We start from the raw sequence: 72,089 nt of genomic DNA, 5'->3' as shown, positions 1-72,089 counted from the left end.
TTCAGTTACTCCCAGATAAGTGTGTATAGAATTGCAGCCTTACACACTTTTATTTTAAATCAAGGGGCTGCAACCTTTTAAAGCCATGGGCTGGTCCACCGTCCCTCAGACCATGTGGTGGGCCTGAGGGATGGTGGACGGAACTAAATTTTTTTGGGGGGGGCGAAATGAACGAATTCTTATGCCCCGCAAATAACCCAGAGAAGCATTTTAAATAAAAGCACACATTCTACTCATGTAAAAACACGCTGATTCCTGGACCGTCCAGGGGCTAGATTGAGAAGGTGATTTGGCCGCATCCGGCTCCCTTAGGTTGCCTACCCCATTTTAAATCATAGAATTGTAGAGTTGGAAGGAACACTGAGGATCATCTAGTCCAACCAATGCAGGAATATGCAGCTGTCCTATACAGGGATCGAACCTGCAACCTTGGCGTTATCAACACCACGTTCTAACCAACTTTGATGCTTATTTGCGTCCACCTAAGTGGGTTAGGACTGAAGCCTTTCACATGACTGGGTTTGGGGTGCATATAGTAGAAAAGAAGTGGGGGGGGGAAAGAGTTTTTAATTAGCTACATATAGAATATGAAATAAATGACTGTAATTCCCAGAGCTTCTAGGTTATGTGAGCACGGCTGCAAATTTAATTTTGAAAATTCACTTTTGTTTTTACTGCACTCCCTTTATTGTATCAGCGAGCAAGCTGCAAATCCTGGTATAGACTTGATTTACAGCCAATATTGCTATCGAGAGAGAAATAACTAAGAAGGTGTTAGTGAGATCGCCGTCTTTATAAGGCCACGAGCTGCTGGTGGTTTAAGGCCGTGCATTCCAAAAGCCTGCTTTCATTTCAGGCCTCCTTTGCCCACGGAAAAAATAAATTGCAGAATCCTAGACATCCTTATCTTGACAAGGAGACTGACAAGGAGGAAGAAGCAACTGTGTTACATCCTTCCTGTTTCTTGCTAGTGCTTACCTGCAGCTGGCAGTCAGGTGTGCTAGGAGACAGCTGACAAATAGTTTTCTTTTTTAACAACCTTATAAGTGGTGCCTCTTTTTAAGGTACAGTCATGCTCACACAGCATAAAAGATGTCCAAAAAGGTCGGAAACATCAAAGGTAATGAGTATGCAGTGAAAAAGGGATTTTTCTTTCAATAGAATGCTTGAACTGAACAGGACTACATAGACAGATGGGGAATTCATATCAGGTGTGTTAGCAATTCCTCCCTCTAACTGGCCCATATTTCATGCACCCTTTGGGAGTGCCATTTCAGATTCAACGCCCACCTCTCTGGCATTGGAACAACTGGGATATTTGCCTTCCTCCCCCATCTGCTTTAATATTAGGATTTGCTCTGGCTGCAAACACAAAACCGAAACTTGCAAATGCAAGTGGCCCATACCCAGTGCCAGACTTACATATAAGCTAAACAAGCTATAGCTTAGGGCCCCACTCTTTTGGGGGCCCCAAAAAAATTAAAGGGAAAAAAACTGGATGGATACTTCCAAAATATAAGATAAAAAACAAAGAAAATAAAACCTACATACTACTACTACTATTACTAATAATAATTTATTATTTATACCCCACCCATCTGGCCGGGCTTCCCCAGCCACTCTGGGTAGCTTCCCAAAAAATATTAAAATACCGTAATACATCAAACATTCAAAGCTTCCCTAAACAGGGCTGCCTTCAGATGTCTTCTAAAAGTCTGGTAGTTGTTGTTCTCTTTGACATCTGGTGGGAGGGCGTTCCACAGGGAGGGTGCCACTACCGAGAAGGCCCTCTGCCTGGTTCCCTGTAACTTGGCTTCTCTCAGTGCTGGAACTGCCAGAAGGCCCTCGGTGCTGGACCTCAGTGTCCAGGTAGAACGATGGGGGTGGAGACGCTCCTTCAGATATAAACACCAACCGTGTTTTGTGTTGTGTAGGCTCCTATGATGTAAGTAATGGGCCCCGCCTGCTCGCCTGCTCCCTTAAATATCACTGGTTTGCTCGTTTCTATATATCGGGTGCTTACATTCTGCATGGACTAGTTGCAAGGCAACATGTAGCAGGCAGCTGCAGACTGCAGTGCAGCACAGTTGAATGTAGGCCAAGCTGTTGTACCTGTTATCTAATATTAAAGAGTGCTTGTAGACTGATGATCAGGCAGCATGGACTAAGGATATGAGTCTTATGCCTACTGATTGATTTTATGTAATACATAAGTTATTTATTTTGATCCCATTATGGCGTTAGATACCTATTAGGTCCATAAATTACCATATAGCAAATACTCAACACAAAAAACAGCGACAATTTTTTGTTGACAAAGGACAGCTGGACATATAAAGGGCCCCATTACCTTCAGTAGCTTAGGGCCTCATCAAACCTAAATCCGGCCCTGCCCATACCCTTCCCAGTTTGGTGGCTTCAAGTTTTTTTGGACCAGGTAATGGGAGTAGGAAGAGACCAAGGCATCTGGAGGGCATCAGGTTAGAGAGGGCTGGTTCCCAAGCAAAGAATCTTGCCAGTCTGATGCTGTTGGAAGCAAGGACAGGCAAGACTTTCCCCATAAATGCTGTATGCCGGAGTAGTCACATGAAGCAACCCTTGGCCTTAATTGAGGAGGACAATACAAAACGGAGAACCCCACCTTTTGGGGGAGGTGGTATTGAGCAATTGCAGGCCAAATGGGAGCAGATTCATCAACATCTGATCAGCCATCAATGAGGTGGTTAAGGTAAAGGGACCCCTGACCATTAGGCCCAGTCGTGACCAACTCTGGGGTTGCGGCGCTCATCTCGCTTTATTGGCCGTACAGCTTCTGGCTCATGTGGCCAGTATGACTAAGCCACTTCTGGCGAACCAGAGCAGCGCACGGAAACACTGTATACCTTCCTGCCGGAGCGGTACCTATTTATCTACTTGCACTTTGACATGCTTTCAAACTGCTAGGTTGGCAGGAGCAGGGACCGAGCAATGGGAGCTCACCCCGTTGCGGGGATTCAAACCGCCGACCTTCTGATGGGCAAGTCTTGGCTCTGTGGTTTAACCCACAGTGCCACTTGCGTCCCAGTAATGAGGTGGTTACTTGGGAATATACTACAAACCCTCACAAACAGATTCATGGCATGGGCTTCAAGAAGTGGGCTCTTTGTGCTCTCAAGGAGATCTGTAAATTTGTAGTGAAGGAGATGGGGGACTCCTGATGTCTGCATTGACACCAGCTTGAACAAGGCTGTCTGGGCAAAAGGAATAAGAAATGTTCCCCACCATATCCATGTGTGTTTATGCAGAAAACACAACGAAGATGAGGATTCGCCTAATAAACTGTGTATACACTGGTCCCATATGTGCCAGTTACCACTTTCAAAACCCTACAGACTGTTAATGTGAATGAAAACTAATCTCTCATTACAATAAAAATGTTATGACATTTAAAAAAAAAATCAATCTGGAGAACACCACCAGAGCCGTAGCTAGGTGATCTTGCGCTCTTGGTAGAAGTGTCCAGATTGCGCCCCCTAGCCATGGACAAATTAGCTCTTCTTTCTGCCTCTCCTCCAACGCCCCCCCCTTCAGTTCACCCTCTATTAAAAACCACTTCTTATGAGGCAACAATCAACATTTATATTTATGGACATATTTTGTAACCGATTTTGCGCCCCCCCAAAAAAAAACCACTTGCGCCCATGGCGGGGGCCCACCTCACCCCCCCCAGCTATGGCCCTGAACACCACATTAGCTACCCCAATAGAGAGTCTTGCTTGCTTATGCAATGACCAAGAATAGTTTGTGTCTCCAAGTTTCCCCGAAGTGATGGCAACAAGTCAATTGTTTCATCCTTGTTGTCCAATGACCCCGGGGCTCTCCCACTTCCCAAACCGTGGAAGAGAGGGCTTTGAAAGGAAATTAAGCATCCACTTGGAGTAAACATGGACCGCTTTCGGCTATCATGTGCAACTGATCAACAACTGAGGCACATCTCCTCTTCGTTGCAACAGAAGCATATGACTGCCATAATAGGACCAACACAAAGTTTGTTTGCCTTCTATTTTTGTGGGTGAGTTTAATCACAACAAGGATTTCATATGGTGAGTTTGCCAAAGAACACGCAAACCTGTTTTAATGAAAGAAAGCACTTAAGCATACTGTTCGGAGTTTGGGGTGGGGTAGGCTGTATGTCCGAACCCCTTTCTAATTCCTGGATTCTAATTCCATGGATTCAGTTCCTAGAATAGCCAGGCTAGCTTCCTGGTGAAGTAATGGCCCTCTAAGTATTGGCAGTTAAGGTAGGAAAGGAAGTGGCTCTGTGACAGACGAGAAATGGATGGGCTTCCCTCCTTCAACTTGCTAGTAAAGGGACCCCTGACCAATCAATAGGTCCAGTCGTGGCCGACTCTGGGGTTGTGGCACTCATCTCGCTTTATTGGCCGAGGGAGCCGGCGTACAGCTTCCGGGTCATGTGGCCAGCATGACTAAGCCGCTTCTGGTGAACCAGAGCAGCGCACGGAAATGCCGTTTACCTTCCTGCCGGAGCGGTACCTATTTATCTACTTGCACTTTGACGTGCTTTAGAACTGCTAGGTTGGCAGGAGCAGGGACCGAGCAACGGGAGCTCGCCCCGTCACAGGGATTCGAACCGCTGACCTTCTGATCGGCAAGTCCTAGGCTCTGTGGTTTAACCCACAGCGCCACCTGCATCCCTCGTTGAAAGCTGAGGTGTGTATAAATTAGAAGTTGGAAGCAAGGTTGCAGGCTGAAGCCTGTGAGACAGGGCCCTGCCTGATTTCTGCTGGAATCCAAGGCTGTGGTTATGGGAGAAGCAAGACCCTCTTGGGGTGTTAATGCTGTGAGCCTCTCTGTTGTAAACTCAGGCCGTATATGTGTACAGTGGTACCTCAGGTTAAGTACTTAATTTGTTCCGGAGGTCCGTTCTTAACCTGAAACTGTTCTTAACCTGAAGCACCACTTTAGCTAAAGGGGCGTCCTGCTGCCGTTGCGCTGCCAGAGCACAATTTCTGTTCTTATCCTGAAGCAAAGTTCTTAACCTGAAGCACTGTTTCTGGGTTAGCGGAGTCTGTAACCTGAAGCGTATGTAACCTGAAGCGTATGTAACCCGAAGCGTATGTAACCCGAGGTGCCACTGTAAATAGACCATATACCATAAAGATACCAGTGTCTCCACTGTCCTTCATTCCAAGGAAACCGAACCCTGGGTAAGCACTTGGAACCCTGAGAATTTTGCACCGCTTGGGGTGGTGTGTAGCAATTTTTTATTTGCATATACTTGAACATACATGACAGCAACCTGTATATCTCCTTCCAAGGGAGAAAGAGCAACTTGAGGGTAAGGGGAGTGATTCAAACCTGAAAAATGGTTAAGTCTCCCTGCCACCAATAAACAAAATCCTAACCTACTTCAGGTCTATTTGTAACTAAGGCTGGGTGAGATCTGGTTTTCAGCATCACAATATATCACCAGCTAAACATCACGATATACCAATAAATCACAATGTCTGAAATAATGATGGAGCTATGTGGAGGTATTGGCCAGCTTCACGGTTTTCCCCACATTGTGATTTTTGCATAGCACGCACACATATCATAACTCACAATATATTTCCAGGTCCAAATTTGGAAACCGATATCACGTAAAGTTTTGGATGATATATTGATATATCACCCAGCCCTATTTGGAAATTTTGATCATGGGTCTTGCAGGTCCCATCTAGTTGCGTCCAGCCATTTTGTCTCTCGTTGTTCCAGTAGTAAGCGTCTTGTGTTTCCTATTAAAAAATGCTTCCTTTATTGAGAATGGAATTTATGCAATTACAGATGTGTCCCAACAAACGATATTTAATATGCCAACAACAAAAAGTGTCTCCCAAATGGGGTGGGGCCGAAATGGGTCTGTGAAGTAGATAGTTCGCAGGATGGTGATGTAGCCTAGTTTGGCTTCTGCTTAAAGCATGAATGGAGACTGTGACCCTCCAAATATGGCTGGAGCATGAATGGAGACTATGACTGCCATTATCTCCAACCATTGACCATGCTCACTGGGCCTGATAGAAGTCTGCATCTGGACAACCACAAGTTCCCCACTCCTGGCTTGAAAAAAGGAACAAAAATTAGCTGAAGAAACTAACGGGTGTCTTGGTGAATGGGCCACTTTTGCAATACAGCTCAAGAAATAAATTAAAAAGCAGCAAAGGAGGGAGGGCTAGGATAATGGATGAAAGTGCAGGACTTTGGCCCAGAACAATCACAGGAAATTATGCTGTACTTTAAGGAGTTAAGGACTCAGAGCACTAAATAGGAACAATAGGTGACATTATGTCATGGGATGGATGTGGATTGCACCTCCTGTTCAATGCAGTTTTTAGCAGGAGATTGTGAAGAAAATTGCCAAGGCTATTATTATTATTTCAAAACATATATTTATACTGGGTGGACACAGCTAGTAAGAAAGACTATTCCTTCTACTATCAACCTTACACCAGCTTACACATTTCCATTCAGCAGGTGTGGGGAACCTTAGGCCCTTCAAGGGCTGCCGTACTACAACTCCCATCAACCCCAGCAAACAGGGCCAATGGCCAGGGATGATGGGAGCTGTAGTTCAGCAATATATGGAGGGCCAAAGGTTTCATATGCCTGGTGGACCACAAATCTAACGTCAAACCTATTTTTCTCACTTTTGATTTCGTCACACTTCTGAAAGGAAAAACACATGTGACATCATGTGCACACAACAAGCCCCCTGCCCAATGTTGCGTGGCTCTTGGTGCCTCTGCCCATAAACAACAATATTGCTATTGCTGTAGAACTGTGAAATATAGATGATGATAGATAGATAGATAGATAGATAGATAGATAGATAGATAGAGACAGTCAGACAGACAGACAGAGACAGAGAAGTACAGTGGTACCTCTGGTTACGAACTTAATTTGTTCCGAAGGTCCGTTCTTAACCTGAAACTGTTCTTAACCTGAGGTACCACTTTAGCTAATGGGGCCTCCCACTGCTGCCGCACCACCAGAGCACAATTTCTGTTCTCATCCTGATGCAAAGTTCTTAACCCAAGGTACTATTTCTGGGTTAGCAGAGTCTGTAACCCGAAGTGTTTGTAACCTGAGGTGTTTGTAACTCGAGGTACCACTGTAGTCTGACCCTGAAGGAGGCCACTACAGTGGTACCTCGGATTAAGAACTTTCTGTTCTCATCCTGAAGCAAAGTTCTTAAACCAAGGTACTATTTCTAGGTTAGCGGAGTCTGTAACATGAAGTGTCTGTAACCTGAAGCATCTGTAACCTGAAGCGTCTGTAACCCAAGGTACCACTGTACTTGGATGTTAACATGACAAATGTAGCCTTAAGACAACATTTGCTGAGATAATAGGGAATGCAGGTGAAGGAGGCAGCAGCTTACAAATAGGGGTGTAAGGCAGCACTGATTTCTGTTCTGACCTATATTCGTCACAACCAGCCCTGTTTCCATTCTGCTGCAGTTTGGTTTCCCCTGAGTACTATATTATTCGTTTCACTGTCTGCTCTTCAACATAGGTTTTGCAACTCACTCAACTTACGTAACTATTTACATAACTCACTTTCATTTCAATGGAAAGGAAATGTCAAACGATGAGGAGAAGGTTTATATACTCTATCCCACTGATTCTCCCCTACAGATGCCACCCAACCCTGTGCGAGAGGGAAATAGCAGTGGCATGTTCCCCATATAATGTCTAAGTCTAGGACTGATACTTCCTGAGGAAGAAAGTAAGAAGCAAATAAATAAATCCATGTCACAGCCTCTGTGGAGCAAGTCAGACGAGAGTCAAAAGAATAAGCTATGCTTCACATCTCGCCATTTGCCAGAAACGTTTATTATGTAAAAATACCTTCTCCACCACATATAATCTGAAATAGTTAAATAAAAAGCTAACAAAGCAAATTTTAATGTTACAGTCGTAAGGTTTGATCATATGAATGCATTCAGGGCCGCCTTAGGGGAAATAAACCCATATCCAGAAACACGGTGGCTAATCATTTGTGCCAGTTGCTGACTGAGCAAACTTGGCTTGGAGGAGTCGGAGCTAATCAGCTAATCACATGCATGCCTAAAGCTTTCCAACATTTGTATCATAGGACTAAAGCATATTCACTATTCTATATCATTACACTGAAGAGTGAATATTAATTGTGGCATTCCTCTGGGGAAATCTTTTGTTGCCGTAACATGAAAATCCATTCTTAATGTTGGGTCTTGGCATAAACTCTTGGCATGAGCCAGTGTGGTGTAGTGGTTAAGAGTCTCATAATCTGGTGAACCGGGTTTGATTCCCCGCTCCTCCACATGCAGCTGCTGGGTGACCTTGGGCCAGTCACCCTTCTCTGAAGTCTCTCAGCCCCACTCACCTCACAGAGTGTTTGTTGTGGGGGAGGAAGGGAAAGGAGAATGTTAGCTGCTTTGAGACTCCTTAGGGTAGTGATAAAAAAAGGGATGCGGGTGGCACTGTGGGTTAAACCACAGAGCCTAGGACTTGCCGATCAGAAGGTCAGTGGTTTGATTCCCCATGACGGGGTGAGCTCCCGTTGCTTGGTCCCTGCTCCTGCCATCCTAGCAGTTTGAAAGCATGTCAAAGTGCAAGTAGATAAATAGGTACCACTGCGGCGGGAAGGTAAACGGCGTTTCCGTGGGCTGCTCTGGTTCGCCAGAAGCGGCTTAGTCATGCTGGCCACATGACCCAGAAGCTGTACACCGACTCCCTCAGCCAATAAAGTGAGATGAGCGCTGCAACCCCAGAGTTGGTCACGACTGCACCTAATGGTCAGGGGTCCCTTTACCTTTACCTTTAGGGTAGTGATAAAGCGGGATATCAAATCCAAACTCTTCTTCTCCTCCTTTTCCTTCTTGTGAGTTACTGTTCAATCCTTTGGACAAGCTATACAATTCTTATTATTTATTAAATTTCACCCAAGGATCACAGGGAGGGCGATTTACAACTACTTCCTGTTTTGTTATCCCATTGATCAAATAACTCCGGTGAGAGCGTAAACCTTTCTTTCCAGCATCAGATGTTGGTTGTAGCCTGCAGCTTTAAAAGACTGAGCTCCTGTCTCCCACTGTGAAGCCACAGGGAGGGTTTGTTGCTTACAAACCAAGGGCAGCTGATAGGAACAGAGGAAGCTGCCTTGTATGGAGTCAGAACATTGGTCCATCTCCATATTCCATCTCCATATCTGGGGATACATCCATAAATGGATATGGATATAAAATTTACAGCATATTATGGTTTAGGACTTGCCGATCAGAAGGTCGGTGGTTCGAATCCCCGCGAGGGGGTGAGCTCCCACTGCTCGGTCCCTGCTCCTGCCAACTTAGCAGTTCGAAAGCACGTCAAAGTGCAAGTAGATAAATAGGTACTGCTCCAGCGGGAAGGTAAATGGTGTTTCTGTGCACTGCTCTGGTTTGCCAGAAGCAGCTTAGTCATGCTGGCCACATGACCCGGAAGCTGTACGTCAGCTCCCTTGGCCAATAAAGCGAGATGAGCGTGGTCCAGAGTTGGTCACGACTGGACCTAATGGTCAGGAGTCCCTTTACCTTATGGTTTAAGAGGAAATTATATGAAAATGATATATCGTTGGTATCTAATAGTGAGTAAACTGGCAAAAATGTATACATCTAACAAGTATTGGAAATGTAAAGAGAAAGAAGGTTCTTTTTATCGTACGTGGTGGTCTTGTAGTAAGGTTAAAGCTTACTGGGAAATGATATACAATGAATTGAAATGGATGTTCAAAATAACTTGGAAAAGGAGATTGGAAAAGGAGTCTAAATAGGACCAAACTTTTAAGAAATTCCTCTTATCACCTGATTTTCATAAGATAACATTCTCAAAGAGACATGTCCCAGATTTTGTTCATAGGCTTGCATTGCATTTCCATTTAAACTATTGTTATTTGCAGATATTCACCAGAATAAGCAAATCTGATCATAAGCTGCAACTTCTTCTTCTCTTTTTTTGGAGCAATCTGTTTGGTAGCCTTGAATAGCTACGCCCCTGCTGACACAGGGGCAAAGACCTGTGGATCCTGCACTACCAAGCCTGCCTGGTACTACCCCCAACTGCCTTTGTCTTCGTAGCATCCTACAGGAATCAGCCTGCCGACTCTGCCTACATCAGCGGCTGTACTGTAACAAAGCCCTCAATCTCTTAATAACAAAGTCTGTGAAAACACACACTTAAAAAATTACAACTTTACATGAAATACTCACCCACACACCCGACGAGGAGCCTTTCATGGGTACATGAAAGCTGTATTCAGAGCTGTCATCTTTGCAAAAATGAGTCATAATCAATACTGCAAAGAAAAATCCCTCGATGCAAGTAGAATGTGTGGGTGCAACTTTAATGAGCATGTTAAAAAAATGAGGCAATGATGTCCACATAGAGGTGCTACCAAGCAATATTTTTTCATGATGCCAATAGACATGCTTTGGCATGGCCACTTAGATATTTTTATTTACTGCTGTGAACTGAGAGCAGAGGTAGGGGACTTGCATCTCTCCAGATGTTGTTGGACTTCAGCTTCCATCTTCCTCAGTCAGGGATGATGGGAGATGGTCTGGAGGATCTCAGAAAAACCCATCTTAGAGGTAAGGAAGGAAAACAAATCAAGAACGATGGTTTCAGATCTCTAGGTGACTTTGCTGGGGAAATGAGGAAGTATGGACCACAGAAGCAAACAGAGTTATCTGAGGAATTTTGCAGGGTGCTGCTAGAAGGGATAACCAACATGGTTTCTTCCAGGTGTTTTTGGATTTCGACTTCCATCAGCCTCAACCAGCTACAGATGCAGCACGTTGGCTAGATATGTTGTACACAAAGATGTATGAGATGTGATGTTTGCCTGGTGAGATTGGGGTTTGGGGACAGAGTCTGGATGCCTTGCTGATTCTCACAGTCACAGTTAGCCTGAGATGGTTGCTCACATTGAGGAAGCCATGAGGAGATCAGCAGCACACACAGAGCTTGGCTCATTTTAATTTCTGACATGCCACACTGAGCAAGGGATCTGAATGCCAATGTGAGAAACAGGACCAAGCCAAGGCTTTTCTTGTTGTCATCCATCAGTGGATTAAAACTGACCTCCTCCAGAATCTGTTAATGTATGCTGAGCAAGGTAGCAATAGCACAGCAAATGAGAGAGAGCCAATGGCAATACTATTTTATCTTTGTTTTTAACTTGATTATTGTACCACTGTGCTCTACATTAATCAATCCGGGGTCAAAACCATCTGTGCATACCTTGGAACTACCCTTAAAAATATACCTGATGCACTATTCTTCCCAAGATTATTGACTTATTTTATTATGTATTTTCTGGGTTTTTTATATTGTGATTTTAGGTTGTGAACTCCCCAGAGCTCTATGGATATAGGGCGGTATGCAAATTTAATAAATAATAACAATGGACCACATTCTCTTAGAGTGCCCTTTACACAGCATTTCTCGCCAACTGATGCTGAGCAAAATGTTGGATCTCTGGCTCATAACTCCGAGAAGAAGTCAAATAAGGTTTCTCCTGGCAGATTGGGAAAGAGATATTTCTTCTTTAGTAGCTTCCTTTTTAGCTACAATTTTACCTGAAAGGGTTCCCAATGAACTATCCTTTCGGGAAACAGATAGGGCGTAGCAGAACATCCAAATGCACATGACCTTATAACCCTTGATAGCTTCACCCTTGTCTTTTTAATTATTCCACTTACTTGAAACGTTTTATACTGTGATGCCAGTAAAGATATTTGACTGAATAATAATAATAATAATAATAATAATAGAGCACACACACTGGAAAAAGATACAGTTTATCATAAATTAAAATAAATGTATACTCCAAGATTAATTCCTAACACAAGACTGATAGCATCTCTAGGCAATTCACTCTCTCTCTCTCTCTCTCTGTTTATGAATGCTTTTGCTGTGCATCTGATTGCCGCAGCTTTTAGCAAGCAATTTATAGATCTGAAGTTCCTGCTGTGGACCGCAAAGAGATTAGAGCAGTGTGCTGTCCCCATGGGCAAATTCCTCCCCAGCAATATATCTAAGCATTAAACATGCTGCTGCGTGTCTACGGACGGCTTTGTCAAATGACCGTGGCAGCTCTTGTTAAAGTGTGACAAGATGAGGCACCCCCACAAAGCATCTATTTCTAAATGTTTCTGTCCAGCAGTCAGGCCTTTTTGTGAAAGAGTGGTGTTGACACAGGAAGGAGCAACAACAAAAATGAGGGAAATAACAGCCACTTGATGCACATAAAACTAAATAAGGGATTGAGTCCCCTCCCCCCCCATGCTATTATTAAGCAATTTTTGTGAGATAGCAATGGGTGGGATTTTTACCTCAAGATGAACTGAGTTCATTCAACGCTTCCCTCCCTCAGCCGTCTGTGAGAACAAAGACTTGCCATTAATAGTGAAGACAAAGGAGTGTTTTATAGCCAAATAAATTGTATCAGGGGAAATTTGAATTTATCCACCCTCCTTCCCAAGGATCAAATAGATTTTAAGAAATGCAATGTAAAATATTGCTAAGATTTAACAGGGCAACAATAGCAATCTCCTTCGCTTTTGCAAGGCTCAGATACACAGAGGAACAGTACTTCCAATCTGTGGGCAAGGTCTTACAAATTGGTATTAATCAATGAGTTCTCTTGCCTTTTTTGTTTTGGCTTCAGTGGTCATAGATGGATTTGATTTTGCAGTAAATTGTTTGCTGCCCTTGAAGCTGTTTGCAAAAAGGTCTGGCAACAATCTCTTGCTGCCACATAAAATACAGACACCTTTAAATTTGTTCATATAAGTTAAACAGAGCATGGAAAACACCTTTTGAAATTCAGAACATTAAGCAGCAGAAGAGAAGCGCCAGCCTGAATGTTTATTCTGAAGACACATTACTTTCCCTCTTGGACATTGGTGGCGCTGTGGTATAAACTACTGAGCCCCTTGGGCCTGCCGATTGGAAGGTTGGCGGTTTGAATCCCCATGACGGAGTGAGCTCCCGTTGCTGTCCCAGCTCCTGCCAACCTAGCAGTTTGAAAGCACGCCAGTGCAAGTAGATAAAGAGGTACCGCTGCGGCAGGAGGGTAAACGGCATTTCTGTGCTCTCTGGCTTCTGTCATGGTGTCCCGTTGCACCAGAAGTGGCTTAGTCATGCTGGCCATATGACACAGAAAGCTGTCTGTGGACAAACGCTGGCTCCCTCAGCCTGAAAGCAAGATGAGCACCACACCCCCATGGTCACCTTTGACTGGACTTAATCATCTCGTGGTCCTTTACCTTTTTATCTTTTTTTACTTTCCCTCTTGCTCAACTCCGACAAAATCTCTCTCTTAACTTGAGCAATGTAGATTTCTCCATTTCTGAGGACAGAACTATTTATGACAGTTAAGGGCTGCAACTTCAAATGTAGCTTGCCAATGAACAGCTAAGAACCAGAGCAGCACACGGAAATGCTGTTTACCTACCGCGGGAGCGGTACCTATTTATCTACTTGCACTGGCATGCTTTCAAACTGCTAGGTTGGCAGGAGCTAGGACAGAGCAACGGGAGTTCACCCCATCGCGGGGATTCAAACCGCTGACCTTCCGATTGGCAAGCCCAAGAGGCTCAGTGGTTTAGACCACAGCGCCACCCACATCCCAAATAAACAACCACACAACCACTGATAGGTCCACCCGCCATTGTGAGGCTCAAAGCAATGAAGATGATGCCTTCTCAGCTGTTGCCATTGGCTGTGGGTTTCTTGTGATGTCACAAAAGCACCTCTTTATCTACTTGCTCTGGTGTGCTTTTGAACTGCTAGGTTGGCAGGAGCTGGGACAGAGCAACGGGAGCTCACCCCATTGTGGGGATATGAACCCCCAACCTTCTGACCGGAAAGCCCAAGAGACTCAGTGGTTCAGACCACAGCGCCACCCGCATCCCTACCAGATGTATACATTGGTTTTGAGGAGATATGGGACAGGAAGAGTTTAAGTGTGCACACTAAGGAACTGGATTTGGGGGGCTGCTGCTTTTAGACACTATTATTCTTTCCCAGGACACTTGTTGTAGGGAATGTAGCTTCGCCAGTTTTAGTTTATTGTTGAAAAAAAGCCAAAAACACCAAGCTAAATATTCAGCAAAGCTGATTCACTGAGAAACAAAAGGTGGGTGCATTCTCTTGGTCCAGGAAGCAATTATAACCTCCTCCATTTCCTCTAGTTGTTTTTCTCTCTCAGCTGATCTTGCGTCAGTCTTATCCAGGCGAAGCAGCAGCCAAATAGGCTGGAAACCAACTTTACCTCAGACAGACCCTGGGAAAAGTATGGAAAAGGAAATTGCTGAGGGGGAGCAGGACAGACAAGGAAAGGGACTGCATGTGCACTGAGTGCATATAGAAAACTTAGTCACACTCGCAAAAAGGAATATATATGTGAGGTTGTACCTTTAGAAAACACGGAGCAGAGTTCACTCTTAAACCTCTTAGTGAGGTGACCCCTGGTGTGTCTCCTCTAGAGGTGCAGGGAGCACCAGAAAGTAAATATGTAAGGATGTTTTCCTGAAGTGGGAGCTCCTGGGATTATGGCACATCAGGCAGTCTCCTAGGCCTATAGGGTAATAGTGAACTAGTTCTGTCAGTGCGGATCCTTACATACCCAACAGCATAGTCGGCAACTCAAGAGGGAAACAGAAGCAGCCTTGGAGGCTTGCAGAGGTACATTTAATAAAAGTAAGTTTGTAGAAGTACAATTTTTAAAAAGACTCCCCCCTCTGAAATGGAGGGGCATTAAATATTGACTGTTAGAAAAATGGGCAAAGAACTCTGATGGATTATGCTGGATGAGGGTGGGCTTAACTGGCGCGCTAACCAAGGAGAGCTTATTTTTCCAACATTTTGTTGCAGGTCTCACTTGTGTGGCTAGGAACTGCTCTGCTGTTGCTCTTCAGAATATTGAAAGAAATCATTCCCACCTCTCTCACTTCTACTTATTAAAGAGGTCAAGTACAAAAAACTTGCAGGATAAATATGGGGAGTGTTGGAATATTTCCTGCCGTTCTGCCCGGACACTGAGGTCCAGCGCCGAGGGCCTTCTGGTGGTTCCCTCACTGAGAGAAGCATAGCTGCAGGGAACCAGGCAGAGGGCCTTCTCGGTAGTGGCACCTACCCTGTGGAATGCCCTCCCATCAGATGTCGAAGAGAAGAACAACTGCCAGACTTTTAGAAGACATCTGAAGGCAGCCCTGTTTAGGGAAGCTTTTAATGTTTAATAGACTATTGTATTTTAATATTCTGTTGGAAGCTGCCCAGAGTGGCTGGGGAAACCCAGCCAGATGGGTGGGGTATAAATAAATTATTATTATTATTATTATTATTATTATTATTATTATTATTATTTCTAGCAGATAGGAAAGGTTCAAATGACATGGTGGCTTGTTCCTAGATCAGTCTCTGAAGTGTGGTTTATGTGGCCTTTGGCAAGCCTGTCACATTTTAAGAATGTGCAGTGCAAATTTGCTGATGGTTTTCGAATACCACAGTAATATCTGGAGGCATGTGCTACATAATTGTGAATCCCTTACTCTGGTGCTTCCAAAGTTACATATTGTGCACCTATTTTGAGAGCTTAGTCTAGGGCAAAGATTATTTGGGGGTAGTTTAAATAATAATACTTTATATTTGAATTGTTTTGTGCAGCTAAAAAAAAAAATCACGATTAAAAAATATGTCACGCACCCTTTGAAACCCAGTGGAATGTGTAATACTTTGGGGAAAACTACTTTACCCTATTACTACTTGGTGGTGCTATCGCTGCCTGACCATCCATGAAAGGGAGTGTTTGTGTGGCAAAACACACTTGCAACCCTTAGATCATTATCTGAAAAAACGGAGTAGTCCCTGGAAACACATGCTGATTTAGGCTGCAAACTGGAGAACCATTTTCGCTGCAATCCGGTTTGTAAAATGCTTCTTGCTGCCTAAAATGCTACCAATAAACTGAAATTACTTTATTGCGGCATCCTGCTCCCCCAGATGCATGAAGTTGCCTAAGAATGTAAGATGATGATGATGATGATGATTAATTTAATTATTTATACCCCACCCATCTGGCTGGGCTTCCCCAGCCACTATGGGCATCTCCCAACAGAATATTAATAATAAATTTTTAAAAAGCGACAAATCATCAAACACTAAAAACTTCCCTAAACAGGGCTGCCTTCAGATGTCTTCTAAAAGTCAGATAGTGTTTATTTCCTTGACATCTGGTGGGAGGGCATTCCACAGGGCGGGTGCCACTACCGAGAAGGCCCTCTGCCTGGTTCCTTGTAACCTCACTTCTCGCCGTGAGGGAAATGCCAGAAGGCCCTTGGAGCTGGACCTCAGTGTCTGTGCTGAACGATGGGGGTGGAGACGCTTCTTCAGGTATACTGGGCCGAGGCCATTTAGGGTTTTAAAGGTCAGCATGAACACTTTGAATTGTGCTCGGAAATGTACTGGGAGCCAATGTAGGTCTTACAGCACCGCTGTTGTTGTTGGGATACTGCCAGGGAGACAAAGGCCATCATGCCCCCACGCCGTCTCCGGACGATCCATCGATCTCCCGTAGAAATGCAGTATCAGTCAATTAGCGACACGAACCTCAGAAACAGCTCCCACATTCCAAGGACTGGTGCACGCTCTTTCAGCAGAGTTCGTACAATGAAAGATGCACTCAGGAGAGCATTATTTACAATTTATTCAGCGTTGGTCAGAACAAAGGAAAAACATGACTGCCTGTCTGCGTGTCCAGGCACAGAGAGAAAACAAAAGCTATATACAAAAGAGAAACTTCCTGTGAGCCGGAAGTACGCAGACTGTGACTCAAACAACAGCCTGCTTCCTTTTTAAGGTGGAGCGGAAATATCCTAACAGTTATATGGTCTCGGTGGCCACTCCCAGTCACCAGTCTAGCTGCCGCATTCTGGATTAGTTGTAAGATACATGTATACACACCTAAGTGTGCATATTTTATACATATTGGAGTATATGCCCTGTTAACTGGGTGTGAAGTAGAGATAACTGGAATACAGAATACTCCCAGACTGAATTTATCATGAGTACAGTCTGTAAGCAAATGGGAAACCGTTAATGTTTTGTAACGAGACCCACCCATACTCACTGTCTAGTACTTGATAAATATAATCACATTTGCTTATCAACTCCGAATTCTGTAAGTCCTTACTTACCAATAGTGTTTGATATTTATCTGCTTCTTTTATAAAGGTAAAGGGAAAACCTGACCATTAGGTCTAGTTGTGACCTACTCTGGGGTTGCGATGCTCATCTCACTTTATTGGCCGAGGGAGCCGGCGTACAGCTTCCGGGTCATGTGGCCAGCAGGACTAAGCCGCTTCTGGCAAACCAGAGCAGCGCATGGAAACGCCGTTTACCTTCCCGCCGGAGTGGTACCTATTTATCTACTTGCACATTGACATGCTTTCGAACTGCTAGGTGGGCAGGAGCTGGGACCGAGCAAAGGGAGGTCACCCCATCAGGGGGATTCGAACCGCCGACCTTCTGATCGGCAAGTCCTAGGCTCTGTGGTTTAACCCACAGTGCCACCCACGTCCCAATCTGCTTCTTTTAAGAACCATTAAATCAGAATCTGAACAATTCTTATTTTTTTACCAGCTTTTGATCGCCAGTTGGCAGGCAATTCTAAATAAAAATTCTTTATCATTATTGGGCCAGGAAGGCATGCATTTATCTCTTGCTGAAGGCGATATAAGTACTATCCAGGAGTCAATCTTATGATTTGTTGCAGTGCTATCAAATATTGCTTAAATGACTCAGGACGGAACTTGCTCCTGGCTGTGTGATTTTGAAGCTCGTCAGAGACTACAGATGAGCATTCATCACCTAATGGTCTACTAAAGGCTAAAAGCACATAAGTCATCTTTATTCTGATTTTTGTCTTGCTGCATCATGTAGCCTCCAAAATCCTTTCCATTTCCCCTCTTAGCTAATGAAGTACAGTAGTTTGAGTTCAGCCATTTAGTGCTACTAACATTTTTATGGCAGCGTGAACAAGGTACTTGAGAGAATGTGGATATTGGATATTTGTAGCTCTGCTTAGCTATAGCAAAGCTACTAACTATTGTAACCACAGCATCTCTTTGACCTCTCTCATGCAAATTACAATGGCTGTTTTCTGGATCAAAACCTCAAGACTAAGCCTATTCAACATTGTTTGTAACCAATGACCCATTTACTCCTTTTTTGTCCTGGTAGCTACATTTCTCCTGATAAGATACATTGGACATTCTAGTTTAGCTTATGCAAAGTCTATTATCCTTTCTTGGGAAGGGTTCCAGCCCTTACTCTAAGATAGATTCCCAAACTTTTGGTACCCAAAGAACAGTCCCCCGCACCTTGAATCAAAGGTGGAAGGAAACCTCACCTTTACAAGATACACGCAGTCCTCTTCTTTGCAGCTGTGGGGCAGCCTGTTAATAATACAGTGGTACTTCGGGTTACAGACGTTTCAGGTTACAGACGCTTCAGGTTACAGACACTTCAGGTTACAGACTCCGCTAACCCAGAAATAGTACCCCGGGTTCAGAACTTGGCTTCAGGATGAGAACAGAAATTGTGCGGCGGCAACGTGGCGGCAGTGGGAGGCCCCATTAGCTAAAGTGGTACCTCAGGTTAAGAACGGACCTCCAGAACGAATTAAGTTCTTAACCCGAAGTACCACTGTACTAAACTCTCATCAATAAAAATAACAGCACAAAATATCACAGAACATACAGTGGTACCTCGCAAGACGAATGCCTTGCAAGACAAAAAACTCGCTAGACGAAAGGGTTTTTTGTTTTTTGAGCTGCTTCGCAAGACGATTTTCCCTATGGGCTTGCTTCGCAGACGGAAACGTCTTGCAAGTTTGTTTCCTTTTTCTTAACACCGTTAATACAGTTGTGACTTGACTTCGAGGAGCAACTCATAGAACGCGGTGTGGTAGCCTTTTTTGAGGTTTTTAAAGACTTTGGTGATTTTTGAAGCTTTTCCAAAACTTTCCCGACACCGTGCTTCGCAAGACGAAAAAAATCGCAAGACGACAAAACTCGCGGAACGAATTAATTTCGTCTTGCGAGGCACCACTGTACAAAACCATGTGAAAGGATCAAACTCAGAAACAAGGACACACAACTTACCAAATTATTTTTAAGCCCTCCAGAACGAATTAAGTTCTTAACACGAGGTACCACTGTAACCTGATTTTAGGTGACAAATACAGTGCAGGCATGTGGTGTGGGCAGCAGGCATATAACAAGCCCCCTCCCCCCCCCAATTTACATTGGCTTATGTTACAACAAGAAATGTTACACTTATGTTACAGGAAGAAATGGAGGCAGTGAGAGATTTTACTTTTTTGGGTTCCATGATCACTGCAGATGGTGACAGCAGTCACAAAATTAAAAGACGCCTACTCCTTGGGAGAAAGGCGATGGCAAACCTAAACAGCATCTTAAAAAGCAGAGACATCACCTTGCCAACAAAGGTCCGTATAGTTAAAGCCATGGTTTTCTCAGTAGTGTTGTATGGAAGTGAGAGCTGGACCATAAAGAAGGCTGATCGCCGAAGAATTGATGCTTTTGAATTATGGTGCTGGAGGAGACTCTTGAGAGTCCCATGGACTGCAAGAAGATCAAACGTATCCATTCTTATGGAAATCAGCCTTGAGTGCTCACTGGAAGGACAGATCGTGAAGTTGAGGCTCCAATACTTTGGCCACCTCATGAGAAGAGAAGACTCCCTGGAGAAGACCCTGATGTTGGGAAAGATGGAGGGCACAAGGAGAAGGGGATGACAGAGGACAAGATGGTTTGACAGTGTTCTTGAAGCTACGAACATGAGCCTGACCAAACTGCGGGAGGCAGTGGAAGACAGGAGTGCCTGGCGTGCTCTGGTCCATGGAGTCATTGGTCTAAGGGGATGCGGGTGGCGTTGTGGTCTAAACCACTGAGCGTCTTGGGCTTGACGATCAGAAGGTTGGCGGTTTAAATCCTCATGACCGGGTGAGCTTCCATTGCTCTGTCCCAGCTCCTGCCAACCTAGCAGTCCAAAAGCATGCCAATGGGTATGAGACCCACATTTGACAAAAGATTCCTGCATTGTAAGGGGGTCGGGCTAGATGACCCTCAGGGTCCCTCCCAAACTTGATTCCCTGATTCTTTGATTCCATGAAACCAATATCCCCCCTCCCATGGGTTCCATCTATTCACATCACATTCGTGCACATGCAAACACCATTCTGCGTCAACCACATCTGAAAGCTCCCATGTACTCACACAAACATATACCAGCCAACATCCATTCATGTTCATGCCCTGGCCTCAGTCCGCAAAGATCCATTGGCTTCTGCTGACTGTCTTCCAAAGGTGAACTTCCATCAGCCAACATCCACAAACATCAGTCTGCTTTAGCCTTGTAGCCTCCACCAACTTCCGAATCCAAAAGCCACTGGATTCCATCCACCAACATCTGCCAGCTTCTCTTAGGTCCATCATGAGATGTCCACCAGCTTCCAACCACAGATACCAGCAGCCTTCAAGCAAGCAAACTTGCCTTATTATTGCTCCATAGCATCCCACTGCCAGAGGATTGCCTCCTTCCATTCACCACTTTGCCTCCTCCAAGTGGAAGAAACCTGGGCAGTGCTGAATGTCACCTCCATTGCCAGGTGTGTCCTGCTGGAAATAGAAAAGGGCTTTCCCCTTGGCCTGCCTTTATATCCACTCAGTTGCCAAGTGCTTTTGTGACATCACAAGAAACCCACAGCCAATGGCAACAGCTGGGGAGGCATCATCTTCATTGCTTTGAGCCTCACAATGGCGGGTGGACCTATCAGTGATTGTGTGCTTGTTTATTCAGAACACACGTGGTGCTGTGGTCTAAATCACTGAGCCTTTTGGGCTTCCCAATAAGAAGGTTGGTGGTTCAAATCCCCACGACGGGGTGAGCTCCCGTTGCTCTGTCCCAGCTCTTGCCAACCTAGCAGTTCAAAAGAATGCCAGTGCAAGGAGATAAATAGGTACTGCTGCAGCAGGAAGGTACGGTAAACCGCGTTTCTGTGTGCTCTGGCTTCCATCATGGTGTCCCGTTGTCCTGGAAGCAGTTTAGTCATGCTGGCCACATGACCCATAAAGCTGTCTGCCAACAAACACCAACTCCCTTGGCCTGAAGCAAGATGAGCACCACAACCCCATAGTCACCTTTGACTGGACCTAACCATCCAGGGGGTCCTTTATTTTTATTTTTTTACCCCAGGAAGTGGTATTCACATTTAACCATCATGAGTAGCTGCTATCCTAGTATCCATTTTGGTAACCCCCTGTTTCAAGACGCAGGAACTTAAGACCCTGTCTTCTCCTATTTCAGACCAATGGTTCATCTAACTCAGAATTGTCTTTAGTGAATAGCAGGGGCATGGCAGGATTTCAGAGAAGGCTTTGGTAGGGATTGAACCTGCAAAACAGATGCTCTACCACTGGGCTTTGGCATACTTCAGGTCTCTTGGGGCATATTAATATGCCATGGGCCACAGTTTGGAATTGCTGCTCTTGAGATTCCATCCTTTAGGTCCTATGAGTCATCTACCATGTCTGGGTTCCCCGCTCTTACAAGTACAGGGACACATAACAAAGAAAACACCCCAATAAACTACTCTTGACACCAAAAAGGAAAATAAGAGGATGATTTTCAGCCTCAACTTCCACAGAATCCACTTTCCACACTGTTAGGAAGGAAAGAGACGAGGCAGCCTCTGAAAATAAAAGCAGCACGATGACAATGCTTTATTTTGTGTTCTTTGGTCTGTTCTTGTTTTCCTGTTCTCTGAATGTTAATGTCCTCATCCTCATTCATGTTCTCATTTGTTTTGCATTACTGTTCATGCCACAGCTCTGTTTTCTTTGGTGAGCTGCCTGTTTTGAAGGAATGACTACCATTCTCTTTTCAACAGGAGATTGCTACAGACTTGCACTGGACCATAGCGCTAGTTTCTGAAGCACACCTCTTCCCATCTCCAAAATCAAGACTGAAATAATCACAAAGAACCATACAGAAGACTCCATACTGGAACTAAAGGCTTGTCTATTTATGTCAATAAAAAGGAAACCATTGCAACTTTCCTTTCCAGATGCACAGCAAAACTATTTTTCTTCTCCCAATATGAATCTTTATCAGGACATAACTTTGTCATTGTTTTCAGTCAGATGATAGGTCAGTTGCTATTGGCAGCAAATCACGCCAAAATTTGAAAGGAGCAAGGGGAAGCTGCATCCTGATGACTTTTTTGGTTTGTCTCAGAGATCCTCTGAAATGCAGAAAGATGCTACTCCTCCTCTTTTCACCCTCCCTAATGCATTGAATTTCATGCACTGCATCGGAACCACAAGAATTGACCTCAGGTTTCATATGGGCCCGAGACACCATGTAGGCAATAACATAGGAACCATCCATGTAGACAGCAATCAAACAAGCTGTGCTGTCCTGTTAGGAGATACACCAGTTAAAAAGCAATTGATCTCTCTTTTTTTTGGTGTTAAAAACTGCAGTCTCACTTAAGAATGTCATCTTTGGTTATCGTGTATATTTTAGTACCCTGTTATTATGCCTGCTAAAATGAATAAAAACCTCTTAACCGCTAATGCAGGTTATGTAGATGAAGGATCCATAAGAGGTTGATAAGCCACTCTTTTTGGGAAGTCTTTCTATTCACGGTACAGCCATATTTACTTACAGCTCCTTCCTGGCCAAGTTCAATGTTCTATTTCCCAACTTAGGGTTTGAAAAAGCATTTAGGGAAACAGAAAACAGATGCATGGCTTTGTATTATCAGATCATACGTGATCAGTGGTGCCTATTTATCTACTTGCACTGGCGTGCTTTCAAACTGCTAGGTTGGCAAGAGCTGGGACAGAGCAACGGGAGCTTGCCCCATTGCTGGGATTCGAACCACCAACCTGCTTATTGGGAAGCCCAAAAGGCTCGTGGTTTAGACCACAGCACCACCCATGTCCCGAATAAACAAGCACACAATCACTGATAGGTCCCCCCACCATTGTGAGGCTCAGAGCAATGAAGACAATGCCTCCCCAGCTGTTGCCATTGGCTGTGGGTTTGTTGTGATATCACAAAAGCACTTGGCAACTGAGTGGATACAAAGGCAGGCCAAGGGGAAAGCCCCTTTTTATTTCCAACAGGACACACCTGGCAATGGAAATGACATTCAGCACTGCCCAGGTTTCTTCCACTTGGAGGAGGCAAAGTGGAGAATGGAAGGAGGCAATCCTCTGGCAGTGGGGTGCTAGGGAGTGATAATAAGGCAAGTTTGCTTGCTTGAAGGCTCCTGGTATCCGTGGTTGGAAGCTGGTGGACGTCTCATGATGGACCTTAGAGAAGCTGGCAGATGTTGGTGGATGGAAGCCAGTGGCTTTTGGATTCGGAAGTTGGTGGAGGCTACAAGGCTAAAGCAGACTGATGTTTGTGGATGTTGGCTGATGGAAGTTCACCTTTGGAAGACAGTCAACAGAAGCCAGTAGATAATAATAATAATAATAATAATAATAATAATAATAATATCTTTATTGTCATTGCCCCCTTCGGGGACAACGAAATTACTTATTTGTGGATTGAAGCCAGGGCACAAACATGAATGGATGTCATGTTTTTGGATGTCAGCTGGTACATGTTTGTGTGAGTACATGGGAAGTTTCAAATGTGGGACTTCCGGGGTGGCGCCACCGGCAATGGTGGACTCCCTCTGAACTGGAGGGACTAGCTCCGCGGGAAACGGGTCTTCTCCGCTACGGCGAAGCGGGGACCCTCTTAAAAATCACAGGCGAATGAAGCCTGTGACCATGGGACTCGGCGGGCACCTTTAGCGCCCCCCCAACCCACTAAGGAACCCACTAACGGGCTCCGAAGTGAAGAGGGGGAAGTGGCGCGGTGCTATGAGTCAACTGCTATTTCCATGGAGCGAAGCCGCATAGCCGTTGCCGGAGAGCGCTGCCTTTTTCCTGGGACAATTTGGACTTTAAAATAAGCACCCGTGAGTATTTAGACTTTGAATAACTGGACATCAAATAAGGACTAGCAAGCAGGAAAGAATTGGATTTGAAAAATTCTACTCTAATTTGGTACGGAACGGGAAGGTCTAAACAGGAAGTCAGCCTTCCGTTCTTTTGTAAACAGAATAAAGCAAAGACAATTTAAACTAGAGCTCAGAAAATCGTTTTCAAAAGATTGGATTTCACCATTTAAAATTGTGGAACCCCCCTTTGACAGCAGGAGAAGGGGGGGATCTTTTTGGATTGTTTAAAGTGACTTTAAAGTAAAGTAACTTTCCTCCGTCCTGATCCTGGAGCGGGGTGTCAGGACTGACGTTTGAAGTTCATTGACCAAAGACAAGTGTTTTTGACAGATAGCTAAAAGAAGAGAAACATAGTGACTCCACTGTTCCCTTTCGCATTTTAAAGGAATATATATGGACAAAGTATCTTAAAAAAGGAAACTTTGTTGCAAGAACAAATAGAAGTCTTCCCCCTAGGGGGAGTCTGGGAAACTGTAACTAACTCCAGGGAGCCGGCAGCTGTCACAGATTACAACCGTGGGAACAGGCATCTGACCTTGCAGGACAATGTATTCAGAAGCTTTGTTGTGTGCTCTCTATAAAACAAATGCCCTTCTGGAACAATTACACGAGAAGGTGAATTGGATGGCGACTTCGACTAGAAATTTTGAACAGGCAGTGGGAAACTTTGAACAGACAGTGGGAAAATATGTGGAGCCCACTCAGGAATTAAATCAGGAGTGTGTCTTGACAGAACAGGCCCAACAGGAATATGATTTTTCGGATTTGACAAATGAACTTGGAAAAAGCCAGATTTGGAAAGGAAAAGTTTGGCTTGGTTTGGAAATGGGGGGCTGGATTGACCCCCCTATGCTGGGATGTTTGGACTTTTCAAATAAGGCAATGGGCCGTGAGATGTTTGGGACGGTGGGGGCTTTTAATTTTGGAGGGTCTTTGAAATATGCTTTTAAATACTACATGGAATTCAGTGTTGAACATGGAAAAGGGGCTGATCCTTCGAGAAGGGTCAAAAACATTGTCAAGCTGGAGTTACCACGAGCAGGAGACAAGGGAAAATACAGTTACAAATATGAAGAAGAGCTGCAGAAGGGACATGGAAGAGACTTGAGGGCCTCGGATATAAGGTTGCCAGGTTAATGAGCCAGATTGACGGGAATAAGGACTGACAAAACCCGGAACCAGGAGGAAGGGACGTTGGATGAAGATTGGATTTGTTTGTATCTCTTTTCTCTACCATTAGAACTGTCTTATAAAATTGATGAATGTTAGAAAAATGTTGGAATGAAATTACTTGGCTTTAACAAAGATGTTTAAAGAATTATGAAAGAATATTATGGTTATGAGAAGTTGGTAAGGATAAGATTTAAGTTTTAAGCTTTAAGGTTTATTTTATTATAGAAAGATAAGATCAAAACAGATTAGGGTAATGCAATGACAGAATATTATGAAATATGGAAAGGATTTGCTGGGATAATTAATAACTAGGATACAAAGAAAGGGAGGAGGAGGAGGTCTAAGAAAAAAGGCAATGACAGTTAAGGGTCTGAAAATAATGAATTTGTTTTTAAATGTTTTTAAAGGTTTGTGATGTATTTTTCTTTTTTTCTTTTTTTTTCTTCTGTCACTTTTTTTATTTTGAATTTTTTACTCATATGGTGGGAAGGGTTTTTTTTTCTTCCTTTTCTACTTTGTCAACTATTTTTATTTTGTACTTTCTTCTGTTTCTATTTTATTTTTCTCTTTTTTGTAACATTTTGAAAATTTCAATAAATATCTTTTTTAAAAAAAGGAAGTTTCAAATGTGGTTGAGGCAGAATGTGCACGAATGTGATGTGTGGAAGGTAGATAGATGGAACCCATGGGAGGGGGGGGATATTGGTTTCATGGAATCAGAGAATCAGGGAATTGTGTTTGGGAGGGACCATGAGGGTCATCTAGCCCAACCCCTTACAATGCAGGAATCTTTTGCCAAATGTGGGGCTCAAACCCACTGGCATGCTTTTGAACTGCTAGCTTGGCAGGAGCCGGGACACAGCAATGGGAGCTCACTCCATCGCGGAGATTTGAACCGCCGACCTTCTGACTGGCAAGCCCAAGAGGCTCAGTGGTTTAAACCACAGCACCACCCACTCCCTGGACAAGTGAACAAGAGAAGACTGATTTGCAGTGAAAATCTCAGGAGCTTTGGAAGACAAAGCTTAAACTGGCTATTTTTTCAAGCAGGTCCTACAGTGATCCTTTACATAGGAGTGCATTTGCCGCCTTAGATGCGTTTACTGAAGAATGTGGCGGTGGAAATAATCCTGAAAACAGTGATGTTTCCCTGTTCTGTTCCAAATGAGTGTTAGAAATTAAACAAGTGTACTCTATATAGAGGAATGAAGTGGATGAAAAATGGAACATAACAACAACAACAACAACAACAACAACAACAACAACAACAACAACAATTTATACATACCCTGCCCATTTGGGTGAGTTTCCCTAGCCACTCTGGGCGGCTCCCAACAGAATATTAAAAACAATAAAACATCAAACATTAAAAATTTCCCTAAATAGGGCTGCCTTCAGATGTCTTCTAAAAGTCAGATAGTTGCTTATTTCCTTGACAACTGATGGGAGGGAGTTCCACAGGGCGGGGCCACTACTGAGAAGGCCCTCTGCCTAGTTCCCTGTAACCTCACTTCTCGCCATGAGGGAACCACCAGACGGCTCTTGGAGGTGGACCTGATTGTCTGGGCTGAACGGTGGGGGTGGAGATGCTTCTTCAGGTATACTGGGCTGAGGCCGTTTAGGGTTTTAAAGGTCAGCACCAACACTTTGAATTGTGCTTGGAAACGTACTGGGAACCAATGTAGGTCTTTCAGGACCGGTGTTATATGGTCTTGGCGGCCGCTCCCAGTCACCAGTCTAGCAGCTGCATTCTGGATTAGTTGTAGTTTCTGGGTCACCTTCAAAGGTAGCCCCATGTAGAGCGCATTGTAGTAGTCCAAGCAGAAGAGAACTAGAAACATGCACCACTCTGGCAAGACAGTCTGCAAGCAGGCAGGGTCTCAGTCTGCATACCAGATGGAGCTGGTAGACATATTTCACAATGGAGCCAAGCAGGCAATATTCAATACCTGGATAATATGGAAATGTCTGAAGAACCCACAGATGTAATTAAGTGTTGAACCTAATGCATTCTCAACTGTCATGTCTAGATTGTGACAATGTGGCATGCCCAAAAAGATTTGTTGGCTCTTGTGAGCTTGTCAAGCTGCAAAGAGTCCCATTGCAGAAAAGGGTGGATATCATTGGATGTCGCCCATTAATTTCCGTTTATCTGCAATAAGGTTACACAGATGCGTAATTACATTCATGACTATGCATTTCTCATTCATCATAACAGAGTGAATTGCTTTTATGCTAAGAAATAGGAAATCTTTCGGAAAGAGTCATCCCATGTAGTGAAAGATAAAAGTTTCTGCTCTTCCTGCAAAGGTTGGTTGGCCTTATTTTTAGTTTTCCAGTGCCAATATCTTTTCCCTATTTACAAAGGAAGTGTGTAGAACTGCCAGTACTAGAAATTAAATGGCCTTATTTACAACTCTAATACAATGCAAACCATTGCACTTCGGCTTCATACGGTTGACAGCAATCCAGCATTTTTCAGAGGGGGAAAAATGCAGGAGTGAAAGCTCATGCATATTGAAGTGATATTTTAAAAGGTGCTGTGGTATTTGTCCTCAGAGCCAAGACCAAGGGAAGCTGAATTAAATTGTTCATTAAATCAGTACTAGGTAACTCACAGTTTCATTAAAATTAAAAAAAACAAACCCTTGTGAATTTTCACTGGTCTCTCAGTAGATACGCCAAGAGCAAGAACACTATGTATTTTTGGCAGTTGCTATTAAAAGATAAAACTGCTCAAATTTGATTGAAGAATAGCAAAAGCATAGATTGTTCTAACCAATCATTTAATGAGTGCATCGAAAAAATGATGCTATTAACTAGTCTCTTCCAATGACTGAATGGCTCTCTGCTCCTCACCTAGACAACACTGGTGATTTTATATGGATAGATATAGAATGTGCTATATAGAGAACTATAATATGCAAACAATCAAGCAAGACCGAAGTCAGAAAACATAAAAAGGTGCATTGTGGGTCAGATCCATGGGAATAATAATAATAATAATAATAATAATAATAATAATAACGCACACGGTTTTGTCCAGCTAGAAGAGCAAACTGTACACCATGAAATTGAAGTTCTAATTAACATGATTAGAGGAGCCCAATAAGATTCACTGATAAGGATGGCACACTTTTAATAACTTAGAATCCAGCATTTTATGTGTGTTTTAAATTAGATTTTATGACACTTCCATTTTTACTTCAAAACTTAGACTTTGGCTGAAATGCGACACATCTCCTTAATAGGGGAAATTCTTCAGAGAGAGAGTTTGATAACATTTCATACTTGATCTTTGGGGTGAAAATATAGATTTATGAGGTGAAATTCTGAAAGAGGGTGGTCTAATGGCCAGATATGGTATCTTTAAAATCTGGGGATCACGTTTATAAGCATATGCAACAGTGGCTGTCCCCGTTGCCCCAGGGCAAAACTAAAAACAATGGCTGGGGTTAATACAAGTTGACTGAAGAATGCGCACGATGGCCTGTTATCGTGCACATTCACCAGAAAGGAAGAATAATGAGCACGTATAAGAAGCAAAAATAGGGAATTGGACACATCAACACGCATAACTTCCAATTAATATTGAAAAGACGTGAGTGTTTCACACCTCAGTAAGTAAAGGTATACATTGCCCAATAAAATAATAGACTGAATGATCAAGCAATGTATGAAATGCCCCACATGAAATACCCAGCATTTTAAGCTTGGCTAATATGGGAAATCAAAATTTATGCTGTTCTTTTGTGCACATTCTCCAGTCCAATGATTCAGCACAATGGTTGGTTTTATGCACATTCTTCAAGGCAAATCACATTAACCACAAGTGTGTGTGTGTTTGTGTGTGTAGTAAGCACATATCGACATATCAGCCTTTTTTCTTTTTTGCCTCCACAGGGCTATTAAATTTTACACCGTTTTTAAGAAGATGAGGTGATGACAGAATAGTAGACGTTAAATGCAGTAACAAAGCCACAGACTAAAATATCTTAATCTTATTTTTGATTAGTCCACTGCAAGCTCCTGCACAGAGCTCTTCTCCTATAGCACATATTTCAGCAAAGTGAATTGCTGACAGATGTCAGTACAAAAAACCCACGCAAGAAACCCAGATATAAAAGATACTTATGGAAATTCAGGCCTTGACATATGAAAAATATGGAACATAATGAATTTATATGCTGATGCTTCCTTGGGATAGTTTCTCTCCTTATAGCCACAAAGTATCTTTCAAATTAAGGTCTCATGCCCAAGCTTCTTTTGCAAACAAGAGTTAGGCTAGGGGTGAGGAACCTCCAGCCCAAGGGCCAAATTTGGCCTCCCAGGCCTCCCTATTGTGCCATGAGTTGTTTCGCGGGAGCCATGACCACCTCTGGGCCACGTAAAAGTGGGTCTTGGCTCAAAGGAGTTGCGTAGGCACTGCAAAACCTCTTGAACAGCTTCCCAAATGGCCAACCATCAGCTAGTACTTTGACACCATTGACCATAACATCCTTCTGGACCATCTAAAGGGGCTGGGAGCTGGGGGCACTGTTGTACGGTGGTTCCGCTCCTTTCTCCTGGGCCGTGTCCAGAAAGTGGTGTTGGGGGATGAGTGTTCAGACTCCTGGGCTCTCACTTGTGGGGTGCCTCAGGGTTCCGTCCTCTCCCCCATGCTTTTTAATATCTATATGAAGCCGCTGGGAGAGATCATCAGGGGGTTTGGGCTGGGTGTTCATCAGTATGCAGATGACACCCAGCTCTACCTCTCCTTTAAATCAGAACCAGCGAAGGCGGTGAAGGTCCTGTGTGAGTGCCTGGAGGCGGTTGGAGGATGGATGGCGGCTAAAGATTGAGGTTGAATTCTGACAAGACAGAAGTACTGTTTTTGGGGGACAGGGAGCGGGTGGGTGTGGGGGATTCCCTGGTCCTGAAAGGAGTAACTGTGCCCCTAAAGGACCAGGTGCGCAGCCTGGGAGTCACAGCTGTCCATGGAGGTGCAAGTCAATTCTGTGTCCAGGGCGGCTGTCTACCAGCTCCATCTGATGCGCAGGCTAAGACCCTACCTGCCTGCGGACTGTCTCGCCAGAGTGGTGCATGCTCTAGTTATCTCCTGCTTGGACTACTGCAATGCGCTCTATGTGGGGCTACCTTTGAAGGTGACCCGGAAACTGCAATTAATCTAGAATGCGGCAGCTAGACTGGTGACTGGGACTGGCTGCCAGGACCACATAACACCGGTCCTGAGAGATCTGCATTGGCTCCCAGTACGTTTCCCAGCACAATTCAAAGTGTTGGTGCTGACCTTTAAAGCCCTAAACGGCCTCGGTCCAGTATACCTGAAGGAGCGTCTCCACCCCCATCGTTCAGCCCGGACACTGAGATCCAGCGCCGAGGGCCTTCTGACGGTTCCCTCATTGCGGGAAGTGAGGTTACAGGGAACCAGACAGATGGCCTTCTCAGTAGTGGCGCCCGCCCTGTGGAACACCCTCCCTTCAGATGTGAAGGAAATAAGCAGCTATCCTATCTTTAAAAGACATCTGAAGGCAGCCCTGTTCAGCAAAGTTTTTAATATTTAATGCTGTACTGTTTTTAACACTTGATTGGGAGCTGCCCAGAGTGACTGGGGAAACTCAGCCAGATGGGCGCGGTATAAATAATAAATTATTATTAGTAGTAGTAGTTGTTGTTGGGAAGTACTGGGCAAAAAGGCTGAGCAAGTCAACCCACGCTATATATTCTATATAGAGTTGAGGAAAAGAGAGTGTATGTTGCTGGGATCCTTCAAAATCAAGCATGGAGAATCTGTGGCCCTCTGGGATGTTGCTGGACTAGAACTCCCACCATTCTTGGCCACTGGTCAGGATGACTGGGACTGCCACATCTGGAGAGCCACAGGTTCCCCATTCATGGGGACAGAATCCTCTATCACTTTCCCAGCAAATACTTCTTGATGCTCAAAGACACAAGCGACAAAAATAATAGTCTATGGGGCTTCAATTACGCTGTTAAGTATAGCTAGAGATTAAGGAGCTAAAAACAAAAAGGGCACAAAGTGCCTGCAAAGGAATGAAGAGGGCTTAAAAATAATTTATAAGTTGTGTGTCCTTGTTTCTCAGTTTGATGCTTTCACATGGTTTTGTATGTTCTGTGATATTTTGTGCCGTTATTGATGATAGTTTACACTTATCAGTTAGAATAAAGAGTTACTAAACAGTTCAATTATTATTTGCTCATAGTTGATTTTACTGTTTACTATTATATTCTAATGGATTACTGAATATTGCTTTATTTGATATAAGTTGTTTATTTTAAAGTTACTGTGACTTTTTTTTGCATTGGATCAGATTGTTATTATGTGTTTGACCGTGGCTGTTTATTTTGTGTTTCTTCAGCTTGCAAACTGCCTTGTGTATACAAATTAAAAGTGAAATGAAATGAAATTTAAGCCTGTGGCCCTCTGAGATGTTGCTGGACTAGAACTCCCACCATTCCTGGCCATTGGACTGAAATTTAAATCTTATTTACCCTTTCTTGGAAGTAAGCTTCCATGAACACAGATGGATCAGCTCATTTAATAAAATATTTCCAAACTCACCTTTTGAATTAAAGGCAGCTACTTACTACCAGGTGTAAATATGCAGAGGAATCAGTTCTGAATTCATTTCAGAATTCATTCCCTGAATATAAATATGGAAGAGCACCACCTGCTGTAGAAATTGAGAAGATTTTAGAACAAGACTTTCTCAACCATCTGTTCACACAAATACTAAAAATTAAATTGAAATGTCATTTGGAGGGGGTACAGTGTTAGGGAGGGTTCTTTGTAAGCCCCTTCAGTGATTGGCTGGCTGCACAGTTCCCCTGCATAAAGAATCTTAGCTGACTTGTTCTCACAGCCAATCACAAGAGAGCAAGCCTCTCCTGCCAGTTTTGTCACCTCTGCCTCTTACCTGATGTCACATATGATGTCACCTATGGGGACACAGGCTAGACCTGATTAGGCTCGTGGGCTGATGGTTCCCCAGGAAAGAAATCTCAGTATGCAAGGAAAGAAGTCACACTGTAGTTAATAATGACCAAAAAAACTTTATTCTCCCCAATTCATGATTTTTGCTTTGGTTTGTCGCTGAAAGGCACGTTGTCCAGCAGCAGTTCTTTTCTTGGTACAAGCACTAGAAGAGAGAGAAGGGTTACCTGTAACAGTTCATATGATCTTTACAAAGAGAGATCAGCCGTTTGTCAAACTATAAAGGTAAAGGGGCCCCTGACCATTAGGTTCAGTCGTGGCCGACTCTGGGGTTGCTGCGCTCATCTCACTTTATTGGCCGAGGGAGCCGGCGTATGTGGCCAGTATGACTAAGCCGCTTCTGGCGAACCAGAGCAGCGCACGGAAATGCCGTTTACCTTCCCGCCAAAGCGGTACCTATTTATCTACCTGCATTTTGACGTGCTTTCGAACTGCTAGGTTGGCAGGAGCAGGGACCGAGCAACGGGAGCTCACCTTGTTGCGGGGATTTGAACCGCCAACCTTCTGACCGGCAAACCCTAGTTTCTGTGGTTTAACCCACAGTGCCACCCGCGTCCGACAGCGCAACCCGCGTCCCACTATAGCAACTTTCTTTTTCTTAATGGCATTTGCAGAGTGGATATATACCTATATCTTGTGTGTTAGAAGCATCCATATGTTTGTGCCACAGCAATAAGTATAATTAGTAAGGACTTGACCAACTTGTTGCTCTGGTAGCGTGCCAATTAACTGTGCCCAAAGAAAAACAAATTTTAGCATTACTGAACAAGTGCCCTGCATTTAAATCAGGCATAGGCAAACTCCGGCCCTCCAGATGTTGGGGATGACAATTCCCATCATCCCTAGCTAACAAGACCAGCGGTCAGGGATGATAGGAATTGTAGTCCCAAACATCTGGAGGGCCGGAATTTGCCTATGCCTGATTTAAATCAAGTGCTCGATTGTATAGGGAGGTTTGCTGCCAACTTATCTGCAGTTTTATTAAAGGTGGGAGGGTAGGAGGAGGGCAAGAGAAAAAGGCAGCCAGTTTATTTTGCTTGACTGCGTTGTCCTTTATCTGCCCTTGTCTCTACTGTAGTTCTGACCATCTGGCACCTTAAGCACCCGCTCGAGAGCTGGTCTCTAGGCTATTTAACCTAATCTGACAAAGGCTGCTACCCTAATATACACCTCCTTTGTACCAGCATTTAGTCTAAGGGTAGCATGCACAAATCAAAAGGCCGAGATATCCCTGTTAGGACCAAGGGAATAGGGAAGGGGATACAGTTCAGTAGCAAAGTCCATCATTGGCACAAACAAGATCCCAGCTTCGTTTTTTGGAATCACCAGCAAAAGGAAAGGGTCTGTTATCATCATCATCAAACCTTTTATTGGCATCACATACAAACATCCAAAACAAATCAATACAGAATTACCACTTCCCCAGTGGCACAAAACATTTGCTAAAAGAAAGGAGTCAGAACAATCTATCGTCACATCTCTAGGTCTCCAGGGAGACCTAGACGTCTGCAGTGTATTTCGACGACAAACAACCAAATAGAGAAATTTAGCCACTAACTTGGTGAGCTCCTGATCATTCCCCAGTAATAGAAAATGTATGACCTCCAACTCTGGTTTCCATTTGGGGATACAGAGTTGATCTAGAAATTGTTGGCGGAGATCAGCATATAGTTTACAAATAAGAACCATATGTGTAAGGGTTTCCACCCGCTGGTCTTCACATGGGCAAGTTCTTTCTCCTTCCACCCTGCCTGAGAACCTTCCCCAAAGGAGGTTTGATGGATTTGAGTCAAAGGTGGGCACACTTGCAAACTGGAGAAACTGGATGCCCACACACCCTGCAACCAAGCACACATCATAATCTATTACGTTAACTGCAATATACTGCTTCTTTCAAAACTAATTTCAACGTAGGGAGGGGATCTGAGTGCCAGGAAAGGCCTATGTGGGTGCATGTGGACCTGTATGGGCCATATTGATAGCTCCTGGAGTAAAAAAAAGGTAAAGGTAAAGGACCCCTGGACAGTTAAGTCCAGGCAAAGGCGACTACAGGGTTGCGGCGCTCATCTCGCTTTCAGGATGAGGGAGCCGGCGTTTGTCCACAGACAGCAATCCGGGTCATGTGTCCAGCATGACTAAACCACTTCTGGCGCAGCGGAGCACTGTGATGGAAACCAGAGCACGCAGACACATGGTTTACCTTCCTGCTGCAGCGGTACCTATTTATCTACTTGTGTTGGTATGCTTCCAAACTGCTAGGTTGGCAGGAGCTGGGACAGAGCAATGGGAGCTTACCCCATCGCAGGGATTTGAACCCTCAACCTTCTGATCGATGAGCCCAAAAGGCTCCATGTTTTAGACCACAGCGCCACCCGCATCCTAATAGTTCCTGGAGCAGACACTATGAGACTAGGTGGACCTGACCCTGCAGAAGACAGTTTATGAAGTTTTATGTTCCACATGGGCCATGACAGACATCCATAGCTAGACCGGTCGCGATGGATTCCCGCTTTTGTAGGAACGCAAGAGCCCTTTCTGAAGTCCAGCTTACATGGAGGAGAGAACGTCTTCAGAAGGGAAACTGCATGCAGCCAAATGGTGAATCAGATGGATTTCAGGATACTTAATCGTTTCAGCATGGGGGGTTTGGTAATCCAGCACCACCACTGTATATTCTGTCCCCCGAACATGGCCACTGGCAAGAACACTTTAAAAGGTATAGATGTCATGATGCGAGAAGGAAAATTTGCTGTGGTTGTGGGCCTAGAGGTGCAGCGTTGCTTTTTTACGCAACGAACGAATGTATCCCATATGTGGAAATAGGAGGCATAAGGCAGCTGCCTATACTCTGATATTAAAGATTCCAGTTCTATATGGAAGACTCTTCGCATTCATGTGGCATGACCCCTTTGCCAAGCTCAGTTGCAGCCTCCCTGCATCTTCAGTCCAGGTTTTTGTCTTGCTTTTTAAAGGGATGTGGGGGAAGCCAAAGATGGACAAGAGGAATAATGGGTCGTAGCGATCCTTATACGGGAGTAGGCAGTTGGGAGGGGTGTAGAAATGAAGCGAACGTCACCGGTTGCCAAGGAGATGGGAGAGAAGGCAGGGAAGAGGGAAAAATGTCAGAGCAGGGAGTTATGAAAGGCGGGTGGGAAGCAATGAGCGGTTTGGAGAAACGCGACTTCTTCAAGTGATTCTTGCTTACTCTTGTTATACAGGGCTCTTTTCTTCTCCCTTGCTGATCCAAAATACTCTGATCCCATTTTCAGCAAAGGAAATCCTATTCCTGTTTTTGAGAAAAGGCCAGTTTGTGTACTGTTTTTTTTAAGGGCGTTTGTTGATCTGAATCCCACTCTCTCTTCAAGAATCCCAGAACAGTGTTTTATCCTTGCCACTGCCCAGTGAGGTAAGCTCAGGTTGTGATCAGCGGCAGAGGCTTCTAAAACATTTCAGGGAGTTTCAGGACTGAACAGAGTCCTGGACTTTCTCCACATTTATGTCCAATATGCTAAATGGCTGCTGACTGACATATCCATTTAGTTGATATTGTGAAGAACTGGGCAAGTAGGGCCACTTAGAAAGCCACAATCAAAAACCAAGAGACAAAAAGCTCACTAGCAGAGTGAGTACCTCGAGTGTTGATTTATTTCATACATTTATATCCATGACAAAATTCAAGACTGGGTGTGAAGGGGTCCTGAGCAGTCTCCCATCCCCAACACAGACCAGCCCTAGTTCACTGAGCTTCTGTGAGGCTGCCATGCTGCCACAATTGCACAGCATACATGTCCCTACACATGTGTGCAAGCTATTTCTCAGTGGTCAGGGAATAAACTCTTTTGAAACATAAATGGCTTAGGGGTGAGGAATTTAGCTTAAAAGTGCCTGGTGGGAAACTCTTCTCCACTATCATTCTGGTTCTAGGAGGATAGGGCTGATGATGGTCGAAGCAGAGAGGGGCTGGAAACAAATCCCCAAATACAGAAAAGCATGACTAATTTTGAGTTAATCTGGATAGCAGCATGCCCTAGGGCAACACCAACTGATAACGTATACTTTCTCTTTCTCTCTCCCAAACCAGAGCGCTGTGGTCTAAACCACTGAGCCTCTTGGGCTTGCTGATCAGAAGGTTGGCGGTTCGAATCCCCGCGAGGGGGTGAGCTCCGGTTGCTCTGTCCCTGCTCCTGCCAACCTAGAGGTTTGAAAGCACACCAGTGCAAGTAGATAAATAGGTACCACTGCGGCGGGAAGGTAAACAACGTTTCCTTGTGCCCTGGTTTACGTCATGGTGTCCCGTTGGGCCAGAAGTGGTTTAGTCATGCTGGCCACATGACCCAGAAAGCTGTCTGTGGACGAACACCGACTCCCTCGGCCTGAACGCGAGATGAGTGCCGCAACCCTATAGTTGCCTTTGACTGGACTTAACCATCCAGGGGTCCTTTCCCTTTTCCCTTTATACTGGTGTGACAGTGAGCTGACTTGCATCTACTCAGTAAGACTTGCAATTACAAAGTGGGAGTTTGAAGCATGATGAGCGGCTCAGTTTTGCTCTCTTGGCCTCTATTAGTTCGAAACGCTATTACCTGCCGGTGCAAAGGTGTTGTTGAAAGTCTGCAGGTGAAGAACTGAAAACCGAATTTCTGTCGATTTGGCTTTAAGTTGATAGGGCTGTTTCCTTGTAAACATGATAATTTCTGTTTTGAAATGCAATGTGTATTTATATATCTCATGTTCACTGTAAAGCAGAGGTTGGAAATCTACAGCAAATACATGCATTCTTCTTTTATATACGAGTTTTTGATATGTTGTTCAAATGAATGTAACATATTGGGTAGCATCCTATGTTGTCCACCCACCTGTGCAATCGGAACACCAGTTTCTTTTCATCCCCGAGTGCCCTGCACACTCCTCAGATCTGTTCCAGAGGGTCCTCCAATCCTCTAGAGCAGATTTTGGGGTAAAATAGGGCAAGGAGGACAAACCTTGTTGTGTGAGTGAACACCTGCTTGAGCTACCTTGGTTCTGATCCACTGTTAGATTAAGATATTAGTGGGAAAAGTATAACAGCTGTCAATATCAAGGAAAGCAGCAATGCCCTACCCCAGATAACAAAATAGATAAATTGAAAAATACATATATACAGTGGTACCTTGGTTCTCAAATGCCTTGGTACTCAAACAACTTGGAACCCAAACACTGCAAACCCAGAAGTAAGTGTTCCAGTTTCTTTACTTTTTTCGGAAGTCGAATGTGCTCCATTTTGAGTGCCACACGTCTGTTTTGAGTGTTATGCTGAGATCTGTCTGTTTTTGCTATTTATTTTGAGGTCTGTTTTTGTTTTTGCGGCTCATTGTTTTTGTGACTGTGTGGAACCCAGTTCAGCTACTGATTGATTGATTGATTGTGTGATTGCAGTACATTATTTATTGCTTTCATTTTATGGATCAATGGTCTCGTTAGATAATAAAATTCATGTTAAATTGCTGTTTTAGGGTTGTTTTTAAAAGTCTGGAATGGATTAATCCATTTTGCATTACTTTCTATGGGAAAGCGCGCCTTGATTTTAGAACGCTTTGGTTTTGGAACGGACTTCCAAAATGGATTAAGTTTGAGAACCAAGATACCACTGTAGAAACTACGTAAAGAAGAGCAATTACAGACAGAACCAAGAAAACCCAAGTGCTCTTCCTGTGGAAGTAGAAGATAATTTCAAAGTTATTTTGGTAGTTCTCCCAAGATCTACTGCTTCTTTTAAACGTAATTCAGAATCTCACTAAATGTCATAACCAACATTGTTTTTCTGAGCATTTAATGGTACCGCTTGCTCATTCCAAACAAACCAGGCACAAATGCTGAAGATAATCTTATAATAGAAGTAAACAACAGTTAAACCTGAAACCTGGTTTCATCATTTGAAAGGTTAGCAAAATTCTGAATGCATTTAGTGCTATGTACCCAGAAGGAAGTAGGAGTGTTTGGTGTTAAAGCAGACATGAAGCATTTACAACTTTCCAACTTAAAAATATTATTTACTTACATACTTGGTTGGAATCCACATGAACCCCTTGAAGGACAGATGTTCTGAGTATAAATTCTACATCTGAACCTATTTTCACAAGCTGTTCATAAAAGGGGAGGGGAAAAAGAGAATTGTTTGAAGACCTCAGGATTATTTTTGGAAGACATCATCTATGCTTGTTGAGAACAAAGTACCAAATCACTTATAATTCTACAGCACCTTTCATCTCTTAAACTTTCAAAAGAGGACTAACGAAAGGACTATTGTTAGATTTCAAATGTCAATAAAAGGAATACTGATTTTCCAGAATTGGCAACAGACTTCCAGGCAGCTCCACATTTGGGAACAATAAATCGAGCATGTGGCCAGCATGACTAAACCGCTTCTGGCAAACCAGAGCAGCGCACAGAAATGCTGTTTACCTTCCTGCTGGAGCGGTACCTATTTATCTACTTGCACTTTGATGTGCTTTTGAACTGGTAGGTTGGCAGGAGCAGGGACCGAGCAACGGGAGCTCACCCCGTCGCGGGGATTCGAACCGCCAACCTTCTGATCAGCAAGTCCTAGGCTCTGTGGTTTAACCCACAGCACCACCAGCGTCCCTTAAGTGGGTCCCTAAAAGGACCTTTATATACTGACTGAAAGAATCGTGCTAGGAAATTCAAGCACAGGTTCTCCTTGCTCTTCTGCTCCCAACCTTAACATTTTAGTGATCACCCCCCCCGATATGGTCTCAACATTATCGGATTAAAAAAAACCAAAACCCTGGGATTTTAAGACTAACAAATGCATCCTCAAGGGCTGGTTTTGAGCTGCCTTGGTCACCTCTGGTTAGGAAGCACAAACATCTATGATGAATTGGTTCAAACACAGCTGTTACTGGGAAGGGAGGGGAACTTAGAAAAAGTGATCTCTTCCATTGCTCCAGAGTCTGCAAGTGGACTCATGAACATTTGTTCAGTGCAAGGTATCATTTTACCCATCTTGTGTCTGTATGAGAATACCTGTCCTAGTTTTGAATGCAAATTACTACAGAGGCTGATTTAGGTTTATTTTACCACCCCTCAAAAAAAGAACCTTCAGGAATGCCACTCTTAAGAGCTCTTCTTTACGAATTCCCACAATTGGTGTACATTTATAAATGGAAGCCTTTGTAAAGAAATAATTCAGGGAATGGAAAAACTTTCCTGAAAGGGAACCACAAAGACTTATTCACTTGCCCTCTACAGGTGGCAAAACAGAACACCTATGGTTAATTTTTCAATATAATTCAGCTCATAACTGAAGTAGTAAGTTATTTAGAAATGTGTTTCGTGACCCAAAGGAGAGTTTGTAAGCGATTTAGCTTTGTTTTTTGGTTCAGTTGTCCCTTGCTCCCGTAGCAAGGAACAAGACACACAGGCTTCAACAGTGGCAGGGGAAAAAAAGGAAGAGTTCCAACATACTAGTGTATCCCCTAGTGGTGGCAAAAATAAAGTTTTATGAAGTCGCTGAGAATTATCTGCTAGAAATCCCCCAAATTATAATTTGTGCATTAAAGAGCTTGGAAATGGAGAGCTGGTACCTGTGACAGTTAAGGATTTCTATTAAAGTACCTCAGCTATTTTTTCAGAAGAAGTCTCATCTTTATTATTTTTGAATTCTTCATTTATCTTAAGTCTTGCAGCTGGATAAAGGGGGGAAAAGGGAAACGTTAATTTCTCTACATTTTGTCCTTTACGGATTCTACTTTTATATGCTAACAATATGCAAACCTGTAACATACCATTGCAGTCGCAGACTTGATTCCACAAAAACCTCATGCAAAAATCCGTAATTCTGTTACCAGAGTCATATTTGCATGCAGTAGGACTGGGGTAAAAATCTAGTTCATTTCCCCAACAGACTAATGATAATACAGGATACCATGATGTGTTTCGGGAAACTCAAATGCTGCTCTTCAGTGTACAGGTTTAAATCTAGCTACAAATTCCACTACATGACGCAATTCACACAACCAACCAAATTTAATCAGTCTTTGTAGAATCCACCGGTTTAAGAAGAATATGCTATTTTGGTTCTATCTCGCATCATTTTAAATGTGTAATAAAATTGCTAGTGATAAGAACTGTGTATTAATTGTCAGTCAGACATCATCATGCAAATATAGAGCAGTATGCTAATACAGGTGAAACTCGGAAAATTAGAATATTGTGGAAAAGTTCATTTATTTCAGTAATTCAACTTAAAAGGTGAAACTAATATATGAGATAGACTCATGACATGCAAAGCGAGATATGTCAAGCCTTTATTTGTTATAATTGTGATGTTTATGGCGTACAGCTGATGAAAACCCCAAATAAACAATCTCAGAAAATTAGAGTATTAAATGAAATCAGCAAAACAAGGACTGCAAATAGAGCAATATTGGACCTCTGAGAAGTAGAAGCATGCACATGTACTCAGTACTTGGTTTGGGCCCCTTTTGCATCAATTACAGTGGTGCCCCGCAAGACGAATGCCTCGCAAGACGGAAAACCCACTAGACGAAAGGGTTTTCCGTTTTTGAGTTGCTTCGCAGGACGAATTTCCCTATGGGCTTGTTTCGCAAGACGAAAATGTCTTGCGAGTCTTGAGATTTTTTTCCGCTCCCCCCCCCTTTTTCTAAGCCGCTAAGCCGCTAATAGCCTTTTAGCAGCTAAGCCACTAAGCCGCTAAGCCTTTAATAGCCGCTAAACCGCTAATAGCGCTAATCCGCTAAGAGGGTTGCTTCGCAAGACAAAAAAACCGCTAGACGAAGACACTCGCGGAACGGATTAATTTCGTCTTGCGAGGCACCACTGTACTGCCTCAATGCGACATGGCATGGATGCTATCAGCCTGTGGCACTGCTGAGGTGTTATCAACACAGACTGTGGAAACTTCACATTGGACTTCAAGCATCTGGCATTGTGTGCCTCCCCATTCTTCCTCCAGACTCTAGGTCCTTGGTTTCCAAATGAGATGCAAAAGCTGCTCTCATCAGAAAAGAGATTTGGGCTTTTCATCAGTTTCATCTGTATACCACTATCTCTTATGGTATTGTTGTCAGCTGAAAAAAAAGAATGTTTTGCAACAATACTGCAAGATGCTTTTGGTAGGCAAGACTTCAGAAGAAAACAGCCCTGCATATATGTTAGAGTCAGTCACATTGCTTCATTACATGCCGGTACATGCTATATTAAAATCATGCTATAGTAATAACGTGACCATCAGTTATTCCAGTTCAGTGTTTTCTTCATTAACTGGAAGGGGTTCCCTAGGGTTTCAGAAGGGACATTTCCAGTCCTACCAGGATATGTTGGGGATTGAACTTGGACCCTTCTGCATGCAAAGCAGTTGGTCTACCCCTGAGCTCTAGCCCAGTATAAGAAAGTTTGTGTCTCACATGTCCCTAGTTCCTCAGCCAGGTAAATAGTTTGGTGTATGTATAGCTGGCCTAAATTATTCCATTAATACTGTAGCAACTTATATTCCATGCTTTTGAATTATGGTGTTGGAGGAGACTCTTGAGAGTCCCGTGGACTGCAAGAAGATCAAACCTATCCATTCTGAAGGAAATCAGCCCTGAGTGCTCACTCGAAGGACAGATCCTGAAGCTGAGGCTCCAATACTTTGGCCACCTCATGAGAAGAGAAGACTCCCTGGAAAAGACCCTGATGTTGGGAAAGATGGAGGGCACAAGGAGAAGGGGACGACAGAGGACGAGATGGTTGGACAGTATTCTCAAAGCTACCAGAATGAGTCTGACCAAACTGTGGGAGGCAGTGGAAGACAGGAGTGCCTGGCGTGCTCTGGTCCAGGGGGTCACGAAGAGTCGGACACGACTAAACAACAACTTATATTCCCATGTATTTAAATGTATTTCATTCAAATAAGCTTCCCTCCTGTTATTCACACCATGTATCAGCTACGTGGAAGTCCAAAGGGAAGGAATACTGCGGCTAACCTCAAGCTGCATCAGACAGTTTGTCACAGAAGAAATGGCCTTAACACCAGTCTTGTAATTCTACTTGCCAATGGCGGTAATAAATTGCATGTTGACAAGTGGGTTGTTGAGGAGAGTGACACAGCACTCAGTCCCTCCCCTGAATCTAGCATGGAACTAGGCAGAGGGCCTTTTCGGTAGTGGCGCCTGCCCTGTGGAACACCCTCCCATCAGATGTCAAGGAAATAAGCAACTATCGGACTTGAAGGCAGCCCTGTTTAGGAAAGTTTTTAATGTTTGATGTATTTATCGTGTTTTTAATATTCTATTGGGAGCTGCCCAGAGTGGCTGGGGAAACCCGGCCAGATGGGCGGGGTATATATAATAAATTATTATTATTATTATTATTATTATTATTATTTAGAAATCGAAAAAGGTGCCCGAGAATGGAAGCCCCCTCCTCCAGCCTCTAACAAACTATTATAAATTTTGACAGGCCAATGACTTTTGCAGGGTTAGTTACGAATCTATTAGTCTGGCAAACACCCCAAGAAAGCAAACTTCTAGAGAGTAGTCATGTAGTAAACCCTGCAAAAGCATATACCACAATGATGTTAATAAGGTGCCCAAAGACAGCTCTTAGTGCCAAGATAACAAAGATTTTATTTACCTTCTAGGGCTCTAGTATCATTTTTGAAAACGTGTTGTCGCGTTCTGTGCAAAGTTTTGAAAAGCTTCAAGACCTGGAAATGCAACAGAATATTGTGGGGTTTCTTGTTTGTTTTTGCATTGTCATCAGCAGGAGACTATTCACTTTACATTGCTAAATAAGCACCATATACCTTTGTCAAGTATGGAGGCAGGTGTGTGCGTGTGTGTGTTTGCAGGAGGTAGGTAGCTAAAGAAGAAAAATAACAACTTCCACTTTTTTCAAACATGCAAGATCAGTGATGGCGCTGTTTCTTGCCGCTCTTCCTCATAGTAACAACACGGACCCCTAACAGTGCAGTACAATATGCGCTACTTGGTTGATAAATGCCCACAGGCAGTACGATGGTGTGTACTTCTGCACAGTAAAAATGCAATTCTATCTAAGAGGCCATCAGCAGAAAGTACGTTTCAGAGCACAATTCAAAGTGTTGGTGCTGACCTTTAAAGCCCTAAACGGCCTCGGTCCTGTATACCTGAAGGAGCGTCTCCACCCCCATCGTTCAGCCCAGACACTGAGGTCCAGCTCCGAGGGCGTCCTGGCGGTTCCCTCGCTGTGAGAAGTGAGGTTACAGGGAACCAGGCAGAGGGCCTTCTCAGTAGTGGCACCCACCGTGTGGAACGCCCTCCCAGGAGATGTCAAGGCAATAAACAACTATTTTACTTTTAAAGGACAACGGAAGGGAAGTTTTTAATGTCTGATGCTGTATTGTTTTTAATATTCAGTTGGAAGCCGCCCAGAGTGGCTGGGGAAACCCAGCCAGATGGGCGGGGTATAAATAATAAATTATTAGTATTATTATAAAACAAAAACAAAAAAACACACACATATGAAGAGCCCTTTTGGATCAGATCAAGGGCCTAACCAGGGCCTAGCACTCTGTTCTGATGGCAGCGAACAAGACACCTGCAGGAAGCCCGCAAGCAAAAAAGTTGAGTGCAGCATCGCTCTTCTCATCCATGATTCTCACTGGTAGGGTTGCCACCTTTATGTTGGCAAAATACAGGACAGGATGGGGTGGGGTGGTTGGGGGCGATTTCCACCCCCCCCCCCAAATCTGGTGCTGAAGTAACTTGAAAGCAATCCATTACAATCTATTGCAGCGTAACCCTCCAGAACTTGTCACACATGCACCTGCACGCACACAGATACCCACGAAATTGTAAATCTGTCTGTGCTTGGCTACTCAGAGCTTAAATACATGACCTTTCACACACCCTTTCAAACACATGTGTTTGGAGGGATCCCTAACTTGGCAGAGAGAGAGAGAAGAGAGAGAGAGAGAAGATCTGAAATAGGACAACCTGTATCAATACAGGATGTAACATTTTACATTGAAATACTGGACAATCCTGTATTATACAGGACAGGTAGCATCCCTAGTTACAGTGGCATCTCGGGTTAAGTGCTTAATTTGTTCCGGAGGTCCATTCTTAACCTGAAACTGTTCTTAACCAGAACTGTTCTTACTCCCATATATACTTATCCAGACCTTAAGATCCTCTTCAGAGGACCCATGAAGTGAAACAGTACCAGGGAGAATGTGCTCCCTCAGGAGGGTCACAGTACAGTGGTACCTTGGGTTAAGAATTTGATTCGTTCTGGAGGTCTGTTCTTAACCTGAAACTGTTCTTAACCTGAAGCACCGCTTTAGCTAATGGGGCCTCCTACTGCTGCCGCACCGCAGGAGCACGATCTCTGTTCTCATCCTGAAGCAAAGTTCTTAACCCGAGGTAATATTTCTGGGTTAGCGGAGTCTGTAACCTGAAGCGTATGTACCCTGAAGCGTATGTAACCCGAGGTACCACTGTACTTGGTTGACACATGCTCACAGATGGCAGGATGGTATGTATGTCTCCACTTTTTGCACCTTAAAATTGCTTTCCCATCTAAAAGAGGTCATCAACAGAAAAGAGATTGTTATCAATATCTGGCAGCAAACACAAACAACAATGCCTCCCCCCCAAGAATATGAAGAATGCTTCTGGATGAGATCTAGGGCCTAACTAGCCCAGCACTCTGTTCCGACGGTGGCCAACCAGGCACCTGCAGGGAGCCCACAAACAAAATGGTGAGCGCAGCAAAAACACTCTTCCCACCTGCGATTCCCAGCGACTGGCATCCCTGGCCATGGGGTGGGGTGCCCCCCGCAATCAAACAAATCAAATACAAATTCTTAACTAACAGTAGAAATTGTGGGAAGATTTTGACAGATTTTTCTGAGCACTTGGGGTCAAAAGGAAGTAATTAACAATTTTTTATACACTTTACAAATTTATACATTTCACTCATTTTACAATCATTTTGACATTTCAAAGCTTGACTTCCTTCTCCCTCTTTCTGCGGTTCCTTACGTTTGTTTTTAATATCTTCTGCATATCCAAATTAACTTAATTTACTCGTTCATTCATCTTCTTTAAATATATATGCTTATGAAGCTGCAGGTTATTATAAAAAGAAAGTACTATATAGTGGATGCTCGGGTTGCGAACGTGATCCGTGCAGGAGGCACATTCGCAACCCAAAGCACTGTGTCTGTGCACGCGCGGGTCGCGATTCGGTTCATCTGCGCATGCGTGAGCGCCGAAACCTGGAAGTAACCGTGCAACCTGAAGCGTCTGTAAACCGAGGTATGACTGTAATTTAAACCCACTGGTTGTGGAGACATTTCATTCCGAATCTGCTGGAGAGAGGCAGATAGAGGTGGGGGTCCTCAACATAAATCCTGGCTACGCCCATGTCCACCACTAGGGATGACAACTTGAATAAAATGGGGGTTGGGTTGGGGGGGAGGTAAGCCCCACCCGACATAATCAATCACATGGCATGACACAACACAACACAAGACAACACACCATTTGGTAGTCCCCTCAATATATATATATATATATATAAATATAATATTGTATTATATTATATTATATACACATATATGTGTGTCTGTGTGTATATATATATATGTGTGTGTGTATATAAATATATATATGGGGGGTGAAGATACTTCTGCCCCCCAGCTCCCCAATGGGACCCCCACTCCCAAGCCCAGCTATGCAAGGCTCTCAAACCAGCCCCCCCACCTCACTCTGGGCAATGCAGTTGGGTATCCGGGGGGGGGGGTCATGTGACAGGTCACGTGATCGCAGAGGGGGGGATATTTACCTCCCGGCTTCTCATCGCAAGAGCAGCAGCAGCAGCAGCAAACAGGCGCAGCAGCCAACGCTTTACAGGCAGAGGCAAAGCCACGCCCACTCACGCACGCTGCCGCTTCCCCGCGAGCCAATAGGAAGCGCCTCCCCTTGAGGACGGCCACCCCTCCGATCCTCTTCCAAGGATCCGTGCCTATGGCTAGATGGGGGGGAGAACGAACCACGGAGAAGAAAAGGGCTAGAGCGACCAATGCGGACCCCGTTGCTCCCTTATCCCCGCCCCTTTCCCCGCGAGCGCGCGCCCTGATTGACGCGTAGTTAGAACACGGCGGGAAAGGCGGGGAGAAAGTTGACGGGCGGGAAGATGAGCCAATAAGGCCCCGGCGTCAGTCTTGGCGATTGGTCGGCTAGCCTCGTGAAGGTCTATCATTGGTTGGATGGAACCGGAGGGGGTGGGGCCGAGGTGCGGAAGGCGGGGCGAGCGAGCGAGAGGGTCGCGTGAGGCGGCGGTTCGCGATGGCTGAGGAGATCAGCAAAGCGCAGGTGGCGCGGCCAGGAGGGGACACCATCTTCGGGAAGATCATCCGCAAAGAGATCCCGGCGAAGATCATCTTCGAGGACGAGAAGGTGAGGAGGAGGGCGACGGGCTGAGCGGAGACCCCGGCGGGGCCTGGCAGCAGCGCGAAGGGCCAGCGGCTGAGGGAGGCCTGCGCTGGGCCTGGCCAAAGGCCCGCCCTCGAAGCTGGGGGACGGGGGCTCCGTCCGCAGTGGTCGAAACTCAGCTATATAAGCTGGGCGCCAAAAGGCTCCTTCAACCAAGGTCTCCGGTTTAATGGAATGGTTCGCAGAGAAATGAGATGGTTCAGTGGTACCTCAGGTTACATACGCTTCAGGTTACAGACTCCGCTAACTCAGAAGTAATACCTCAGGTTAAGAACTTTGCTTCAGGATGAGAACAGAAATCGTGCTCCGTTGACACGGCAGCAGCAGGAGGCCCCATTAGCTAAAGTGGTACCTCGGGTTAAGAACAGTTTCAGGTTAAGAACAGACCTCCAGAATGAATTAAGTTCTTAACCCGAAGTACCACTGTATTAAAATGTGCAATTAAAAAAGTGTTTTTCTATGTTTTTATAAAGGTAAAGGGACCCCTGACCATTAGGTCCAGTCGTGGCTGACTCTGGAGCTGCGGCGCTCATCTCGCTTTATTGGCTGAGGGAGCCAGCGTACAGCTTCTGGGTCATGTGGCCAGCATGACTAAGCCGCTTCTGGTGAACCAGAGCAGCGCATGGAAACGCCGTTTACCTTCCCGCAAGAGCGGTACCTATTTATCTACTTGCACTTTGACGTGCTTTCGAACTGCTAGGCTGGCAGGAGCAGCCAAAGTGGTTTAACCAACAGCGCAACCCATGTCCCTTTATGTTTTTATATATGCTGGTAAAACGTGCAATTTTAAAAAGTGCTTTACTATGTTTTTATATATGCTGGGGAGGGATGCAGGTGGCGCTGTGGGTTAAACCACAGAGCCTAGGGCTTGCCAATCAGAAGGTCAGCGGTTCGAATCCCCGCGACGGGGTGAGCTCCCATTGCTCGGTCCCTGCTCCTACCAACCTAGCAGTTCGAAAGCACGTCAAAGTGCAAGTAGATAAATAGGTACCACTCCAGTGGGAAGGTAAACAGCGTTTCCATGCGCTGCTCTGGTTCGCCAGAAGTGTCATGCTGGCCACATGACCTGGAAGCTTTACGCCGGCTCCCTCGGCCAATAAAGCGAGATGAGCGCCGCAACCCCAGAGTCGGTCACGACTGGACCTAATGGTCAGGGGTCCCTTTACCTTTATATATGCTGGGAGCTGCCCAGAGTGGCTGGAGCAACCCAGTCTGATGGGCGAGGTACAAATAAACCCTGGGACAACTTTAGGTTTGATGAGGCCCTAAGCTACTGAAGGTAATGGGGCCCTTTATATGTTCAGCTGTTCTTTGTCAACAACAATTTGTTGCTGTTTTTATGTGCTGAGTATATGCTATGCAGTAATTTATGGACCTAATAGGTATCTAAAGGTATTTGCACGTAACAAAATAGGAGCCTACACAACACAAAACACTGTTGCTGTATGTAGGTTTTATTTGTTTCTTATCTTATATTTTGGAAATGTACAGCCAGTTTTTTCCCTTTAATTTTTTTGGGGGCCCCTAAGCTATAGCTTGTTTAGCTTATATGTAAATCCGGCACTGAATAAACCACAGCAACAATAATAATTGCATGCCAGAAAAGAGGAGAGTTAGATAAAACTCACTTTCAACAACAATAATAATTGCATGCAAGGAAAGAGGAGAGTTAAATGAAACTCACTTTCATCTGCTGAAATGTGAGAACTAATCTCTGCAACCTGAGTGGTGAATCTTAAAATTGATGAAGTTGACCCAGAGTGGCTGGAGCAGCCCAGTTGGATGGGCGAAGTACAAATGAAAAACAATAATAATTGCATGCAGGAAGAGAGGAGAGTTAAATAAAACTCACTTTCAACAACAACAGCAATAATAATTCCAAGCCAGAAAAGGATGTTACATAAAATTCTCTTTCATCTGCTGAGATGTGACAACTCATCTCTGCAACCCAAGTCATGTCACAATTGATGCAGTTGTCATAGCTACATGAAATTGATTTGAAATGGTTAATAGTGAGATGGTATTAAAATGTGTATTATGTGGCTCAGAATGGTGGACTGCAAGATGTTTTATTACCCTTGTGCAAAGTTAACATGGGATGGGTGATGAATACATTGATATTAAAATCTCCCTGGCAATGGAATGAAAGGTTTGGACAACTAATGCCAATGTTGCAGCAACAATAATAAAATAGGGAAATGGGTACTACACATTTCTTCAGTGCTTAGGTTAATATTTTGAAGCACATCCTCCTCTCTGGCTCCTTTGCATCATAAACTAACAGCAAAGAATGTGATACTTGAAAAATGAAAAGAAGTGTTGATGTAACTGTTTTTGAATCCACAGCATCTTAGATTATTAGCTTGACTAGGAGGACTTATGGCAGTTATATAGCTACCCTGAAATCTTTGAAAACTCAACTAGATGAGTCTGAAAAAATCTGCCCCGGAAATGTGTGTCAGCCTTGGGTAGATATTGCCCAGCTCTCGCTGATACCATGAAGTTGTTACAGTAAGTGCCACACTTTTAACAATTGGAAAAAGTTGCAGTTCTGAGTACCCTTGGGTACCCCCAGAAAAAGCACTGAGAACTAGGATCTCCATCCTTGTCAGCTGTAATAGTAATAAATACTGGGTTGAAACTAGAAACCAGAGCTACATTTAGCCTACAGTATTTCTGGAGATCAACTGCTTATGTCATCATTTAAGATGCTAAGTCTGTTCTGCTGCCTTGCAAAGAGACTCCAGTCCCATATACAGTGGTACCTTGGTTTACAACCATAATCTGTTCTGGAGGTCCGTTTGTAAACCAAAACAGGTTGTAACCCAAGGCGCGCTTTTGCCAATGGGGCCTCCAAAAGAAATTTGTTCGTAATCCAAAAAAATGGGTTGCAATCCAAAAAAATGTTGCAAACTGGGACACGCACTTCCAGGTTTGATGTGTTTGTAATCCAAAACGTATGCAAACCAAGACATAGGCAAACCAAGGTACCACTGTAACGAGCTCTAGAGACTCCGTAAAACTGTGTTCTAGTAAAAAATTAGTTTCTAGTTATGGAAAGAATTAAAATTGCTTGAAAAAAATTCTTGCATGTGTCTTATCCTTGGCTTTTAAAAGAATAGTGTTTAAAAAAATGATTCTCTCTCTTTCTCTTCCCTCTCCCCTGCAGTGCCTTGCATTCCATGACGTTTCCCCACAAGCTCCAACCCATTTCCTAGTAGTTCCAAAGAAGCCTATTGCTCAGATATCTCAAGCGCAAGATTCTGATGAAGCTGTAAGTATTGCACAAAGGCTTTTAAGTGGTGTTCTGCTTCTTTGACTTTTCAGTAAAGCTAAGAATAAATGCTACTCTTATCTCGCTTCCCATTACAAGCTTTCCAAACAAATCCTAAAACCATTCTGTTGTATGCCTCAAACCTTTTTTGCTCTTGTGTTGCGTATAAGAACCACAACAGAGGTTGCATCTTCTTGGTGCTCTGTGGACTATAGTTTGCTCTATTTTTTATTTGCTTGCATTTCTATCCTGCCATGCTTCCATTGCAGAAATTAGGTAGTGGATTAATTTCTGATGTTACCATCAGAATTACCATATATGTTTGCTCATGGGACAACTTTATTGCATCAGAAATTATCCTTGGATGTACCTGAAATTAGGAATAGATAGATACAGAACCTGTGCCCCTTGAGGTGTTAGACTTACACCTCCCATCATTCCTGACAGTTGTCCATGCTGAAAGAAGTTCCCTGTCTCTGCCTTGAACCCATTCTGAGAAAGTGTAGTGTAGTGCTTGGGGGTGTCTGGGTTCAAATCTTCATTCAGACATGAAGCTCACTAGGTTTCCTAGGCCAGTCACCAATTCTCGGCCTAACCTACTTCACAGCCTGTTGTGAGGATATTATGGTGGAAGAAGGCACATGTATGCCATCTTGAGCTCCATGAAGGAAAGGTGGAATATAAATGCCAAAAATAAATGCAAGAAATCAAATCTTACTGTCTGCTTTGAGTTATATAATTATGAATTTTAAAAAAAATCAGATTTTGTCCTCGTGGTCAATCTTAAAAGTGTACAATCCGTTGGACAAGCTTGCATCACTACTTTAATAAACAAAAGTCAGGAGACATGAAATGTCAATTGCTCTGATATGAGGCGCTATAATGTAAATAGTTTTCCCATTTTCCAAGTATAGTTGGTTGGCACTATACAACTATTCAGTGCATGCCAGGAAAGAGGAGAGTTAAATAAAACTCACTTTCATATGCTGAAATGTGAGAACTCGTCTCTGCAACCCGAGTCATGAATTGATGCAGTTGTGAAATTGATTTGAAATGGTTAATAGAAAACAAAATGGTGTTAAAATGTGTATTATGTGGCTCAGAATGGTGGAATGCACAATGTTTTATTGCCCTTTTGCAAAGTTAACATGGGATTGGAAATGAATAGGTTGATATTAAAATCTCCCTGGCAATGACATGAAAGGTTTGGACAACTAACACCAACATTCCAGCAAGAATAATAAAATAGGGAAACGGATACTACACATTTCTTCAGTGCTTAGGTTAACATTTTGAAGCACATCCTCCTCGCTGGTTCCTTTGCATCATAAACTAACAGCAAAGAATGTGATACTTGAAAAGGAAAATAAGTGTTGGTGTAACTTTGCTTTTTCATCCACAGTATCTTAGATTATTAGCTTGACTAGGAGGACACATGGCAGTTAGATAGTTACCCTTAAATCTTTGAAAACTCAACTAGATGTCTCTGAAATATTTGCTCCTGAAATGTGTATTTATTGATTTATGTATACACAAAGTCTTGGCTCAAGTTCTTTTTTCATTATTTTGAACAACGAATGAACCCCAGGAGTGATTCAGGAACTTCTCATGAAGGGTGTGGAAAAACGCAAAACATTAGGGGCTGCTAGATCAACCTGTGTGTGAACTTTAAAGATTATGTTTCTAGCTAGAGGCAAGATCTTCGAGTCCCACTTTAGGCAGCGCTTGAAAAGGAGTGAATTGACGTCCATCTGAGGGATGTTGAATATCTGAAACTCCTGGTGGCAGTGTATGTGTGCACTTTTCCAACTGAAATCTTTTACTTTAGCTGCTCCATAAAATCTGAATGTTTGCATTATTGGTGTGTTTTTCTTTTTCTTTTCCCAGCTTCTCGGACACTTAATGATTGTGGGCAAGAAATGTGCAGCTGAATTAGGCTTGACGAGGGGATACCGAATGGTGGTGAACGAAGGGCCGGATGGCGGTCAGTCTGTCTACCATGTGCATCTCCATATCCTCGGTGGCCGTCAGATGGGTTGGCCTCCAGGTTAAAAAGGTGGGAAGAAAGGATCTCGCCCCCCAACTATCTCTTGAACACCCTCAACAAATATTCTCAAAATCCAACTGTGATCAATACCTTCAGCCGCTTAACCTTTCCTGTGGAGTACAGTAGAAGTTTGCGCAATCATTGTTCAATAAAGTTATAAGCATGTCGGCTCATCTTTTTTGTGTTCTTCTTCCACACTGTCTAACACAGGCTTTCCCAACTTGGTGACCTCCAACAGTTATGAACCATTGGCCATGCTCCCTGAGGCTGATGGGAGTTGTAGTCCAAATCATCATCTGAAAGGCATGACATTTTGTGAAGGCTGCTCTGATGGTTCTATCCCTTCAATATGTTAATGTCCTCCCATAGAAGTCAAGGTGGTATAAGGAGATTCCTGGATCATCTCTCATCTAGGTACTGACTACAGTGGTACCTCTGGATACGAACGGGATCCGTTCTGGAGCTCCATTCGCATCCTGAAGCGAACGCAATCCGCGTCTGCGCATGTGCGCGGGTCACGATTTGCCACTTCTGTGCATGCGCGTGACATCATTTTGACCATCTGCGCGAGCGGCGAAACCCGGAAGTAACACGTTCCGTTACTTCCGGGTCGCCACGGAGCGCAACCCGAAAGCGCTCAACCTGAAGCAACTTCAACCCGAAGTAAGACTGTATGCTTTTGGTATAGCATTACTGCAGCTGAAGCCTTTAGCCTTTCCACCTTTACCATGTGCCGCAATGTCTTTCCTCGCAGCAACGTTCTGTAATGAGTTGTTGCTATTTTACAAATGAGTTACAAAATCTCGGGGGTAGTGCCTTGCTCCAGGTCATTCCCTAAATGCAATGGTCAGGGATTTGAACTCTGCCCCTGAACTGAAGCTGTAGGTTTTCCTGAAACCTTTGGAGCATCATTAAGAAGAAGAAAAAATATGTGGAAGCTAGGTACTCATTCAGTATAAGGTTATTGTTTTCCCTGGATAAGGAAAAAATTCTATTTACCCACATCCAGAGAAAAAAAAGCGACTGAATATTACTTTGTTAATGGTTGAAGTGTTGCGGAGTTCATATAGAAAAAGATATATATATATATAGCCCATATCACCTAAAGGCCTTTGCGTGATCTGCCAAGCAGGTGGGAAAGTATTTTATCTAATGTATTCATATGCCACCTTTCCTCCAAATTGAGATTCAGGGAAGCCAATAGAGTTTGAGGATCGTGATCCTTAAACAAAGTGTGTTCAGGGGCATCATGGGTAGGGTGGGAGTTGGGCCATTCATTATATGACAAAGGTTGGAAGGGAGTATGGAGATTGTCCAGAAGTTGATTGAATGTTCTGTGCCAGTGCAGAAAATGCTGGATCAATAATGATGCCTGAACTGCTTTCTTCAGATGGAGGTGAAGTTCTGGGGTTAATGAACAAATGAAAAATGCACTTCATGTCTAAAGATCACACACCTGAGTTCTTAATGTTCTAATGAAAATATGCATTTACAAAAATAGCTTACTGGATAACTGCAAACCAGCCAGTGTAATAATTTGCCCGCATGCGGAAAAAACCCCAGAGATATGACTTGGTAGGTGAATTACCTCAGTACAAATCATAAAGTTGAAATTATTAAGCATATCAAAACTTGTTGAATAAGAATCTACATAGCTAAAGATAATAATAATAAAGATAATAAAGATAAATTATTATTTATTAAATTTATCAGTTGTTTTATCTTGCCCAGGGCATCCCAAAGCAACTTACAACCAAACAAATAGACACACCTAAACCACATAGATGCATTAAAATCAAGACTTGCCATGGCGGTGGGGAATTTTCAAGAAGGGCTAGGCCCCCTCAAAATCCCCCTGGCAAGATACCACATACTGCTTGGTTGTTTTTAAATGCAGTTTGACTTTTTAATACTGATGCAAACCCCCTTACTAGTCTGTTGTACCGGCAAACTGATAATTCTTAGTGCCTACCTAACTTTTGGCCTTGACAGACATACTGTTTTTAGCACTTATTTTAGTGTTTTGTTTTGTTTTTAATTCTATATGTTTCCACAAGATGCTGTTATCATTCCATTGCTATGTCTGGATATCACAGTCATGAAACTACCTGGCATTTTTGAAAGGTCTGGACTGGTTCTGCAATATTTTCAAGGCATGAAAAGTGTTTTGCACAATACTATGCATTTTGCATGGTATTCAGAGTGTGGGCCTTGAGTAACTTCCATTTCACGACACCCCTCCACCAGCTTTTCTTTGACAGGAGGTTAGTCATAGCCAGTGTTAGAAACAGACATGAAAGCTAGGAGCTAAATGACACCTTAAATCTAGGTTATGGGTGCAACAACAGAATGTCTAGGCACACTTTTTTTAATAACAAGAATACAAAGCTGAAAATGAATGAACTGCAGCTAAAATATTTTGTTCATTTTTCACATGCTCTTGTCCTTCCCCTGCCCACTCCCCTAATATTCTTTGATAATACTTTTTATTAATTTTCAATTTCCACCCAATAATAGCCTCATTATAACAACACCAAATTATAATACAGTTACTAATACCAATTATTCTAATACCGAATTATATAATTTAGGTGCCCCACCTGGCATGCTAGAATTGATTTGATGATTTTCTTTATTTCTGCATTCCAAAATCTTATTAATCTCAATTAGATTCCGGTCAAAATAATCACTTATACAACAACTGCAATATTAATAACTTCTATTTGTGTTGACACATTAAATGATTTATAGAACTACAAGTGAGGCACTCAAACTATATCCCTGTTCTTCCTGTGCGTGGCATTTAGTAGGCAACCCCCTAATATTCTTAAGAGGGTCTCTTCTCCTGCCTTCAGAGAGTAGCTGGAAGTGGGGAGGCAGAAAAAGCTCTTACTTTTCTTCCACTCTGCAGTTTTAATCTGAAATTTTAGGTGCAGTACTGCTCCCAGAAACCACTCCCGCTGATGAAATTCCCAGTCACAAAACGTGCCTAGAACAATGGGAGCTGGTCATAGCTCTGGTCAAAAGAGTCAACGTGCTGCTTTCTAATTTCTGTCACAAACAGAATTTCAGGATAGCAAACAAACCAAAGAAGAATATACCAAACAAGAAGAACAACTAGCAACCCTGTGAAAGGACTGTTGGTATCCGGTGCACCTACTCATAACACTGGGATTTGCTGGTTGGAGGAAGCAGGGATTGGAACTGAGTGTGATGACAACCACAGAACTTTTCTCGGTCTGAACACATTCCATCATTGCTGTGGACACAGGAAACGGCAATGATACTCTAAAGAACAGAAACATACAGTAGTACAGTGGTACCTCGGGTTAAGTACTTAAATCGTTCCTGAGGTCCGTTCTTAACCTGAAACTGTTCTTAACCTGAAGCACCACTTTAGCTAATGGGGCCTCCCGCTGCTGCTGCGCCACCGGAGCACAATTTCTGTTCTTATCCTGAAGCAAAGTTCTTAACCCGAGGTACTATTTTTGGGTTAGTGGAGTCTGTAACCTGAAGCGTATGTAACCTGAAGCGTATATAAGCTGAGGTACCACTGTAGTATAGATGACCCACTCCAAGATTTGCGACAGAAAACATTAGGGGAAACAGCAACTAAGGTAAATGGACCCCTGACTGTTAAGTCCAGTCATGGACGACTCGGGGGTTGTGGCGCTCATCTCGCTTTACTGGCCGAGGGAGCCGGCGTTTGTCCGCAGACAGCTTCCGGGTCATGTGGCCAGCATGACTAAGCCGCTTCTGGTGAACCAGTGCAGTGCATGGAAATGCCGTTTACCTTCCCGCTGGAGTGGTACCTATTTACTTACACTTTGACGTGCTTTCGAACTGCTAGGTTGACAGGAGCAGGGACCGAACAACGGGAGCTCACCCTGTTGCGGGGATTCGAACCACCGACCTTCTGATCGGCAAGCCCAAGGCTCAGTGGTTTAGACCACAGCACCACACTACTACAGTGCGACAAATGGTATACAGTGGTACCTTGGTTTAAGAACAGCTTAGTTTATGAACAACTTGGATTAAGAATGCTGCAAACCCAGAAGTAGGTGCTTTGGTTTGTGGACTTTGCCTTGGAAGCAGAACATGTTCCGCGTCCTGTTGAGTGTGTTCCATTTGTAAATTGAGTCCCTCGCTGCTATGGGAAAGCACACCTTTGTTTAAGAACGCTTTGGTTTAAGAATGGACTTCTGGAACGGATTAAGTTTGTAAACCAAGGTACCACTGTATTAGAAAGCGCCCCTTATATTTTATTTCTATACAAGGTAAAGTTTATTGTTTTGCCTTATCATTGGCTTGCCCTAATTTATTTGGATGTATTATTACAGACTTGTTATGTGATTGTTGCATTTGTTGAATTAACCACATGAGGGCAGAGCAAGACTATTGCTAGTGATTCTGGGATGGTTTGGATTTCCTTGCCTCTCAAAAGCAGCATTGAAATATTCACCTGACTGGCGGGAGGCTTGAAAAGGGATTATAACTAAAGGTAGGGCAGGAATAAGGAAGGAAGGAAACAGGGCATGTTACAGGAAAAGACAGATCACTGTGTCTTCTCTGGGAGCTACTGCAGCAGATCCATATGAACAGTCCCAGTCACCCTAAATCCATGTCTGACAAAAGTATGAAACGTGAACAGGAGCTTGTGCTAGCTCTGTAAAGGGCAGCCCAAGGATCTCACTGATATAGAAAATACCAAGTCAAAAGCAAGGCAAGTTAAAAGCAATTTATACCACTTGGTTTGCTTCTTCGGAAAAGCAAGCAGATCTTGGTTACACAAATCCCAACAAATATAATTATCTATGTGAGGCTTCTGGTTATGCTGTAGCCTTATTGGACTTCACCAATTGGTAGGGTGAGCGTTGCTCCCGGACGGGAGGAAGGAAGTCAAATGACACTGAGAGTTGGTTCAGAGAAAGAGTTCCTTTTTTGGAGTGGATTTGGGTCCCGTTTCAAACTGACTGCACAGAAACCCATTCCTTCAATGCCACTTTAATGGGCATCAATTCTTCCCCACTGTTTCAACAGCTTTCACAGCAGCTTCTGAGCCATGGCTGAAAAACTCATGGGAAGAGACCTTGAATGAATGAATTTACTTTATTCGGACACAGACCAGCATAAACAAAACATCTAAATAAATAACAGTATGAATCTAAGCGAAAAATTATTAAATGGGAGCAAGAACCAACTGTAGATTAAAACATTTACATAGAATACTTGATTAAGCATAAATAATGGGTGAATAAAAACTAATAAGAAGAATTTAAAAAGATCAGTTAAAACAGCTATATGAGGTGGGGCTTCAGTGATACAGATCTAACAATATGGGCCTTTATTTTAGGACTGATTTGTACCATAGACCATCCTTTGATGAGTATCTGTCATGGCAGTTCAGAATCTGGTGACTGAATATGTGACTTCTGGGCTGTCGTCCTGTAGTAATAGGGAGATGTTGTGTTGTTCTGAATGCCCTTGGAATATATATAGGATGGGCTGGATAAACCTGGCTCGAATGTCTATATAAATACTGGCCATGAAGAAGGGCATGCTCCGTTGTTTCTTGCTGCCCAGAGCCACATGGGAATTTCCTCTCCTCGTATGGTATGGAAGAGACCTTACAATCCGGCCTCCAAAGGCTCAGCCCATCCAGACCACATACCAGGACCCTCCCTCCTCAATTTCTGTGACTTCCACATTGCAAAAAGCATGCACTTGTGGGAATCACTGTTTACAATATCCATATCACTTGGTTAGCATGATATTTGCCCATGTCAGCATGCAACCAGGAATTTCCTGCATTTAAGATGTGTTTTGTGAATTGCTTCATAATTTGCTTGCTGGGACTTTCTAAGTTAGTGCCCAGTAATCTCAAGATCTGTTGTAGCTTTCTAGAGGACCTTGTCCTGTCCTTGAGGGATCTGGCACGAAACCCTTCCAGATGCATTTATTTAATTGGATCATTCAGAAAGACGTTTCCCACCAACCATCATTTTGATGTTGATAATATTGGGTGAAGGCCAGTGCACAATTTAGTGCCTTTCGTGGCATATACACATAGAATCAGTATGGGGGCTAAATAGGACTGTAGGGTTAAACCACAGAGCCTAGGACTTCCCGATCAGAAGGTCGGCGGTTTGAATCCCCGCGACGGGGTGAGCTCCCATTGCTCAGTCCCTGATCCTGCCAACCTAGCAGTTCGAAAGCACGTCAAAGTGCAAGTAGATAAATAGGTACCGCTCTGGCGGGAAGGTAAACGGCGTTTCCGTGCGCTGCTCTGGTTCGCCAGAAGTGTCTTAGTCATGCTGGCCACATGACCCAGAAGCTGTACGCCGGCTCCCTCAGCCAATAAAGCGAGATGAGCGCCGCTACCCCAGAGTTGGTCATGACTGGACCTAATGGTCAGGGGTCCCTTTACCTTTACCTAAAGGGGGGGGGGGAGAGTTAACTGGATGCTACATGACCCCAGTCAGAACTTTGTTGTTATTGTTTAGTCGTTCAGTCGTGTCTGACTCTTCGTGACCCCATGGACCAGAGCACGCCAGGCACTCTTGTCTTCTACTGTCTCCCGCAGTTTGGTCAAACTCATGCTGGTAGCTTTGAGAACACTGTCCAACCATCTCGTCCTCTGTCATCCCCTTCTCCTTGTGCCCTCCATCTTTCCCAACATCAGGGTCTTTTCCAGGGAGTCTTCTCTTCTCATGAGGTGGCCAAAGTATTGGAGCCTCAGCTTCAGGATCTGTCCTTCCAGTGAGCACTCAGGGCTGATTTCCTTCAGAATGGATAGGTTTGATCTTCTTGCAGTCCATGGGACTCTCAAGAGTCTCCTCCAGCACCATAATTCAAAAGCATCAATTCTTCGGCGATTAGCCTTCTTTATGGTCCAGTTTTCATTTCCATCACTACTGGGAAAACCATAGCTTTAACTAAACGGATCTTTGTCAGCAAGGTGATGTCTCTGCTTTTTAAGATGATGTCTAGGTTTGTCATTGCTTTTCTCCCAAGAAGCAGGCGTCTTTTAATTTTATGACTGCTGTCACCATCTGCAGTTATCATGGAGCCCAAGAAATTAAAATCTCTCACTGCCTCCATTTCTTCCCCTTCTATTTGCCAGGAGGTGATGGGACCAGTGGCCATGATCTTAGTTTTTTTGGTGTTGAGCTTAGGCAGAACTTTACTGGGCTTCTAATATATACAGTGCTACCTCGGTTTACGAACTTAATTTGTTCTGGAAGTCCGTTCTTAAACCAAAGCATTCTTAAACCAAGGCGCGCTTTCCCTACTGAGGCCTCCAGCCTCCGGTGCCTTTCCACTGTTCATCTTCTGTTCGTCTTCCGAGGCAAAGTTCGCTAACCAGAACACCTACTTCCGGTTTTGTAGAGTTCGTACACCGAATAGTTTGTTAATAGGGCTATTCGTAGACCGAGGTACCACTGTATAGAAAACATCATAAAACATAAAACATTAAAAAAACTTTCCTATACAGGGCTGCCTTCAGATAGCTTGGGGGTCGGATAACTCCATACCGTCCAAAATTTCTCCAATGAAAACAGAGACGTCCTCCCAACATTCCCTTCCCATTCCCTCCCAACATTTTTCTGATGGAAACAGGGGCATCCTATTTTTAACAATAATAACATTTGTATTCTGCGCATCTGTATTCTGTATTCTGTGGCTGCCCCAGCCACACTAGCCAGCTTCCAACATATATGACCACATACTAAAACAAACTTCCTTATCCAGGGCTGCCTTCAGATGTCTTCCAAAAGTTGTCTAGTTACTTATCTCCTTGGCTCGGGGATTGCATAACTCCATACACTCCAGCATTTCTCCAGTGAAAATAGGGATGTCCTAAGGCAAAATGGGACGTTCTGGGATCAAATCAGAAACCGGAACGGCTTCTGTAAATCCGGTGCTGTCCTTGGAAATTGTCCTGTGCACATCAGGGCCCTTTTCATGCATTCAACTGAAGGCATGTTGGTCAGTTTCCCAGTACTGAAGTATGGAAGTGAGAGCTGGACCATAAAGAAGGCTGATCACCGAAGAATTGATGCTTTTGAATTATGGTGCTGGAGGAGACTCTTGAGAGTCCCATGGACTGCAAGAAGATCAAACCTATCCATTCTGAAGGAAATCAGCCCTGAGTGCTCACTGGAAGGACAGATCCTGAAGCTGAGGCTCCAATATTTTGGCCACCTCATGAGAAGAGAAGACTCCCTGGAAAAGACCCTGATGTTGGGAAAGATGGAGGGTACAAGGAGAAAGGGATGACAGAGGACGAGATGGTTGGACAGTGTTCTCGAAGCTACCAGCATGAGTTTGACCAAACTGCGGGAGGCAGTGGAAGGCAGGAGTGCCTGGCTTGCTCTGGTCCATGGGGTCACGAAGAGTCGCACACGACTAAACGACTAAACAACAACAACAACATGTCGGTCAGAGGTATGGCCAGGAATAGAGTCCTGCCCCCTGCCTCAAACTCTAACATGTTCAGTGAACATGTGAGGAAATGCCTGAACAGGACGAAGAACTCATCTTTGCGATCATTCGGCAGCAATGCGTTCTGACTCTTCTCAATTCAAGTTTTATCTTCTTTCTCGTCACGTTTACATCCTTTGTACTAGTACAAAAGAAGCAAAGACTGCTGAGTTTTAAAGACAGATCCAGGGGGGCAATGATTGCCAGCCTCTTTTTTTGCGTACAGGTTCAAGGTGGTTAAATGATGCCGGGAAGAGAATTCAGTTATCTTGTGTGACGCGCCATTGACATCTTCATCAGGTTTCAGTTCTTGACTCTCTTTGTTTTTGTGTATGATGTGCATAGAGACCGTTAATCTAGCGAATAAGAATGTATGGATGGTGTCGGTATTATTTGAAGCACTCCACAGCTGAAGATCAGGTGTGAGAAAATAGATCTCTTTTTAATAAGTGGAAGTGACTAGAACTTTACTGACAGTGCTTCTTTCCCTGACAGTGAAATGAACAGAAAGAAACACCTTCTGAGATCCAGAAAGGAGACAGGTAATTATCTCGGAGTTAGATGTCTCTGCACTGTTTCTAAAGTAGGAGTTAAAGCACTTGCTGTAAAGAGCATTGTTGAAAGGCTACCATCACTTTTAGTTCTACAGTTTTTGTTTGCATATTCCAAGAAAATATCAGGTTGATGTTGCAAATGAGTCTCTTTTGTTCAGATGCAAAGCGGAGAGTTTTACACATGAAGGCTACATTCCTTAGTCTGCCTACTCCATAGTAGTCAGGCTACAGTAAATGGGACAATTTGTGAGGAAAGGGGTTGGAGATTTTGCCACATTTCTGCACACTGCGATCTTCTCTGACACCATGGAAAGTTGGGCTGGGCGATGTCCGGTTTTCAACACCAGCTAAACATTGAGATACACTAATATATCACAAGGTCTGAAATAACATGTGGATCTACACACAGGAAAACCCCGCTATTAATAAGTCAGAAATTAGATCGTTATAACAAAAGAAAAAAAATCTCTATGGAAAATTGTGTTTTAAAATTTCCTGCTCTTTGGCACCATCTGGTGTTGCATGTTTATAGTACATTCAAATCACTAATGTAGCTGAGTCAAAAGATGGAGCTATATAGAGGCATTGGCTGGCTTCACGATTTTTCTCTCATTGTTATTTTTGAATAGCTCTCTTTCTCACACGCCATGATTTGCAATACATTGCCAGATCAAAAATTATGAAACCAATATCACAATATGGACTCGAAACCAGTTTTGAACAATATATCACACAGCCTTAGCACACATCATGATTCATGATACATTGCCAGGTCAAAAACTATGAAACTGGTATCATGATGTAGATTTCAGCCTAGTTTGGGACGATATATTGCCCAGCTCTAGTCATTACTAACATAATGGCGAGTCTGGAATCTGTTAGCCTCCTTCCAAAAAGCTGAACAAGGTTGGAGACAAGTGATCTGACTTTGGAAGTGTGTGCTCTGCAATTTCAGTGTACACATATTCTCCAACCGGATTTGATTTGCATAGCACTGATTACCTGGCCCTTATCTCAGTTATAAAGAACCTCTTGCCATTTCTTGGAACAGGGCATTGCACGGTACTAATTGGCTGGCCGTTGTGTCAGTCAGGAAACACTCTCCCCGGTGAGACACAATTCTGCAGTGGAGCTTCTGCTGGCAGATTTTGAGTATAAGGTTGTGCTCTGAACGACATGCCCGTGCGCTGAGAATTTGTGCTAGGGCTGCATGCCAAATCCCTTTCCTCGAGAAAAGGTGATCGTTTAACTTGTGTTGGTCGCATTGCTATAGTTACTGTGCGATATAAAAAGAGTAAGCAGAGCAAATGCTCTTAAAATACACCCATTTCCCTCCCTCCGTCCCTCCCAATTTACTCTTCAGTACAGCAAAGAGCAGACATAGAAATGTTGCCGAGAATCTTCCTCCATAAACCCTGAAACCTGAAATGGAGTGTTTGCCTTTCAGGAGGTGGATTAAATTCAGAAGAGCACTAAGGATGCTAATCCTGGAGGACTACCTGCTCTTTGGGGAACCCATAATTATGCCTTAGAATGATAGATAGTTGGGATTTTAGTGTGGAAGGCGTCTGTGTGAAATTCTACTTCCTTCACACGCCTGCCTGTGGGTTCTGCCTCCTTCACCTTTGAAAAAGCACCTGGCAACTAACTAAATAAATAAAGCCCTAGATGCTTTTTTTGAAGAACCGCTGTCAGTTCTTTTCTCTTATCCTATCATTGCTCCTTTTTGAAAAAGAGTTGACAAATACTGCTTTAATGTCGTCTTATTTTATCTTCCCCTTCCTGCGTGACACAAGCTGAACTTGCCTCTGCTACACAGCCGACATTAAAGGCACAGGGACTCACCTTCCTTTGCCGGTTTCTCCAGCAAGCACAGTGAAAGGTGGAGCCCATTCCATACTGAAAAACAGCTTCTCCTCAACTGCATTCTGATGAGGCTGTTAAATCTTCAGGATACAGAAGAGCAATCTAATTGGATGAAAAACAGAATCCGAGGTGGATTTGGCCAAGCATGGTTTAAGAGAGTATTCCATTTACAGGACATCAGTAAATGAAGGCCGCACTGAAAACTTGTATTGATTTTTATACAACCCCCCCCCCCCCCCGAAATCAGAGCTATCATATACTGTAAATAGTAGAAATGTTTACCTCAGAGTGTTAATGAAACAGCTTGTTTATAGCTTCTGTGCATGCTGGGCAAAATATCAGACCAGGAAAAATCTTTGGAACAAGTTTTTCATTGGTTTTTTTATCATTATTTTTATTTTTTAGACAAAGTAATAGCACTGTTATGAGTGCTCTTCCCAATCCAGCGAAGTGTACGTGTGCAGATAGGGCTCTAACTTGATCAGCTTGCTTCTTCTTCTTCTTCTTCATCATCATCATCATCATCTGTGATTACTCTTAGCCGAGTAAGATTGTTTTCCATGAACATGATTTTAACACTGTAAGTGACTGTGGATGCCAGTTCTGGATCCACACATCCTTCCACAGTGGGGACATAGGTGTCCAGGCAGGAGCTGATCACGGGGAAGGTTTGCCAAACATGCCTTCCTCTTAGCACGTTTCTCCCTTTCATCCTGAGTTTGAGCATCTTCAAAGTCCATGACACTTTTGGTCAAGGCTGTTCTCCAATTGCAGCGCTCGCAGGCCAGTGTTTCCCAGTTGTCGGTGTTTATACTACATTTTTTAAAGATTTGCCTTTAGAGACTCTTTGAACCTCTTTTGTTGACCACCAGCATTACGCTTTCCATTTTTAAGTTTGGAATAGAGTAGTTGCTTTGGAAGACGATAACCAGGCATCCGAACAACATGACCAGTCCAACAAAGTTAATGTTGAAGAATTGTCGCTTCGACACTGGTGATTTTTGCTTCTTCCAGTACACTGGCATTAGTTTGCCTGTCTTCAGAGGTGCTGTGTAAAATTTTTCAGAGACACCACTGATGGAATCTTTTGAGGAGTTGGAGATGGCATTTATAAGTAGTCCACGTTTCACAAGCATACAGTAAGGTTGGTAGTACAGTGGTACCTCAGGTTACATACGCTTCAGGTTACATACGCTTCAGGTTACAGACTCCGCTAACCCAGGAATAGTGCTTCAGGTTAAGAACTTTGCTTCAGGATGAGAACAGAAATCATGCTCCAGCGGTGCAGCAGCAGCAGCAGCAGGAGGCCCCATTAGCTAAAGTGGTGCTTCAGGTTAAGAACAGTTTCAGGTTAAGTACGGACCTCTGGAACGAATTAAGTTCTTATCCCAAGGTACCACTGTACACTCATGAGGAAGTAAGCCCAACTGAAATATGAGGATTATTTCTACTTCTTGGGCTCCATGATCACTGCAGATCGTGACAGCAGTCATGAAATTAAAAGATGCCTGCTTCTTGGGAGAAAAGCAATAACAAACCTAGACAGCATCTTAAAAAGCAGAGACATCACCTTGCCGACAAAGGTCTGTATAGTTAAAGCTATGGTTTTCCCAGTAGTGATGTATGGAAGTGAGAGCTGGACCGTAAAGAAAGCTGATCGCTAGAGAATTGATGCTTTTGAATTCTGGTGCTGGAGGAGACTCTTGAGAGTCCCATGGACTGCAAGAAGATCAAACCTATCCATTCTGAAGGAAATCAGCCCTGAGTGCTCACTGGAAGGACAGATCCTGAAGCTGAGGCTCCAATACTTTCGCCACATCATGAGAAGAGAAGACTCCCTGGAAAAGCCCCTGATGTTGGGAAAGATGGAGGGCACAAGGAGAAGGGTACCACAGAGGACGAGATGGTTCGACAGTATTCTTGAAACTACTAACATGAGTTTGACCAAGCTGTGGGAGGCAGTGGAAGACAGGAGTGCTTGGCGTGCTCTGGTCCATGGGGTCATGAAGAGTCGGACACAACTAAACAACAACAAGAAGAGCACAACGGATCAGACTGCACATCAGGTTTTAATCCATGCACTTGGAATTAGATGGATCTTGTTAGGGTTTGTTTTTTGAGACCTCGCCTCCCCACCCCAATGCACACATATTTAGTCAACTATCAATTTCAGTGCTGGTGCGTGAGAAGCTGCCTCCACATCAGTTGTGCAGTCTGGGTAGCTAAGAAATTCAGATTCCTGTACTGAGCTACTATTGATTATGGGGAGATTGATGTTGGAGTTGTGCATGCCTCTCAAAACACAGCTATTAAAAAGGAAATATCTGACACCTCAGAATTTGCAAAAGTAATATGGTATACCTAACATAATAACGCGGAGCTACCCAATATCTCAATATTTAGAAAATGCAGGTTGCTGGTGGTCTGACATAGTGAAAAGCAACACATTTTTATTACGGTAAGTGAGCTCCATCTTGCCAAGGTAATAAATCATTGTGGGTTATCCATCACAAGCATCACATTTTCATTTACCATACAATAATCGCAGATTTAAAAACTCAGACCTCATTATTATTATTATTATTGCTCACTCAGTCTGCTTAGACCTTTTCTTTGTTTCAGCAGAGTCATGCTATTTCTTTCCTTGCTCTTTCTGGTACATAAAATGAAAGCCCCAGGTGCAATATTGGCATTGTATTATTGCTTTCAGAGCATTCAGTGACTGAACTTCTAAAATATTGATTTATTTTCTGTATAACAAGCCAGTTTTCGAATGGGAAGGAAAATTAAAATTCTCTATCAAACACAATAACAGCATCCTGGGGGAAATTTCTGTGAAGGATTTTCATCCAAAGGAAATTATTCGTATTTAATTATTGGCTTACCAGCCAATGCCAAGACTTGCTGTGCCAGCAAATAAAAGCTGGCACTGTTCTGTATTGATTTCTGAACCACTGCAATGCCCAGGCCAAACGCAAGCACAAGCAATCCAACGGTGAAGTTAGGTGTAGTATTTAAAGACTAATCCTAGCAGGCTTTTCATTGGTCTTTTAGGAATTCACATAATGTCACAATCCTTGACTTAAGGTCACAACACATTAATAGTGCATGACTCCCCCCAAAGACTCCTGGGAACTGTAATCTGTTAAGGGTGCTAGGAACTGTAGCTCTGTGAAGCTCTCGTGATTCTTTAGGGAAAACTACTTGCTTTAAATGTACAGTATAGATGCGTCTTAAAATGCTGTTTTGTGAGGATAACTAAGAGCTATCTGCTTTCCTGCTGCAGAAAGCTACCCGGACCTGCAGCCCTGCAGTAAAAGGTAAAGGTAAAGGACCCCTGGATGGTTAAGTCCAGTCAAAGGCGGCTATGGGATTGCGGCATTCATCTCGCTTTCAGACCAAGGGAGCTAGCGTTTGTCCGCAGACAGCTTTCTGGGTCATGTGGCCAGCAGGACTAAACTGCTTCTGGCGCAACGGGACACCGTGATGGAAACCAGAGCACACTGAAACACCGTTTACCTTCCCGCCGCAGTGGTATCTATTTATCTACTTGCCCTGGTGTGCTTTCGAACTGCTAGGTTGGCAGGAGATGGAACCTTTTAACCTTTAACATCAGCAGTAACACCTAGACCATGAGAGCATTTCAGTCCTGTTCTTGGGTTTGTTTAAAATCTAAAACAGCCTATCTTGTATTCCTTTCTTTGAATTTGTGCCATTTAGGTTTTTTAAACCTTTTTCTAAAGGCAATACTAGAGTTTTCACAGCTCAATCCCCAACTGTTTATTTCTGTGCTTGGCTTTCTTTAAGTTTGGTTGTGTCTAAAACTTGCCATTTAGGATTCAAACCTTTTTTGTAAACTGAGGGGAGTGTTTCAGCCCTGTTCTTGAGTTTATTTAAAATCTAAAACTGCTTATCTTGTATTCCTTTCTTTGAGTTTGTGCCAACTAGGTTTTTTTAAATCTTTGTGTAAAGGCAATACTAGAACTTTCACAGCTGAGTCCTCAACTCTTTATTACTGTGTTTGGCTTTCTTTAAGTTGGGCTGGATCTAAAACTTGCCATTTAGGTTTTCACACCTTTTTTGTAAACTTAGTATTAGAAACTGTACCTCTGAGTCCTCAATCGTTTATTACTGCGCTTTGCTTCACCTAGGTTGAGCTAGGATTATAATACTTCAGAATTTTGGGGAGTTTTAACCCCCTTTTTTGAATTTTGGTCATTTAAGGTTTATGATTTTTCTATTTCCTTATGAGGAAACTGAATAGTTCAGTGAAATGAGGTTTGTAGCCGGCATCCCATTAAAACTTTGTACGATTCTAGGTTTTTCTAATTTTTTTCCTTAAACTTTTTGATTTTTATTATTTAGTTTTGTTTATTTAGTTTATTTCTATAAGATAATATTTCTAGTCGATTACTTCTCGTTTCAGGGATTTTCATGGTATTTCATTGGTTTTGTGTAATTTCTTGGTTCTGTGACTGTCTTCTTTGAACTGGGACCTTTTAACCAGGCCTTATTGACATCTAACACCCTTTTAGAATGTGGTTCTTTTGGGGTTTTAAAAAATTGGGTTATTGTTTTTGGTTTGATTTTATATGTTGCGGCCTTGTTTGTGAACCACCCTGAGACCTCCGGGTATAAGGCAGTGTATAAATTGAATAAATGATGATGATAATTGGATTTTTGTACTTGTGGGCTGGGGCATTGTTTAGGGGCTTTTGTTGGGGAGTGTACTTTTGATTTGTGTGTATACATTAGAATTGTTGCTTGTTTTGATCTTTCAATTGTTGTTATTCTGTGCTTTGTGCTTTGATTGTCTTTAGGTTGTATTTTGTGCTTCGTATGTTGTAACTTGGTGTTGTGAACAGCCCTGAGACCTATGGCTATAGGGCAATATACAAATTTAATAAAAATAAATGAATGAATAACTGCAACCCTTTAGCTCAGGGAGGTGGCCCTCCAGATGCTGTTGAACGCCAACTCTCAACAGTCCCAGCCAGCAGGGCAGATGGGAGTTGCAGCCCAACAATATTGGGAGGCAACTGGTGCATCTTCCATCCAGTCAATGTAATAAAATTGATCTGTTCAATGTGCTGGTGGAACATGTTGCCTCCATTGAGAGAAAAAAGGCAAACGAGCACAGCACATAGCTGTCAATCGTCCCTTATTTGGCGGGAAACTCCCTTATCCCAGCACCGTGTCCTGCTGCTGTCCCATATTGATGATGTCCCTTAAATTTCCCGGGTTTCAAAGGAAGCAGCTCCTCTCCCTCCCTCCCTGCCAGCCAGGGAGGAGGGAGGCTCCAACTGTGTTGCTTGGCTGCGTTGCTCATGAACGACTGGGGGGTGGAGCTTGCATGCCTTGTGCCGATCAAATCGGCCACGTTTCCTGGGGACTCGCCTTTGCTCAGCGCTTCCCAGCGGAGAGGTAACGGTGGTTTTCCTTGCTGCATCCCCTTTGCCGGGTTGCTGCGCTGTGGGAACCACCGCTTGAGGCTTCGTTTGGCTGCTGGCTGGGCTTTCTGCCTTTGGCTCAGAGGGGCTCAGAAGCTGAACATACCTGTGCCCGGAAAATCCCTTATTTGGGCTGCTGATCCCTTATTTTTGAGGCTGCTGGTCCCTTCTTTTCAAATCTGTAAGTTGACAGCTATGGCACAGCATAGTCCAATTATTATGCTCACCTGGCACAGAGGACAAAGGTACATTGAGCTGTGCTCGAATAAGGAAGCTGATATGTGTCTGATCAGTCAGATGGAGCATGTAGAGGGGAGCAGAAAAATCACATGTGCTGGTTATCATTACATCCAACTCACAAGACATTCCAGTGACTGAAGTATGGACTCAGCAACATTGGTCCAAAAACAGCGTTTTGAATGCATTATAAACATGCAATGGCAGATGGCGCTGGAGAGCAAAATAAATCTTTGCGGTTTTCCATAGTGTTTTTTAAAAAAATAATAATAATTTAATTTCTGACATTTACAGCGTCGTCGTCCCCTTGTGTGTAGATCCACCCTGGGTATACTTTGGTGTAGGCAAACACTACAGCTGTAGCACAGGACATGAAATTTCAGTCATTTTGGACTTAGGGAAAGCAAAATTGTTAACTATGTGCATTCACTGGGTGTAATGTACCCTTGTTCTTTGCTAGGAAGGGGAAGAAGTCAACCTGGGACACATGGAACATATTTCCAGATGTTACAGATGCATTTGCGACGCTGGCAGAAGACCCAGCACATATCTCTTGAAATAGGTTTAGGCTATTTGGAATGTTTCTCGTATTCCATATGATAGAACTAGTGAATTGTGGCAAGGCGAGTGAGGCAAGGCAACATCTGTTTTTAAAGTCCTGGTCCTTGGAGAATGCTGCAAAAACACAGGTGGCTTGCAGAGAGTACACAGTGTCTATCAGGAATGACATTTATGGGGGAAGAGATTTCAAAGAGATCCAAAGTTGCCAAGACCTGCAGAACGGCTTTGGGATAGGAAAACTGGGGATCGGGGACAACCAAAGGGAACAGCTCTTCGCCAAGCTAATGAAAAGGTTTATGACCAGACACACTGTACCTGCAAGAAAGTATACATAACAAGTCTGTGCAAGTGCAACGTCAGCCTATTTTAAAATAAAAATATAAATATTTATACTTTTCAGATATATACATTTCACTGATTTTACGATCATTTTGACATTTTAAAGCTTGACTTCCTTCCCCCTCTTTCTGCGGTTCCTTAAATTTATTTTTAACTCACTTAATTTACTCATTTATTTATCTTCTTTAAATATATAGTGGTACCTTGGGTTACATACGCTTCAGGTTACAGACTCCGCTAACCCAGAAATATTACCTTGGGTTAAGAACTTTGCTTCAGGATGAGAACAGAAATCGTGCAGCGGCGGCACAGCGGCAGCAGGAGGCCCCATTAGCTAAAGCGGTGCTTCAGGTTAAGAACAGTTTCAGGTTAAGAACAGACCTCCAGAACGAATCAAATTCTTAACCCAAGGTACCACTGTACTGTGACCCTCCTGAGGGAGCACATTCTCCCTGGTACTGTTTCACTTCATGGGTCCTCTGAAGAGGATCTTAAGGTCTGGATAAGTATATATGGGAGTAGATGATCTTTCAGATGCCACTGTATACTCTTATGTAACTACAGGTTATTACAATAATCCTGCCAGTGTTTTTATCTGTTTACAGTTTATCTGTAAATATTCAATAAACCATTTCCACTCTCTTATAAAAAGTTTGTTATCTTGATTTCTTATTCTTCTGGTAAATCTCACAATTTCTGCATATTCTGTAAGTTTTTGTATCCATTCTTCCTTTGCTGGGACTTCTCATCAAGCCAGCCTTGGCTGCATTGCTCCTTGCCAGTTTGAAGTCCATATCATGATATCGGTTTCAAAATTTTTGAGCTGGCAATATATTGCGAATCATGAAGTGTGTGTGTTTGTGAGTGCTATGCAAAAGAATCACAATGTGGGGAAAGCCATGAAGCCAGCCAGTACCTCTGCATAGCTCCATCCTTATTTCAGACATATATCAATATATTGCGATGTTTAGCTGGTGATATATTGCAATGTTGAAAACCGGATTTCACTGATCTCTAACATGAAGGACATTGCTTTCGGAAATAATTCAACTTGAATAATGGTAATCACAAAACATATGCGACAAACAGAACAAATTTCTAGAGTCCCAGTTGATCAATAAATTAGGTATGTGTCAGATCATATTTATACCTTGATAATAAAGTATCAATTTGTACATGCAACCAAGACATCTGCAAGTTTATTTTCGGGCTATGAATGCTCAATGTTAAGATTAGGCTGCTTATAAATGTAACATGTTTCAGAGACTATTTTGCATTGCTTACCATTTTATAGTTAACGATTTTTGATGCATTTAGGTGATGTTACAGGATGCACACCATTTGTTTTATGTTTATTGCCTACGTACATACATTTTCTATTTGTTATCTGAATCTACTGGGACCTTGCCTTCACTGTTGGGAATGTTGTCTCGACGCAGAGAATATTGGATGGTGTAGAAAGCATGATGGATCCATATCAGGAGATGTTTATGAATGGTGGGTTCATGTCCATGGTAAGTTCAATATTTTTAACCCAAACTGTATGTTTTGATTAAAAAAACCTAGGTTAACTGTTCAACACGGGTGTCACTTCCTGTCAGTTCCCTTTTCTGCGACACAATTGACGGATTCTTGTCTTAGAGAGGAACACTTGTTTTTCATCTACCCCTTTAAGAAATAGATGGCAATAATTGTCAGAGAGACCTTTATTCATAACCTTTTCCCTTGTGCATTCTTGTACACATTTAACCTTAAAATCCACATTTTTGTACACAGCTGAACCTGAAACTTGCACATTTTTTGGTATTTTTTTTGAGTTGGGTTGTAAAATGTGGAAACCTATAAAAATGGAAGGGTCACTTCTGTTCTGATCTATATCCTTTCAGCTTGGAAAGTGTGAATCAGACACTCTCATGTAAAAACCCAGGCTGAATAAAATCTGCACACTTCGGTGGCGTAGAATATTGGGGACTGAACAAATATCGCTTTCTGCTTCAGTTAGATTTCAATATCCCATCGTAAGAATCATTGCATGATTCATCCTGGCTATGACAGTGTGTGATGGAGAGAGGGAGGGGGGAGAGAGATGAAGAGCCCCTTACCTGAAAACAGATGGAACAACAGTTCACCTATCAAACAAAGTGTTGCAGCTTCCCTTATTAAATAGCACAAGGAGGCTCTATGAATGATAATTATACTTAGTCCTCTTTCTCACTTTTCCTTGTTCTCCATAGCAACAGTAAAGAAAGCGTGACAACCTCAAAATCTGTGCCGAAAAGGGTACACACGATTATTTTCAAACCTTTGTGTAAAAGGAATATGCAATTAGCCGAAGGAAACAAAGAGAGAAGGGGGAGAACAGTGTAGGGCTGTGAGCAAACAGGATGCTAGATTTCAGCTCACACTTTACCCTCGCTGCTAGGGATGAGCCTTTT

At 43.4% G+C, this 72,089-nt stretch overlaps 2 protein-coding genes and 1 long non-coding RNA gene across 3 annotated transcripts; 1 reads left to right on the top strand and 2 right to left on the bottom strand.

The window, feature by feature from the left end:
* Positions 1–14,113: 14,113 nt before the first annotated feature.
* On the bottom strand, positions 14,114–18,563 carry LOC308458539. Its single transcript, XR_013977536.1, has 2 exons — positions 18,475–18,563; positions 14,114–14,349 (listed from the first exon to the last, which is right to left on the bottom strand). It is a non-coding gene; the product is annotated as an uncharacterized lncRNA (long non-coding RNA).
* A 13,835-nt stretch (positions 18,564–32,398) lies between these two features.
* Positions 32,399–46,339, bottom strand: LYRM7 (LYR motif containing 7). The gene is made up of 5 exons (XM_080973315.1): positions 46,193–46,339; positions 42,995–43,067; positions 39,974–40,044; positions 38,397–38,478; positions 32,399–32,504 (listed from the first exon to the last, which is right to left on the bottom strand). The coding sequence occupies exons 1-5, from the start codon at positions 46,205–46,207 to the stop codon at positions 32,434–32,436; spliced, it is 312 nt and encodes a 103-aa protein (XP_080829441.1). The 5' UTR covers positions 46,208–46,339; the 3' UTR covers positions 32,399–32,433.
* A 302-nt stretch (positions 46,340–46,641) lies between these two features.
* On the top strand, positions 46,642–52,336 carry HINT1 (histidine triad nucleotide binding protein 1). Its single transcript, XM_080973310.1, has 3 exons — positions 46,642–46,806; positions 50,012–50,116; positions 52,004–52,336. Exons 1-3 carry the CDS (start codon positions 46,696–46,698, stop codon positions 52,166–52,168), a joined length of 381 nt encoding a protein of 126 aa, XP_080829436.1. The 5' UTR covers positions 46,642–46,695; the 3' UTR covers positions 52,169–52,336.
* Positions 52,337–72,089: the final 19,753 nt, after the last annotated feature.

Source organism: Podarcis pityusensis, assembly GCF_964106645.2.
Source record: "Podarcis pityusensis genome assembly, chromosome: 11".
Lineage (NCBI taxonomy): Eukaryota > Metazoa > Chordata > Lepidosauria > Squamata > Lacertidae > Podarcis > Podarcis pityusensis.
Note: the sequence above shows the minus strand (reverse complement) of the source record. Positions and strands in the feature narration are given on the sequence as shown.

Coding starts and splice junctions, on each gene's coding strand:
- LYRM7 (XM_080973315.1), bottom strand. Junction 40,045..42,994: donor TGATACTAGAGCCCTAGAAG/GTAAATAAAATC, acceptor CCCTTTATCCAG/CTGCAAGACTTAAGATAAAT. Junction 38,479..39,973: donor CTTCTGAAAAAATAGCTGAG/GTACTTTAATAG, acceptor TTTTATGAACAG/CTTGTGAAAATAGGTTCAGA.
- HINT1 (XM_080973310.1), top strand. CDS start 46,696: ATGGCTGAGGAGATCAGCAAAGCGCAGGTGGCGCGGCCAGGAGGGGAC. Junction 46,807..50,011: donor TCATCTTCGAGGACGAGAAG/GTGAGGAGGAGG, acceptor TCTCCCCTGCAG/TGCCTTGCATTCCATGACGT. Junction 50,117..52,003: donor CGCAAGATTCTGATGAAGCT/GTAAGTATTGCA, acceptor TTCTTTTCCCAG/CTTCTCGGACACTTAATGAT.